The sequence below is a fragment of the Carex rostrata genome, chromosome 33 (assembly GCF_964058835.1).
Source record: "Carex rostrata chromosome 33, lpCarRost1.2, whole genome shotgun sequence".
Classification (NCBI taxonomy): Eukaryota; Viridiplantae; Streptophyta; class Magnoliopsida; order Poales; family Cyperaceae; genus Carex; species Carex rostrata.
This window is the reverse complement of record NC_135950.1, coordinates 2,669,962-2,726,344: the sequence shown is the minus strand read 5'-3', so window position 1 is coordinate 2,726,344 and position 56,383 is coordinate 2,669,962. Positions and strand designations below refer to the sequence as shown.

The window sequence follows — 56,383 nt, the reverse complement described above, 5'->3', positions numbered from 1 at the left end:
ATAGGATCGCAGCAGATTTATTTCTCCAATTCGATACAGAGAAATTATTTCTGCTCCGATGGGCCGTTATTCGGCCCAAAATAGAATTAACCTAGGCCTAAGTCGGAGTCCGTGTCCCCACTCCTCAGAGTGGGAAAAATGGGTCGGCGGCTCCGTTCCGGAACGGCATGATACGCGAGTCGATTACGTGTCATGATTCGCGTGTTTCGTGTCGTGATTATTTGCACAGCAGTGATCATATTTAGAAAATTTTGCACGGCACAGTACATCATGCGAAAGATCTAATTACAGCACGACACGGCACATAGTCACGCGAGTCATGTACAATTAAGACCATTTAATCTTTACTAAATGGTGATTCTTGAATAAACTAACCTAAATTATGATTAAATGGTCACATGAGTCACGCGAGTCACGTTTGGGCACGACGTAACTCCCGTGGCATGACCATTTGTGTGCTATGACTATTATTTGACATTTTAATCATGACACGATATAGTACGTAAAAAATTAACTTGATCACAGTATATTAGCCACGGCACAGCACATTTTTTTTCCACTCTATCTCCAGTAAGTGAAAAAAGTCAAACACCCAATTAATCCGGTGCTTGCTGAATCTATTGGAGTCAGCTTTGAGATGCGTATCAAGTTAAAAGAACAGCCCGGATTTAGCCTGAGATATGCGGGCTGATAAGGATTTCCTAAGAGCATCTACATCCCTGAAACTATTAGAGTTTCTAATCTGACGTGGCAGTTTCTAATTCAGTTTCAGGGATGTGTGAGAGTTTCTTATTTAGAAACTATGCAGGAAAGTTTCTTATTAAGAAACTGTTTATAAACTCTATGTTGGCCAAATGATTGGCTCAAATTGTTTCTCCTTTTTAATTTGTTGCTAACGTGACTTAATAGAAACTCTAAAATGAGTTTCAGGGATGTGGAGGTTAGAAACTTTAGAGACCATAATTTCTAAAAAGTAGTTAACAGTTATTTAGAAATTCTTTTGAGTTTCAGGGATGTAGATGCTCTAAGTCGAGCAATCCCGGAAACTTCTGATCATTTTATGGGATGCTATTGTTTACTGTTTATTCTCCACAATATTAATTAGAGAAATAAGATAATTTTTAATAGCATGTGAGGCTTTGCCTCGTTTGGTTTATTGTAATTTATCTATAGATATAATTTAAGATGTCCGGTTACCGTAGATAACAGCATCTACAATAACATTTCAATTTTTCATCGATACACTACTATAAAAAAATACTCCTATATCGGTTGAAATCGCGTTCCGCCAACGGGTTTCAAACCGTTGCATATCGTCTCGATAGGAAATGTACACACTTATGCTATCGGCTCAAAACAGATAGCGTTAATCAATATACCATCGGCAGTGCACGTTCGGCTATCGGGTTTGACGAACCCAACGCCATCTCTTTCGTTTCGCCACCGACGACAAATGTGATTAACGCTGATATGCTAAATTTCAATAGCCGATTGCAACAGTGTCTTGCACCATCTGTTTTGTTTGTGTTAGCGTTGACAAATCCTAGTTTTACAGCGGGTCATTAATTTCTGGGCCGATAGTAATGTATATGTAATTATTATTATTTTTTACTATTAATTCTTGTATTACAGGCTAGCCTAGCCATTTTTAAAACACAACTAGCAAAGCAACAATAAACATGCATGCACTCATTCCATATCCATCTCTGAACCAACAATTAATATATATATATACAAGTACTCCAACATATAATATATATCAATCCATGCCACAAACAATATATAAAAAGAGTTTACGACAATTATTAACCAACAAGCGCTAACAACATCACACATACAACCAATAAACACAACAATAGTTTATTGTACAACCAATAAACACAACAATAGTTTATTGTACCAGAAAACAAACTGTTCTTACCACACAATTATTAAAACCAACAACAAATTAATTAAGTGTTTGAACACAAGAACCTGAAAACAATAACTATTTTAAACCACAGACAACAACTTATCAATTAGGGTGCTGTGTCCATCCGATTGGACACGTGTCGTGATGTGCTGGTACGTCTTAAAAATAAAAGTGTCATGGTGTGTTGTGTCAAATAATATTGAGATCGGACACAACATGAATATCGACATGACACGGATTATCATTTGTTGGGTGTTTTTTTAAGACCGACCAATTCGCTTTAAGATCTGTGCACACAAAAATTAAAGAAGATGCGTGGAAATATTAAAGATGACCACACAGATCTTAATATAGATCGGACAGTTATGAAGCCCATCAAATCTAAGTAGGTCCGATACCCATTATACCTACTCCGCTCTAAATTAATATGGGCTCTTTATTTTCGTGGCACTCAAGCCTACACAAGTCTTTTGACTTCGAGTTCCTTTCTTATTTCATCAAGCGATTATTCAACTGTAATCTGACAATGAAGGAAAGAAATAAACAACGAAACACAAAAACTTGAAATATGATAGTTGCCATATTCAAATATTTCAGTTCTTAAATTAGAAGGGTAATTTTATCTTTGAAACATAATGACTTTTATATTTCGTGTGATTATATTGTTTAGTAAATGTAAATAAGTTGTTTTGTGATCTTAATACATTGGGTAAATTTCGCTGGAGGTCACTAAACTTTGTTATTTGTCACGAATTGGTCACTCAACTTTGATTTGTCCATTTTGAGTCACTCAACTTTGTTATTTGTCCCAATCAAGTCACTCAACGTTTTCCATCCAAATTTTTAACGGAATATTCCTATTCCGTCCAAAAAATTAACGGAATATACCCATTCCATCCAAAATTTTAACGGAATTAGCATATTTCATCCAAAAAACTAACGGAATTAGCATATTCCGTTAAAAATTTGGATGGAAAACGTTAAGTGACTTGATTGGAACAAATAACAAAGTTGAGTGACTCAAAAGGGACAAATCAAAGTTGAGTGACCAATTCGTGACAAATAACAAAGTTTAGTGACCTCCAGCGAAATTTACCCTAATACATTGCATCCCTTGGGTAAAGAAACCACAATGTGTCCTTTTCACCACATTTTACGAGCTCGACACAATTGACTTAATAAAGCAACAATTGCCATGCCCTGTTTACCCTATCGGACCTTGTATTCCATATTTATAATTAAATGCTAAAACAAACCCAGACCAAGACTACTACCTAACATGGCTTGATGAGCAACTGAAGAAGTCGGTCTTATACATTTCGCTCGGTAGCTTTCTCTCTGTATCACAAACTCAGTTAGAAGAACTTGCCTCTGGTTTGGTTACAAGTCAGGTTAAATTTTTATGGGTTGCACGTGATAATTCTACTTGGATTCAAGAAATAGTAGGAGAAGATGGTTTGGTGGTGCCATGGTGTGAGCAACTAAAGGTGTTATGCTTGTAGGAATTTAATTTTATGCAGAACCGTATTGCACATATAAATTCTAAATTGCCATGATCCTCTAGTGAACCCTAATTTGAAATTTAAAGTTACCTTGATCGGTAGCCATGGTCTTCTAGGGATGCACAATCGCCGTTGATCACCAGAAGCCTTTAGATTTCCTAGCAATCCCTCTCAAGTCCGATGGAGAGAGCGAGAGAGGCGGCAACAACAACACTCCGTTCTTCATAAGGAGAGATACCCGAATCACAAGTTCTTTACCGAAAATCCCCTTCTTAATGGCCATATATCAATCTCTGTTCTCTTTTATTTTCGGTAGAGAGAGAATCAGAGAAACTTGAGATATCAAGAACCGTATCTTATCAAAATTGGTACAGATCATATAAGCACCTTTTAATTAATCATCAAAGATGATATATATTCCGTATCTATCAGGGAGTAAATAGGCCCTTTGAATAGGTGCCTTCTCCTTTTAATTAATTAATTAATCTTGTTTTTTTATTGGATCCTTAACGGGTCTGAATTCAGAACTTGCCTTATTGGGTATTTCCTTATTTACAGAACATTGTCATATTTGATCGTGTTCCCCAGAGACCAATAGCATAATTGTATTATTACCAAACTTTATATAATTTAGACCATCACTAAATCATAAAGTTATTAATACGCATTCTACACATCAAAGGCCCCACTTCTCATGACACATATTGAACCCGATAAATAATACTTAATTTGATCACTTCATAACGGGTCTAATTTTGACAGTCTATTATTCAATATATATTTATATTACATATAAGCCCACATATGTTGTAATTAATTGAAATTAATTCCAACAATGTTGCCATCCTTCTATTGGAGGGTTTCTGACACACTGTGGCTGGAACTCTACACTTGAAGCAGTATATGCTGGTATACCAATGCTGACATTACCAATTTGTTCGGACCAAGATGTCGATAGTCGGCTTATAGTGGAGAAATGGAAGGTGGGTGTGAGATTAAAGGGCAAAAGGGGAAAGGATGAAATTGTTCCAAAACAGGAGATTGCAAAGGTTGTCAAGGAATTCATGGATTTGAATGGAGATAAGAGTAAAGAATTGAGAAAAGAGGCAATGAATTTGAAAGCAGCAGCGCATAATGCCAAAGAAGTAGGAGGGTCTTCTTATAATAGCCTGAGCAATTTCATTGAAGGCCTCTCCATTAATTTTTGTTCTTGACAGTAAGGTTTAAGTAAATGTCTAAATTTCTCTTTATAATGAAGGTCAATTTTATCATAACATGACAATTTATGCGAAGTTAATTATATATAAATTCTGAGATATCTCATATTTTGCTTTTTTATTTTGAAAAATCTCACCCGTTCAAATATGTTCTACACGAATCTAAAAGCACACATAATACTGGTTCCTTGCGCTATCCCCGAATAGGCACCGGATACGTCGGCCACACAAAATATGAGATATCTCAGAGGATACTCACTCTATATTTAGGGTCCGCATCCCTTAAGTAATCCAACTTTTGGATTTAGATCTGGACCGTCCGATTTGAATCTGGACCAATCCGATCTAAGATGGAGCACACGGGGCCCTTTAATCTGAGGGTCCGATTCGAATTTGATGATCCGGATCTAAACTAAAAAATGTGTACTTTACGAGATCCGAACTCCTATATTTATGCCCCCAACCTGTCAAAGGCCCATATATATTCCGGTTTTTGGTACTTGACCGCATTTAATTCCTTCCAATATTTGTTCTCCCAAACCGTGCAAAGTGCAAACCCAATTCTGCATGATCCAGAGGATTCTGGACTGCTCTGAACTGAACGGCCATTAATTTAAATCTTGGGTTCATTGTAATTTGTATGCATAATTTTATAGTTCTAATTTTTTTTTCTTCATATTATTCTACTTTAATAAACTTTCTTCTTACGGTTTAAAATAAAACTTATTTTTTTTCCTGACTGAACCTGCTATTGTTTTTTTCTTTTTGAAGGTTAGTGGTCGATAGCCTTACTAACCTGTTATTGTTACTTTTGTGATAAAGAAAAGTGTCGCTATATTTTTGAATAATAAAGACAAAAAGTACGCTATCTAGCTAGAAGCTGTAAGAAAAAGATTGGTGCTACATGCATGACTTGGAAATGTTGGTGCAAGACTTGGAAAGTTTCCAGTGTCACCAAGCGAGTCGCCAAAGTTGAATATAGCAATGTGGAATGTGACGTTGTGCTTGTTGCTTGGTACAACAATGAGGTAATGGGTTTCAATAAATTCAAATTTCATTTTTGTGAATAAAAAAAAAATAGATTTTAGGCTATTGAATCGATCAATCTTCTAAAAAAATAATTTGATAAAATTCTTGTTAGGATTTCTAAAGTAGAAAATGCTAGAAACAAGAGACAAAAATTTATGAGAAAGTTTAATAGTATTCTTTGACTTCATTCTTATATAGAGTACAAATGATATAATTTATAGCAATATAAATCTTTAAAAAAAATAACTCTATAAATGACACGTCCTAAAATACTCTATACTAAAATACTAAATTCTTTCTCTTTAATATAGTCTGTCAAACATAACCTACTATTATGACATCATGCTAAATCAAGCCTGATAAAAATATATGATAAGATGAGAGGCATACGTAACAATTCTTAAATGAATTCTCAAAATTTTAGACTTGCTATTCTAGCATCTCACTAACAGTGTTTTTAGACTGATCTGATCGACTTTCCAATTTCAAAGATAGAATATAATTTTCATGAAGAGAAAGTGATACCGATCCATACTTTTTCACTTAAACAGCACCTCTAATTGTGGGGGTCCACCCTCATCTCAGATCTTCTTTTGCACTCCGAAAATCTAGAATACTGTCTTTCGCTCTCTTATTTTATAACAATATCCATGAATAAAAAAACTCTCCCTTTAGCTGCCAAAATAGAAAGGCGGCCTAACCTTGGAAGACAAGTTAGCTGGTCTATGATAATACATACGTCTCTGTTTTTTAATCTTATCTCCATCCAATTTGATCATGCCTCCAGTTTTACTTATGTCTTACAGGAAGAATAAAACAAAGTAAATCATGTTTGGTTATGTTAGATTGTAGACTAAACAGTAGAATAAAGATTTTAAGTCTTACTTATTGCATCAAATTTGATTTAATCAAGTTGGATTTTAAGACTGAATAAGCTGATTTTTAGACCGGTTTAAATTAGCCTAAACTAACCATCTCTGGATGGTTTATTTTTAATTTAGTATATGACTTAACCTTTCATTGTTTTTATTATTTTTATCACTTTTGTAAGAAATGTAAAATAAGTAATTAATTTTGTTTTTATTCAAGTATAAAGGAACTTATAACTTTATCAATTATAAATCAATAATTTTTTAAAATAGCATAATTGTATAAATCAACAAAATATGCAATCTAGAAAATAATTAAATAAAATATTTTTTGAAATTGTAATACAAAAAATATTTTTTTATAATCAAATAAATTTGTACACATAAGTTTAATTTTTGTCTTAAAATTTATGATCAAATAAATTTTTTGTATAAATCAATAAAATATTTTTCTTGACAAATAAATTTGTACATGTACATAAGTTTAAATAGTTTAATTTAAGAAGATTCGCTAATTAAATGCAATGTGAATGCATCTTTAAGATATAGAATTAATTTATGCATAACTTATTTTTTTATACAATTTCTTTCAATCATAATGAAATAAAATATGAAGAATAGTTTTACTATTGATATTGCAAATTTTGTAAAACAAAACAATTTGTAATATCAAATCATGCCTTAAGCCACCGGATTCTTACTAAACAAGAAATAATTTAAATCAAGATATAACTTTTGACATCAACCAAACATAAATAGTTTAGGTCGACTTAAGTTGGAATAACCAAGTTAGATAATTTTGTTAGCTTTAGTTCACAATCAAAACACCACCTTTATGTCTTTATCAGTGTTTTACCAAATTAATAAGAAGTTCGTGCAATTTACTATTTTATGGACGTGGCTACGGTGCTACGGGTAGCTAAGAGGCCTCCGTGCTACGGCTCGGATTTCGAGTTTTCAAAATCCTAACGGTTGATCCGAACCGTTCATCTTGTTCTCCATATTAATATGTGCTTGGAGACCAAATTTTACATTTTTCTGAATTTTTTTACTATTTATTAAGCCACTTTGAAAACCCCTGATCCAACGGTGGCTTAACCCAACAGTAAAACCAGAAACTACCGTTGGATCAGCGGTTTTCAAAGTGGCTTAATAAATAGTAAAAAAATTCAGAAAAATGTAAAATTTGGTCTCCAAACACATATTAATATGAAAAACAAGATGAACGGTTCGGATCGACCGTTAGGATTTTGAAAACTCGAAATCCGAGCCGTAGCACGGAGGCCTCTTAGCTACCCGTAGCATATTAGCCAAAACCCATATATATAATCATACATTGAACTTTTCTAAATTCATACTTGGGTATTAATGCATTAATGATCATATGACGCGCGGTATATGAAGTGCAAATGGCCTTACTTTCAAAAGTAAAAACCAATTAACCATACATCTGGCACATGATTGATTAACCGGAAGTTTCCATTTCAGTTGGCAATGGAGAAAGATGTGGATAACATGGATCAATTCTCCAATCTAAATTTCTCCGCAAACCAAGAGCTTGGAGCTAGCAATACCGATATCGAAAAGAGCTTAGAGCTAGACCAATTAAAACACAAGCAAATATGACTTGCTTCAGAGAAGAGTCAAATAAACCTCATTTTGTGTTAGTTCCACTAGCTGCTCAAGGCCATCTTATCCCCATGATAGACATTGGGTGCATCCTAGCCGAGCGTGGGGTGCATGTAAGCCTCATAATCACACCGGCAAATGCCGACCGCATCAAACCCATAATCGATCGGGCAAAAGATGCAAATCTCTCAATAGAGTTCGTCGAGCTCAGTTTTCCAAATGTGAAGTTCGGTTTGCCACAAGGGTGTGAAAGTATCGATGCCATCACTGATCATGGCCTCTTCAGGGCTTTATTTGAGGCCATTTATTCACTCGACGAGCCCTTGGAAGCTTTCCTCGCAAGCCTTGAACAACCGCCAAATTGCATGATCACTGATATGTGCAATGGATGGACAGGTCCTGTTGCACGAAAGTTCCGCATACCTAGGGTAATCTTTCATGGACCATGTTGCTTTTATATATCTACTGATTATAATCTAGTGCATCACAAGGTGTATGATAGTACAACCGATGAGAACGAATATGTCGTTGTGCCAGACTTTCCTATTAAATTAGAAGTCACGAAAGCCCAAACACCGGGCTTCCTTAATAGCCCCTTGTTTGAAGATATGAGAAAGAAGTGTCTCGAAGAAGAGTCTACAGCTGATGGGGTGGTAATAAATACCTTCCTCGAGTTGGAGCAACTGTTTGTTGATAATTATGAGAAGCTGATAGCAAAAAAGGTCTGGACAATCGGGCCAATTTGCCTTTACAACAATGATATTGAAATGAAAGTAGGTCGTGGAAATAAAGAGGCAATTGATCAAAAGCATCGAGTGCTAACCTGGCTCAACAGCAGGGATGCCGCATCAGTTTTGTACATCAGTTTCGGTAGCCTTGCATACACAAACCCTCAGCAACTTATGGAGATCGGGAACGCCTTAGAGGCGTCAAACAAACCGTTCATATGGGTAATCAAGAAGATAGAAATGAAACCCGAGATTGAAAATTGGATATCTGCAGGGTTTGAAGAGAGAACAAAGGATACAGGTCTTATTATTGTTGGATGGGCTCCCCAGATGGTGATTTTGTCACACCCGGCGGTTGGCGGCTTTATAACGCATTGTGGATGGAACTCGTTGCTTGAGGCGATTTCTATGGGAGTACCGATGATCACATGGCCACGGTTTGCAGATCAATTTGTCAATGAGAAATTAATTGTGGATGTTCTCAGGATCGGAGTTAGTCTCAGTGTAAAAGTGCCGAACTTTGCTAACGAAGACGTCATCACGGTGAGGAGCGATGACGTCAGAAAGGCAGTTTATGCTCTGATGGATGGAGGAATTGAAGCAGATGAAAGAAGAGAGAGGAGTAAAGATTTTTCTGACAAAGCAAAGAAGGCAATGAAGGAAGGAGGTTCATCATATACGAATTTTACTGATTTTATTCCCTATTTTACAAATGTAAATGAGCATTAGTGCATAATTGTAAAATTAAGGGCATCAGTCAATTTTTTTTTTTTTTTTTTTTGTTTTATGATGCAATTAGTCAATTTGGATTAGACATAATGAATTAAATAATCATACAATTATGTTGTTACAATAATGATAGTAAAGTAATCCTGACAAAAAGTTGGTAACCTAAAATGACAAAAATACATTTTTTTTTTTATTATTTCTGTTTGATTCTATATACTGGCAACCGAATCTCAGTAATTGATTCATGTCTCCATGGTTTAGTGTCTACACTATAATTTGTTTTCATTTGAAATTCATGTTAAATGTTTTTCAAAATTTTTACGAATAGTTTACGTTATAAGAACTATGGAAAAATGTCCAAAAAAGTGTGCAAAGTTTCTATTTTGGTCGTTTTCATTTTTTTTCATGTACTAGATATGTTTTTTTTGGTCAAACTTTACGCGTTGATTTGAATTTTGGATTGTTGAGAAAATTCATTATATTTACGTATCCCAAACAAAATCTCCGAGTATGTCCCCAAGTAGTTTAACAGAAAAAACTTATAATGTTATATAACTTTTATTTCTAGTGCTAATATCCAAACATTTAAAGTTTTGTTTATAACATTTTACAATGCTACTCACAAGCATTTAAACCTCTGTCTGCAAGCATTAAAATTCTAAATATGTATAGTTTTAACTCCTAACTACTTTTGTTTTCAAGCCAAAAACATAAAGATTGCTTTCACCCACTTTTTTTTAAATTTTTTCTCTGATCATTCTCATCTATTTTCTCGATGATCTATGATGAATTTTGCGAATATAAAAATTTGAACATTTTTTATCCGATTTTCTCTTTCAAATGAAATCCATGAAGAATAACTTTCGAGTTATATTTGTGTCGTAATTTTTTTACCACTTTAAATCTTTATGACTTTCATTTTTTTTTTTAAATTTTGCTTCAAAATAATTTAAACATTTGTTTACCAGCATATAAACCTCATTAATAACACTTTAAATCTCTAGAATAAAACATATAAACCTCATGTACAAAGAATTAAAACATCAACAATAACATTTTAAAACATATAAACCTCAATAATAACATTGCATTTACAAAGCTCATTTACAAAGCATATAAAACTCATGTACAAAGAATTAAAACCTCAACAATAACATTTCAAAGCATATAAACCTTAACAATAACACTGCATTTAAAAAGCCCATTTACAAATCATATAAACCTCATGTACAAAGAATTAAAACCTCAACAATAACATTTCAAAGTATATAAATCTCAACGATAATACTGCATTTACAAAACATATAAACCTCATATACAAAGTCTTGAAAATTTTAATTGTTGTAGACTGATATTTAAAAACTTGAAAATTTAAAGTACTCATGAGTTTTACTTTAAAAAAACAAATGATTTTAAAATTACTCAAAAATATTTCTTCATGGATATTATTTGAAAGATAAAATCGAATAGAAAACGTTCGTATTTTTAGATTCGTAAAATTCATCACTGATCGTTGGAAAAATAAATTATAATGATCAGAGAAAAAATAAAAAAGAGTGGGTGAAATACATTTTTTCCTTGAAGACAAAAGTAGTCAGGAGTTAAAACTATGCAGATTTAGAATTTTAATGCTTTCAGACAGAGGTTTACATGCTTGCGAGTAGCATTGTAAAATGTTATAAACATAGCTTTAAATGTTTTGATATTGAAGCTGGAAATGAAAGTTAGACAACGTTGGAAATTTTTTCTGTTAAACTAATTGGGGGATGCGCTCGGGATACCAGAACATTCAACTAAATAGAAAAATATGTAAAATTGAAAATTTAGCTAAAATAAAATGTTGCTAGTTCTTAATTTTTAATTTTTAACTTTAGTAGTGTTAAAATGGCTAGTTTTATATTTTTAAAAAAAATTCAGCAATTGAATGCGTTAAACCATGTCAATTTTTATTTATCATCGAAACAACACTCCTAAGAAAATGAAACTGATAGACACGTAGACACATACGTCTAGCACCGAATTTTTTTTTAAATATCATAATTAGAAAAAAAAAAAAAATCAAAACACTCTAGATTTGAGGGATTTCCATATTTACTCAGGCCGTACAGTCAATCTGCAACATATTAAAGGAGGCCGCAAATTAACTTAGAGGTCTCCAAAACTTAAATATATTCAATATTACAGTACATTTTTTTTTGTTTGTTTTTGTAACCTTTAAGTCAATCTGCGGTCCCCCATAAATAAGCTGCAGATTGACTATGCAGCTTGGGGGGTGTTTTAGTTTATTTTTTTTATTATGATACAAATAAAAATTTGGGCGTACTAGCATTGCGTGTTGTGTTCTCTAGAGTTGTTGTTTTCCCGTGTTACTTTCTGCATACCACTAACTTGCAGCATTTGGATATATTTTTTTTTTTATTTATAGGAAAGCCCCTAGGTTTTTATGGATATTTATTGTATTGCTCAAAAAATAACATAAAAATATTGTTTAATTATCAAAGTACAAGGTACGTGTCTTTGTTATAGAAACAAGTAAAAAGAAAAACTCTGTATTAATTCCATTAATATTCATTCCAATCAATTTTGAAAAGATATGAATAAAATTCACAAAGCAAATATCTACTATAATTAATTAAAATCACATTTACTGCATGCCCTAAACTATTTTAATTAAGTTGCATAGCAGATTTTCTGAATCTTAACTTAAATTGTTTGTATTGCCCTTTTAAAAATAAAAACATATACTAATTAATAAGAGATAGTGGGAAAGAGTCTCGCTTAATAAAAACAAATCAATAATAAAACCTAATCTCAATTTTTCTTTTTCAAATAAAATTAGCTTTAGTTTAAGTTTAGATCTAGCCTGGTCTGGTTTGTTTCTAAGTCCAACTATACCAGACCTATTACGGTGTTGGGCTGACCAAATAAAAAATCGGTAAGGATGAGTATGAACGAGCCGATGGGAAGATGGGCTTCTCTATCATCCCTAATTTCAATAATATTTTTCTTATTTCAATAATCCTCCAATATCTCATAATTAAGTAATGTTTTAATATTTTTGGCACAATAAATTTTGTTGTTGATTTTAAGAGCTTAATAATAACTTACTTTCACTACCATATATCTAGCATAAATGTTTATAAGTTTGCTATAAAGTTTTTCATTCTATAGTCATGAGATCTTAAATAATACTTTTTGCGTGGATGTGACATATTATTTGCATGAATCTCTCATCTATATTTTGTTGCATGAATCACTAAAACATAACTGTACAACCTAGCATGGAGAAGAAAATGATATGGGCCTGGTTAATTTGTGGGTCGATCGAGAATAAAATAATATTTCAAAAGAGAAGGAAAAAGTAATTGAATCTGAGATATGCTTTTGGGGCTCGGCCCATAGGAAAGAAAATTAAAGAAATTATTTTCAAAACTTACCCTCTCGAAATAATGAAACGGTGGTGTCCGGAATTTAGCTACGGTGCTGTCAAGAAATTCGGTTTTGTCAAAAACATTAATCTCACAAAGACAAATTAAAAAATATTCAACAAGTTATATAACCTTTTTGTGATTTTGTAATCGCCAAGCTCAGTTGTGTGAGCTTGTAACCGAAGCGGAGGCAGAGTCGCAGAGATGAAATCTTAATCGTCTGTGTCACCTTTCACTGCTTATTATTATTATGTCGACTTTGCGAAGATAAATTTTGATAGATTTTTCAAAAATTAACATCAAGAAATGAGCAAGAATTAATCTTTAAATCGGCAACACCATGCATGGAGCTCTAATGTTGGACTGTTACCAGTAAATTACAAATTTTAATTAGCAGCAAAACTATCATTTTTTCGGATACTGAGAGAATATATAGTTGCCTATTTGATATCTGAAAGCATAAAATCATGAGGTTTGGTCATTTGTATTCGTTCAATTATATAGTCTTCTTGAAATACTTTTATTACATAGTGTTTTGGGCATGTCTTTATCATTCATGCATGGCTAATAAATGCTTATGCTGTGGAAACAAGGGTGAATGAAAATGAATTATTTATAATATTTTTCTTCTGGTAAATTGTAAGATAATTGCATCTATAAACCCAAATTGGTATCATCATCCAATTTATTCCTAACAAATCTTCTTGTTCTTGATTTTTTTTTTCCCCATACAAGAGAGGAAACCAATTTCTATCTTATTTGAAAACTATATTTCTTTAATTTTTTTTATTTTTTATTTTTTTTAAAAGTAAAGGTGTTAATTTACACTGCCCCTTTCCTCCCCTGAGAAATGTTACAGTATCAAGAAAGGAAGAGCAAACTACTGAAAAGAAACCGTTGTTTGATTTATGATACAAAAAAACAATCTGACAACTATAACAACAGAGCAAAACATGAAAATTTAAATTTAAAATGCTCGAAAGAAATGTAGGTCTATGAAACTATAGACAGTTTACCAGTCACTTGTTACCTCATGGCCTGGACTGGCACATCCTACTACTTTAATTTATTCTTCCTTCTTCATAAAACTATTCTATCCTATGAAATATAAATCATTTGGATGGATTATATGTACACATAAGAGCTCTCTGTTGCATGTGCCGCAGGCTCTGTTCCATGCTAACCTGCACCATCTCAGCAAGCATCTTCTTTGCCTTCCCTGCACGGTCCCCACCATCAACCCGCAACACGATATCACTCACAATGTTTTCTAAGGCAACGGGCTCCACTTCAGGCCGAGGACACGGTGATTTTCTAAGCAAATGAAGTAAAGCTCGTGCCTTTGACCTGGATTTGGCTGTGGTACCTTTAATTGACAACTCCAATAAACCCGGTATCACGCCTTCTTTCAAAATGACCTCTCTATATCTCTCTCTGTCACTCTCACACATTGTTAAAAGTGCACAAACTGCAAATTCCTTAATTGCCGGTGATCCTTCTTCTAGAAGCTCAACCACTGATAAAACCCCACCTGGATCAGCTGTCAGAGCATTTTGGCCTTGCTCAAAACCAAGCAATGGTTCTAACAAAGCCATGCATTTTTCAGCGGGTTTCAAAGATTTTCACACGGTTTTCAAGAGAGAAACTAAAGTAGGGATTGGATTTGATGAGATGATGGTTGGGAGCGAATCGGGTAAGGTAGAGAGGTTGTGGAGTTCCATGAGGGAGTCTTTCTTGGCCTGGTGATTTGTCGCGTGGGAGAGAATGGAGACGAGTAGTGAAATTATGCCAGAAGAGCAGATTGTCAGTTTGTTCGCACTTCACAGAGTATGCTGTTAGGGTTAGGACTTAGGATGGCAGCTGTGGCATTTTCTTGGAGGTTTTGGTTTTCGGATTGTAAGAGATCGATTATTGGTACAAGCGCGCCCGCGTTTACTATGTTGATCTTGTTCCTGAAATTCAAAAAGGTAGATTTCAGAGCTTAGATTCTGGTTAAAATGAAAACATAAAAATAATCCCATGAATTATTACTTGATAGTACAAAAACTAAGGAATTATAAGGACGCAACGAAAGGTTCAAGTAAATGGAAGGTGGGTGTGAGCTTAAAGGGCAAAAGGGGAAAGGATGAAATGGTTTCAAAACAGGAGATTACAAAGGTTGTCAAGGAATTCATGGATTTGGATAATGCCATTCAAGTAGGAGGGTCTTCTTATAAGCCTGAGCAATTTCATTGAAGGCCTCTCCATTAATTTTTATTCTTGACAGTAAGGTTGTAACTTCGTTTTATCTTTAAAGCAATATGGAACTTTCAATAAAGAACTTTTCGTTATTCATTAATTTTGATTTTTTTTTTTTAAGTCCACACATTAATTCTTTGTCCAATTAATTAACCACATTTTTCTGAATTACGTTCATTAATCAGTATTTAATGAATTTCCTAATTTTAATTAAATGGCATGTTCTTTAAGTAATTTAATTACCATATTCCAAGTCCAGTTCACAATAAAAAAGTTCAAGGTCCAACTTTAGCCCAACAACCAGGGCTAATTCCATTTCTTTTATTTCGGCCCATTGTAATTCAAACTTATTTTATTTATAAAATTCCATTCTAAATCTCGGCCCAGCAATTTAAGATTCTATTCAATTTCTCTTCTTTTCTTTTCCCTTTGTATCAATTTAACATTTTATGCAACTTCAGTACTTCTAATGGAATTTTGAAAAGTTTCACGGAACCCTTTGTATTATTTTCTCTTATTAATTTAAAAGCTTATGCATTTCAGACCATTTAGACCATTTGAAGTTCTGAACAAGCAAATTTTGCAAATTTACACAAAACCCTTCAGATTTCATCAACTTTCGCAAAGAAAGTTCCTCTAATTGCACAGGAAAAGCATCGGTACTAATCATGAATCGTGAAGTAGATCTAATTTGACAATTTAAATTTGTCATTTAAAGTCAATACAATATATAAGTTCTAAAATTAAACTCACTTGAAAACTTAGTGAACTTAAAAATATCACATAAATCAGCAGGCTACTAAAAATAAATCAGCAAGCTATTTATTGAGTTTGATTATAACCATAGTCATAAGATTTGTAAATAATTATTTATTTTTTTAATAACGAACTGAACAACAAATTATTAGGTTGACCGAATTTTGATTTTTTTTATTCGCAAATAATTCATGAATTTTCCATTTTTTTGATATTACTAATTATTCGTGAACTTCTTTTTGCTCCCTTGTGAGAATGAGATCTCCGGTCTGAATAATTATGAATTACTCCCGAATTATAACTAAATAATTCCCGAATTTTTAACTCCATCGAACTTAACCGGAATAATTCATTTATTTATCACTATAATTATAACTAGCTATATAAGACATATATAGACAAGTCTCGGAAGGTCTGATGTTGCCACTCTTCTGTCGTTTCCAGTTAGTCATCTTGTCCAATATTCAGTGCATCAGATCTGAGATAGGGACCTTTTTCCCTAAGTTTGGATTTCTCCAATGAAAACTTAATGTTGAGATTGCAACCCATCCAACTCGGCTCCAAATGACACGTTGGCAGCATATATCAGATCATGTCAAAATGAGTTCCAACTATAAGAATATTATGAACATTGCCTTTATACAATAATGAAAGAATATCCGCTATCGATACTGTCGGTATACTCTCGCAGATACTATCGTTGCTAATAGAAAAAGCACCTTTCTATCAATATATTATCGCAGAAAGTCAATTTTATCCTCGCGGTTTCAATATATATCTTGCCGACGAAAATTTTATCCTCGTGGTTTAAGTATACTGTCAATATATATATCTTGCCAACAAAAATTGATATTTACGAGAATAGAAAGGTTTCAATATCTATTTTTCATATCTCATCATACCTTATATATTGTATCTTTATTTTTAAAGTCTAATATGTCGATTCAAACCGCTCAATATGATAACCATACTAAAATATGTTTGGGAATGAAATTTTATAAATTTTGGAAATCTTTTACTATTTTTTTAGATAGGCAGAATCACTGTTTTTAAATAGTCCAAATACAATAATTTTGTACCAATCTTAAAAAATAGTAAAAAAGTTGCAAAATTATAAAATTTCATCCCCAATCATATTTTAGTATGGATATCATATTTAGCAGTTCAGATCGATAGTTTTGACTTTAAAAATAAAGATATACAATATGAAGTATGATAAGGTATGAAAGACATAACGTATTTGAACCCTCCTCTTATGAGAATATTGCTAATACTAACATGGATATCTGCAAAAATACCAACGTAATTAAGCAGTTTTATCTTCATAGATAGTCCTAAATTCTGTAATTCGCTATAGTCTGTAGATCGTTTATATTTTTAAATTCTTCTTATGAAATTTTTGTAGTTCTCTCCAAAAACAATGAACGGTGAAGAGAAGAGTAATATAAAAGCTCTCTCATGTTATGGAAGAGAGAGAGAGAGACGGAATTCAGCGAAATGAAAGCGCTTTTGCAAGCTTTCATATTATGATATATGAAAGCTTACAAATTATTAAAGGTCTCCGCAACACTGAAAGCAAAAATGAAATTGCTAGCGAGGATTCGATGATTGCCACATCGGATTTTGCAATTCCATTTGAAAGCCGATGGAGATGCTCTGATAACACTCTTTATAATGTGTTGGAATGAAGCTACTTTCTAAATTAATATTTTGTGTGTTTTGTATGTACTCTGGTGTGTTTTACTTGAATGTTTGACTGTTAGGTTAATAGTAGGTGTGATTGCTGGTCCTTTGTGGTAGGTATCCTGTTGTTGGAGAGTAAGACATAGCTTTGCAAGTTAATTTTGTTAACTGATGTGATGACCATGTCTTTTTCAAATATGAAGTCAGTAAACTGTGCTCGCATTCTTTAGTTAACTTAGACTCTCCGCTCTTATTGTGTGGTTTGCTTGCTTTGTTGTCCTGTAAAATTCTTTGGTAGGATTCCTTGATTGACTCTACTTTATAGCAACATTTTTTTTGTATATGTACAATGCTACTAGAAATGCTGCCAATAGGAGGAACCAAACATATTTTCTTTTGCACTTGTACAGGAGGTATTCAGACGACTCGATTATTTAAAAGGAGACTCAAATGCGTGCTCTTGGAGATCTAATAAAGCAACATTTTTTAGAGCAATGAACACTCATTAGTAACATAAGAGGTATCACTCCTTTAAAATCAATCAACAACATAAAAGAATTCCTCTCTTTTTATTCAAACCTTAACATAAATGAATTCCTCTCATTTACAAATAAACAATCACAAATTTTTCTCAACTGTACACACAATCAATCAACAACATAACAAGAACCCAAAACAGTTCATACACACGTATATTTTTTGTACACATTCTTCTTTGCTTCAAGATATATTCCTCTTTGCCTTGGAGGCAGGAAATTTTGGTGCAAACAGATTTGGAACAACCCTGAGAATCAAATTCAGAGTCAGATTGAGAGATAAAATAACTAAAATTGAGTAGAATTATGGTAATTTTCTGCACTTTGAGATGTTGTATCTTACCTTTGTATGCGTGATTGTGTCCTTCTGCATGTAGAAAATTTATCATCATCAGTCATTTGCTTTGCTTTGGTATTTTCTTCGGAAATTTTTTTAATAGGGGGCACACTTGCCTTTCTTTTGGCTGCTTCGGTAATGCGACTGCTGTTTTTCCATTTACAGTAATAGCAGTGGCTGTGCTGGTTCCTGCAGCCGTTTGCTGAGCTGGATCCATTGGCATCGGCACTGCTTTTGCCTATGAAAAGAATTTGTAATAAATCAGTAAAGGAAATTACTTTTTTGAGGAAATATATATATATCTCCATTCTATTATTAAGCACATTGGGTGTCCGATCCGCCAACGGTCACGATTGAAAGATGAAATTTCATATTTAATCTCTGTCCTTCAATCAAATAATTTGTCTTCTTTTGATTAAATACATATTTTTTACGTGTAGAAGTCTAAATTTAGTTTAAAATATACTCACCACACATACGACCACACAATATGTTACAATTAAAATTAAATACACTGCATTTTAGTGACTTTTTATTAGTTTCCATGTTTTCTTATTTCACCTTCTTTGTATAGAATCAAACTTTTATTTGTTTCCACTATTATTTGTCTTTATTTGTTTCTATACAGATCTCTACGGCATAATGGAAAAAAATTAAGTCCTCCAAAAAGCAAATCAACTCTCTTTCCATATCACTTGGTAAGCAAATTAAGTTATATTAAAGGGGTCTTGATTGAAAATCTCGTAATGCAATAAAATAATATGAAGAAAATGATAGAATTTACTATAGTTTCACTCATCTTATTTTGACAATAATTTATGTTCATCTTTATTAAGTTGGTTTTAATAACCAATACTTGTTTGATATAAATAAATAAAAATATGTTTTTCACCATCAGTGTTGAATGAAGAAATAAAATAATTATTTGTTCCTTCTTTGAATTTAGTATACATGGATTATTAGTGTTGCAAATAATCCTGAAAAAAAAAATTGTGTATGTTATCTTCTACTACTATTTATTATTTATCTATATGTTCAATCTTATAATATAACTCCGTTGCAACGCACGGGTACTATACTAGTATATATATATATTTTGAGGAAAGTAAAGGAAATTATTTTGCTTCCATGAAAAACAAAAAATCAAGTTCTATTGACTTCCTCAACGTACCAATCTGCGGAACTGGAGATTGTAGAAGAGTTGGAGATACCGCTGTTTAGCTAGCCTCTCCTCTTTATTCAACAGCCTCCAAAAACCGTATATCGATCCCATGTTTAGCACTCTAGTTGCGTATATCTTCCATGTATAGCTACAAATGAAGTAGACAGAATTTATCAGGTTTTTATTTGAACAGAGACAAGATTTTTGTAAAGAAGAATTATAGTATGAGTTATGTTGAGTGTGTACCATTCCATTATGCGTTTAAGACCATCAGTGGAAACCTTATTCCAATAGCTGGGATCATCCCTGCATTTCTCAAAAAAGTCTGCAATTTTATTGCTTGACTCATCGCCATTCAACGGGTTGATATGGAAACCCGAGACACCATCAACTATGATCTCTGAGGGGCCGCCTTGGTTTGTTGCAAAGGTTGGTAGGCCGCAGCTCATTGCCTCCAAAACTGTCAACCCAAATGCTTCATACAAAGCCGGCTGACAAGAAAATAAACATGGAGGGGGGGGGGGGGGGGGGGGGTATTCCCAATATTATGCAGTTTTATCATTATTGATTTTGTAATATTAATCTATATTCATACCTGAACAAATGCACCCTTTGAATCTGCAATGATTCGGTACAGCTCGCTGTTGCGGTTGCGGTTAGTCTGTCCCTGGATCCATCGGAACTGACCCGTTAGCTGATACTTTGTGATCAGAGACCTCATCTTGTTGATTTCCTTGATCTCTTCTCTAACTTTTGATTTGGAAGGATCCAATAACCCAGTAACAACTACCAGGTTGACAAGGTCCCTCAGCCGCTTGTTTTTGCCGTACCACTCAACCAAACCTGTTATATTCTTCACAGTGATGAGACGTGCCATTGAGAAAATTATGGGTTTCTTTCTGTCAGCCAGGTAACCTCTGTTTATCAAACAACATGATAATTAACACCAGGAAAAAAAATACAATTAAATGTTCTACTACTAAAGCCACTAATCTTCAAAAACAAAAAATGTTCTACTACTATTTATTTTTCCTTTAAATAAATTGTTGCCAATAGAAGTAAATTCTAATTCAAAAAAAAATAAGGGGCTCAATTTTTTTTTTTTTGTGATTAAACTTTCTTACACATGCTCGTCGTTTTCAACTTTGCTATAGAGAAGCTCCTCTATTTTTGGGTGGAAGTTTGTAAATCGCTTTCGTTTCTGTGTGTACGGGAAGTACATGGTCTGGTCGACACCTGGTGCAGCAATGTTGAATTTCGGGTCAAATACATTGATACCGGATGCATACCGGCAAAGACCCGGCATGGTGAACGCGTAGTGGCTCTCGTATTGACCTGGCTTGTCCTTGCTGCATTATTAGTTAACATTATAATGAAGTTAGGGGTAGCAAACTATATGAAGTGAATAACACAATAAAACCATCATTTTGTTTCCCAGTCCTAATTGGAATTTCAAGTCAAATAACTAAACCTTCCAGCTATTTCCTGATAACTGCTGGTGATAATGAAATCACTGGTGTTCATAGCGATCATGTCGGCCGTGAATTGGCATGAGAAATGGTACTTCTGGTCAAGTTCCTTCCAAGTTACATCAGAATCTTCATACCTTGTTTTATCCAGAGCATGTGCAATTGTTCCCTTTTTGTTTCCATACAAAATTAAATCATTAGCCATTGGCATGTTGTCCCTTTGCGGTAAGAAATCCTTATATATATTATGGAAGAAGTCCACAACCTTTTAAAATCATAAATAACCAAATGAAGAGGAAAACAACAACAACAAATAAAATTAATCCTTCTATATGGAAATTTCTTTTATGGAACTATTTATTTGTTGGACATAAATTTGTCGAATTATACCTATATGGTATTTTTCATAAATTGTGGTGTGTAAGCTCATACCTGAATAACTCCAAGTTTGGTTGACACAAGAGAGGCCACCAAATTACCGTTGGAGGAATTACCAATAATTAAATCTGGCTTCCCCTCCATGTGGGGTCAACGATCGTAGCGGCTGCATCCTATAATTCCATCACATATCAGTTAGCTGTGGAATGCTCTTTTAATTAGCATTGAAGGCACATCCCCGACAATTTAACCTGTACAGTGTACATCATTAACAGATGTTTTAACAAACCTGAGCATATCTCTCCAGGTAAGGGTATAGGTCGACATAGGACACCCATTGACGAAGCACGCTGGTCTCGGTTCGGAACGGTACGCGAAGGATGTGGGAATGGCTTGTGCTGAAGATAGGTTCAAGTTCTTGGTTGCATTTAGTTCCTTTGGCATCTGGTATCAGCCTTGTTACCTATAAAAATAAAAAAGTTCGCATGTTAAATAAATATTAGTGCTAAATCACATATATGATATATGTATTGATTTTGGAAGATAGATGTTTACCACAAGGATTTGAGGTTTTATAGAAAGACCCATAAGCTTGATTCTTTGAAGAATTTCTTCTTCGAATGCTCTTACTTGATCGAGAATGTACACCACCTAGTTCGACAAAAGATTTCAGTTGGATTTTATCTGTAATTTTAAATGAACTAAAGTTGAGCTTTTTTTTTAGTAAAGTTCAAAATCGTCATGATTTTGTACCTGACCACCGGTGTCAGGCAAGCCGAAAACATCCTCTTGACCAAAGTAACCCTGTGGAGCAAATATGACAATATTGAAAATAGTAGGTACTCTACTGAAAAACTTGTTCATGTTGGCTGGATCTGGTGCTTGTAGAACTTCAGAGAGAGAATTCACAGTCTCCTTGACATGCTCGGCAGTGTCACCCCATCCCTTCTCTAATCCCCATTCCTGAAATCTGTAATTTTCAGGTGTTAGCAAGAAAAACTTATACAGTGCCATTTTATGAATTAATGGTTTAATTTGTTAAGTTGTTTCTTCAAAAGAAAGAAAAGAGAAGTTATCATGTTGTTAAGTGCTTTTATGTGGCTTGACAATTCTAATAAAATCATATCAACTTTACTTATGTTCTATAAGATAAAAGCTGATATGATATCATTTTGCAGTTCTTATCCAAAATAGAAAAGTACCTCAGCTCAAATTTCCGGAAAGGCGTATTTCTTGGAAGACCGCTTACAAAAACTTCAGCGAGAAGCAAAGCAGTTTGAAGTTTGTTCACGGTATCGAGTGTATCATTTATCATTAATTTCTATAAATATCAAACAGTAGCTTACTGATTAGGAGTTTGGGACAGTACCAACTACCAAGTGTACTATACAAATGGTAGTGAAATTTCACAACAACAAAAAAATATAAAATTAAAAAAAACTGATGACATTTGTACAGGTTAAGAAAACTGGTAATTAAATAACTAGTTATTACTAACTTCGCCACGGTAGTTAAGTGCAAGCAAGTAGTCTAATAGGGGTTTCATGCTGTCAGGCCCCTTTGCTAGCTTAGATGATATGAATCTAGATATGAATTGCAGTCCGTTTCCTATTGAAGACGACAAAGTGAGATGAGGTGTTGACAGATCGAGTGCCCCGAAATCAACTTCAAGGGCATTATCGTCCTTTGCCCTGTAATGTTGCATGCAAAATTAACACAGCTGAAGTCAATTAGACAAAAAAAATATATCTATGTAGCCAGGATGACCATGGTTTTTATTTCTCTTTGTTATTTTCGGGTTGTTTTTATATACTTTCGGTGTGTTAAATTTTTTTCTTACCAATTTTCATCATATAATGTCTCCTTAAATTTAAGGTACTCAGATGGTGTTATTCCTTCAACCGAGAGATCATCTACATGAACCTTGACATACTCCCATATTCCCTGGTTTGTCCGCACCGCAAATGCCATGAGCGGTGGAAGTACCACGGCTTCCTAAAAATCATAATATATAACATTTTATTATTTATTTTCTCAAGTTCAATGCTGTTTACGTATTTTTGGAACCAAAAAGGAAAAAAAAAAAAAAGATGACTAAAAGATTGTATCTTTTTTTGATATATCTCCCATATAGGTAAATAGATATTCTTTGATCCAATTTTCTTTTTATTCGTTACACTTATTTTAATTTTTCTCTACATTTTCCTTGGCATAGCCATTAGCAGCCTTTATATGAAACTAAAAGCAGAGATACCGAGCTGAAGAGCTTGTATTTACCTGTGTAGAACAAATAATGTAGCCAAGAAAGCCTTCCATCAATTTGTCTTTCTCGACTTTGTCATCCATCGATTTATCAAGCTCTTCCATCAATTGCAGGTTCTTCATCAGTCTCTTTCCCTTTGAGATGTACCTGAATTGCATACTTGAACTATTACACACAGCAATTTATATTTTATATCCTAGCCTCATTCCATTTTTACATGAATATTGCTTTGGGATATTGTCATGTAAAATTAAACAAATCATCCCTCATAGGCCAATGAAAACATAGCATATAGATAGTTAATTTGATGTAAGAGCTACAGTAATATACCGTGCAAAGCATCGTTTCATCTGATAACGACTTTGTCTCAACGCCTCCGGCATGCTATCAACAATGCTATCTGACCATTTGAAACTAAGCGAAGCTGCCATTTATTTTTTTGTGTGTTTTTGTGGAGGGGGATTTGACTTAATTTGAATGGTCCTTTGTTTTCAAAGGGATTGTTTTTTGGTGTAGCTTGATGGCTAGCTTGAGGCAATTTATAGTACATGGTATTGAGTGGGAATTAGGAAATTGCTTGCTGGAATAGTGGAATAGGAAAAGGGAGGCACGGAGAGAAAGCACTTTCTCTGGGACTGAGAGAAGTTAATTCCAAAGAAATGTAAGAGGGCAAGAAAGGGATTTTCCATTGTCTCATTTTTTTAATTTCTATATCAGCTTTTGAGGTTTATCAATCCCTTAGGAATAGTATCTTATTATTTCTTTCATTTCTTTTTTACAGTACAGCAAGGTACCAAAGGTTTCTGTTGTTAAATTAAACTAGCGCACGTGAATTCGAATGTCAGCAGTACCCTAACATGCTAACAAAATATAGAACATTTGTTAGCACTCAATAAAGTTTTGTGTTTATTCAGATGATGGGATTCTCCACAACGAATTATAATCGTAAAAATAATTTGTATTTTAATTTAGAATTTGATCTACAATTTCTAAAAAAAAAAAAATTATTTACATCAAACTTTGAAAAATTCACTGAATAATTTGAAATTTACAACGATGTATATTTATTGACTTTGTTGAAATGTCAAATAAAACTTTAATCGTATAACATGAACACACATTAAATCTATAAAATTGACAAGAACCACATTATTTTAGTTTTTAGTTTTGCTTTATTTTAATAACAATGATTAACATTATCAAATTAATTTGTTGTCAACGAATCAGTAGATGTTTGGAATTTGTGTCAAGTCATTTTAAATAAATCCGTGTAACATTTCAACTCTGCGCAATTGATCAATTGCAAGTGTGAACAATAGAATGAAGAAAATATACAGTTATATATAGAATAAGAACAATAAAGAAGTCAAAATTTAATTTTAACATAGATTATGTTCCAATTTGTTGGAATTTATAGATTATGTTCCAATTTGTTGTAGAAATTCAAGCTCCTCTTTTTTAAACCCATACACAGATTGCAACACCAAAAGCACCACATGAATTTCCAGTTCCTGCTCTGATAAGTAATGTAAATCCATCTCAAAATGAAAATGTTTTCCTATAAAAGAAAGGAACATTAAATTAAGTACTACTTTATAAAGACATGATGAGGCAGTCGAGCTGCTTCAAGATGTGCATGTTTTTGCTACGAAGCAATCTGATTGATTTGGCTAAGCCACCTCTATCAATTGAGTTTTTTTTTTTTGTTCTCTAAAATTTTAAAATATTATAAAAATTATTACTATTAGTCTCTCTCATAAAATAAAATTACATGATATCTATTCATTCATCTAGCTCTCCTTATGTCAATTTTCTAGTTCTGTCCTTGTTATTTTTTAAAGAAAATGAACAAATTTGAATCCCAAAACCAAGTAAATATTTTAACAAAGCAGTTTGAGCTTCATACAACACATACTATATAAATACAAAACAAAGCTACATATAATTCGTGCACTGCACGAAGGAAACTGCTCTGTTAAAATCCTTAAGTTTGGCGACTAGTTGCAACTATACTGCAACAAAATGATTTCAAGGGCCCAATACCCAAAATAACATAAAAATGTTTAAAGCCGAAAGACGTATTGTCACGACTACGCTGCCAGATCAGGGATCGCAACAAGAGAGGCACCCTCACATCCATCCTTCAGCTTGTCAACCTATTTTGTAATCAAAAACAAACAAAAAAAACAATATAGAATCAGCTACAAAGATCAATAACTGATTATTTAACGACACACTTCTCTATAATTAGCTTATTTAAACGAAACTGACCGGATTAATCCATACAAATTTAAATCAAATTATGCTTGCATATTTAAACGGCGATAGCGCCTAGGTCTAGGTTATGAATAAAATAAGTCACACAATATCCATATCATTGCATTGCACACAATCATATAATTTCACAAATTATCATAATACACAATCTTATCATTTCACAAATCAAATTTGAACCTCAGACCCCCTATCCCATTAAATATGTCATCATAATCAAATATCCAATTTAACTACACAAATCGAAAACACAAATTATAGAGAAGTATGATTACCTAATAGTGATAAATCCATAAATTCAAATCGAATGCAGCGACTGTTCAGAACCAATGCGACGTAGTCGGAATTCCAATCGGACATATATAATTAAATGATTATTAGTATCGAAATATTAGATGTAAGTAGAATATATAAAAGCAAGTGACCGAAAGAAGCATTTTAATTTTCTATAACCTTATCAGTAACATGCTCTAGATTAGGAAGGTTCTTGAGTTTTAGGCATTGAACAACACGCACTGTGGTAAGCTGTGCCATAGCATTCGGTTTTACCTCCCAAAAATCCAAGTTCTCCAATTTGAAAAGTTCTAAAAACTGCAATTGTGGAAATCCATTTGTGGAGCAAACCATCTTCTTCCCTGTGTATGCTCCATCTTGTAAGCTCAGATATTTCAGTGTTTGTAGTCTTTCTAATGTGGACATAGGGTCTTCCTTCAAACCAGACTTGATTAGGATGAGCTTCACAAGATTTGGTGAAAATTTAATATTATCTATGAACAGTTTCCTACAATTCCATTCTCCCTCTAATTTAATCAACTTCACTGTCTCAAGAGTGGGAAAGGCCCTAGTGTCAGCCAACTCTGATGGTAAAATGTCACCAATAATTGTCATTGAGAGGAGATTAACCATGTGACTCAGCAGGTTAGAAATAGATTTCCAGTATGGATTTGATTTGGAGTTTGGATTGTCCCTGTTTGAAATTGCTAACTTTCTAAGGTTGATCAGGAATTGTGGAAAGTTCTCTAGCCACGACTCGGGAACCACAACTGTTTTAAGGATTTGCAGGTCATCTATATTTGCTGTGGAGGGTGGGCCTTTAATTTGGGAGCTAGGGTTGACATATACATGACGAAGGCTTTTGATTGTCCATAGAGATTCAGGTATAGTTTCTATACTTGTATCTCTAACATCTAATGTTTTGAGCCATACCATGTCCCAATATTTTCAGGAAGCTTAGATATGTTACTACCCCTCAAGCCCAGATATTTTAGATGTTCTAGATATTCTAGGAGAGTAATGCCAGGTAAAAATGTTTTTGGGATTGTGGATTTCCTTAATTCCAACACATCCAGAAGTCTGATATTTTCAAGAATGTTACTTGTTCTCAAAACATTCATATCAAAATCTATACAGACTAAAGAAAAAACATCAAGATACCAGCTTACTTCCTCAAATACCGACCCCGTGAATTGTTTCTTGCCATCATTATAAAATGCTAAACGGCGCAGGTCTAGCCCGGTTGGATTGGCATCCAAAATCTTTTCCTCGTAGGATTTTTTGATGCAAAATTCACGAATAGATTGACGTACTCGGCAACATTTGATTGCACCTGAGATTGATCTCTTTGAAATCCGAACTAACGACCTGCAAGCAACAAGGAAAATAAATAAACAACAAGTACATATATATAAAAGAAGAAAATTTCTAGATGGACATGATGTTTTTATCTATAAGAAAATAAAGAGTCAATTTGCATAAATGAATATAAAGTTTCTTTGTTCTTTGGGAGTGCTGTATATTTTTAGATTGTATATTTCTAGGTTGTATTGTGCCTTTAAAATTGAAAACCAGCAGTGCTCCATTATTTCTCCTCTCTTGAAGTAGTAGAGTGACCTTAAAAAAAAAGATGGTGCTTTTATTGACCATCAAGTATACCAGAAAAAAAAATCAGCTTTATTGATGAACTCTTTTTTAGGGAAGCTATGAGCTAATTTTTTAAATAGCAAACATCCTATTATTATTGGGATGTTATTTTAGCCACAAAGGAAAAAACAATGCACACCTAACAATAGATCACCTATAAATTATAATATCGATTGTAAATTTTCGGAAATATTGAGAATACCTTTGAACAAGTTGATCCAGGTACTTATTTGCAGTCTCTTCTATAGTCTCTCCTTCTTGTTGTTCAACAAATTCTTCAGCAATCCAAATCTCTGTTAGGGACCTTGCAGGAATCTCATAATTCATCGGGTAACATGCTAAATAAAGAAAGCATGGTGCGAGAAAGTAAGATAAATCATCATAGCAGTAGGTATAAATATGCCACATATGATTATCAGAAGCACCATTGTTGGACTCTTTGATCTTGACCAGATCATCTTTCACCCTGTGCCATGTGTCGTAGGCCGTTGGTTTGACCGAAAGGAGACTCCCTATAAGGAGAAGAGCCTGAGGCTGTCCTTCACATGCCTGGCAAATCAGTTCAGGGAGATTGTCCAGTTCTGTGGATAACTCTAATAAGAACCGGAGCATTTCATTAGGGTCGTTGAGCTCACGAAGAGCTGGAAACGCTGTTATGAGGAGGAGTGCTCGGCTCTTCTCATCATTTGTAAAGCAGTTTGAACTATTTGCGTTGTCAAGAAGCAAGTCCTCCATGCTTTTTATGTCGTGGAGAGAGTTCATAACTGCATCTATGTCGACTTTGTGCTCTAACTCAACTTCTACTTCTATTTGCTCCAAATAACTGATGGAAACCAACTCATCAATAAATGAATTTAGGGTTCTCTTAGTCCCAATCAATTCACGATGACTAATCAATTGTGACTCCTTTCCAGAAGTACGTCCAGCAATCATCCTCCTTGAAATTCCAAATTTTCTGAAACACACATGCAGAGACTTAATTGTTTTCACCTTTTTGTCAGTACTGTGCGCCCAGAGTCCAGGCTTTAATGAACTCAAAATATCAGTTACATCAGCACCGGAACCCAAAAAAGCTCTGAGGGCGGATTTAGATAGTATTTGTTTTATGAAAGGTATAGCTGCTATAGCATCCATCTCTGTTTCAACTTTCTTAAAATCACTCCCAAAATCCTTCCCTCCCTGCCTGCCTATATCTCACTTGCTATCCTTGTTAAATCAAAACAGTTTAATCCTTCCTTCCCTCCCTTTCTCACATCCAATTCAACTGCAAGCTCCACCAAATAACTGCAATGCAAAAGAAACATTTAAAAAGTACAATCAATTAGTTTATAATAGATGAAAAGGATTATCCGTGATTTTTAAATATAATTGATTTTCATATACGATCTACCTAAATTAGTTATCAATATGACTTATTTTTTTGTTAACATTTGTTATATTTTGTTGAATAATTTGACTCTAGAACTTATAAAATAGTAGTCAAAATTTAATCACATATGGAATGAACAAAATAATGTCTGCATGTAGTGTAATTTAAATTCGCTGATATTTTATAATTAATATATGAAAACGTACTACCGAATTCGTTTTTATGGGATGAAATTTTGTACCACAAATGCAAAATATTAATCGATTTCATATCATGAAAGAAAACTAGAAGAGCCGCACCTCATCGGTTACTGGTAATGGCACATCATCCATGCACATTAATTATGAGCTCTCTAATTAAATATAGAGAAATGATTTTGTCCCCCTTGAATCTATCCCCTAAACGCCCCCCCCCCCCCCCCCGCATCTTAATACCACTTCCAACTTTTCAACTCAGTTGACTTATAACGAACCTTATCCAAATCCAAAAAAAATATCATTACTATTTACGAAACTATTTTGGAAAATGATAATGATCGTCGCAACCATCAGATAATATGTCAAGTAAATTATTTTGAGAAAATACAAAAATTGGATCGATCCAAAAGATAATATGTCAGATAATACGAAACTATTTTGAGAAACGAGAAAATTGAATCGATCCAAAAGAAATCGCACGATCAGATAATAGTAATTAAAACTGGGATCGTCGTAGCCGTCGAAGAGAAGGCCGTCGAGAGATGTCGTCAGAGAGAAGGTCGGATCGTTCTCTTCCTGCACCGTCAAGATCTGACGAGGAGAGCGTGATGCACCGTCGAGATTTGACAAGATTCGGCGAGGAGAGTCCGGTGCACCATCGAGATCCGGCGGGGAGAGTGTGGTGCACCATTGGAGGGGTCCATGCTAGCCCAGCGAAGGTTGTCAAAGTAGAACATATGAATACTTTATTAGTTAGATATGAATACTTCATTTGTTAGATATATATACTTCATGTTATATATGAATACTTCTTGGAAGAGGTGGGGTGAGAGAGATGAATCTGACAATGAATTTTGAATTGTATAAATTATTTCAAACATGTATGAATACTTCGTAATCGTCAGTATGAATACTTCTTGGAAGAGATGTGGTGAGAGAGATGAATCTGACTTTGAATTTTGAATTGTATAAAATATTTTAAACATGTATGAATACTTCGTAATCGTCAGTATGAATACTTCTTGGAAGAGGTGGGGTGAGAGAGATGAATCTGACTTTGAATTTTGAATTGTATAAATTATTTCAAACATGTATGAATACTTCGTAATCGTTAGCATGAATACTTCTTGGAAGAGGTGGGGTGAGAGAGATATGCATGAAGAAGGGTCTCACTTTGAATTGTATAAATTATTTCAAACATGTATGAATACTTCATTAGTTTGATATGAATACTTCATTTGTTAGATATGCATGAAGAAGGGTCTAACTTTGAATTTTGAATTGTATATTATTTCAAACATGTATGAATACTTCGTAATCGCCAGTATGAATACTTCATTTGTTTAGATATGAATACTTCTTTATTTAGATATGAATAATATATAGATTCGCTGTAGTGGTCTCCAATCTTGACAAATGTCACTTTCAGGCGGTTGCGGTCCCCAATCCAGACTGTCACAAGACGTCAGCGGTCCCCCTGGTCGTTACTGGTCCCCTCCAACTTGTGTTTACATATGACGAATGGTTCTGATAATAAGTATGAATACTATAAATCCGTAGGTATGAATACTATACGTTTTGACTATTAATAAAATAACATTAATCTTGCTCTTTGGTGGTAGTTAGCACGTTTTAACTATTTTTTTTTGTCTTTTAGTGCAGGGGACAGATAGGGGACTGAACTAGGGAGACTGTTAGTCGATCCCTTAAATATATATGTGTTTGTATTTTAAATAATTTAATTTATCATATTATTAAGTATGTATGTATAAAGTATAAAATGAAGAATATTAGAAAAGAGATAATGATACGAAAAGAATAGCTCGCTAATCGATTTGATTTTTTATCCATAGAATAAAAAGAGGTAATGGCAAATATATTTTCTTCGTTCACGTAAGGTATGTTTTGGTACTGATATTATTTATTTCAGTTTTAGAAGTTTCTGTTTAAGACCAAACTTTTGTTTGCGTAATTGGCATATATATACAGTAAGCTATGCTACTTCATGAATTAATGGGGTTGTTTTAATTCGCGCTTATATCTCTAGTTTCGAAGTCCCAATAGCCGATCCAAACTATTAGATGTTTAATCTATATTAAAATGTGCTTGGAGACCAAATTTTACATTTTTTTTTGAATTTTTTTACTATTTATTAAGCTGATTTGAAAATTGCTATTTTTATTAAAATTTTGCACCATTAAAAACAATTGATTTTCAAACCATCTTAATAAATAGTAAAAAAAATTCCAAAAAATGTAAAATTTGGTCTCCAAGCACATTTTAATATAGATTAAACATATAATGGTTTGGATCGGCTATTTGGACTTCGAAACTAGAAATATGAGCGCGAATTAAAACAGCCACATTAATTCACGAAGTAGCGTAGCCTTACTCATATATAGTAAGGCTACGCTACTTCGTGAATTAATGGTATATATAAGCTTGTTTAAATATCAAAGTTAGATGAAATGTAAATGTAATTTTACTAATATTTTACTCCCATTCATTTATTTATTTTGTTTTTCTACATTACACTGTTACAACAACAAAAAATAAGTACAAAATGCTTGAAATATGTTTGTATTGAATAGAAGTTTCAGAAAATCATGTAGATAATAATAATTTTAGTATTTATATTTATCTTACATGTAATGGGTACAAAATAGTTTTTACTCGTATGCTTATCCATTAAGCTAACATAAAAGAAAAAAAATCTTTACAAATACCTATACCCAACAAGCTAGTGGACAAAAGTATTACTCCTACATGTATTATTGAATACGATACAGGTCAGATGAACAGATAAAAGGGTGTCATTAACAGTCATGTTGCAAAAATGAATTATAAAATTGCTTTATTTTAGAACCACGGGCTTAGTGTAGTGGCATGAGTTCTTGTCTCTCTTTGGAGAGACGCATGTTTAATTCTTGAGAATAACATAAAAAAGATGTTGGGGTGTATCAGGTTTCAGGGCCCTTTAAAAATAATAATAAAAAATTGCTTTGTTCTTGGGGGAGTATTGTATGCTGCTCAAGTACTTGGTGTTTTGCTACTGGAATTGAAAACCAGCGGTGCACCAAGGCCCTTTAATGTGCTTTTATCGATCGTCAAGTAGATCAGAGAAAATCCAGTTTTATTGATGACCTCATATTACAAAACTATGACCTAATTGTTTCAAACAGTAATCATACTACTAATATTGGGATGTTATGCCACAAAGGAAAAAACTATATACCAAACAGTCACCTACAAATGATAAGATCAAATTAATGTCAATTTCAAGAAATACTAAGAATACCTTAATTTGGACAAGTTGCTCCAGGTATTTATTTGTAGTCTCCTCTATAGTCTCTGATTTCTCTGGCGTAACACAATCTAACTCCCAATTCAACTGGGAGCTCCACCAAGTAACTGCAATACAAAGAAATATTTATAGAAGTTCTATAAATAGTGTATAACTGAAATCTGACTTTAATTACAGAGTAGAGAAAGTTTATCAAATGCTACTAACAGATAAGGGCCCACCAGGATGGCCGGAATAGGACAATATGGGAAGGAAATCAGCAAGAGAGATAGAAGTCAAACCCAGATAGAGAGAAGAGAGGAGACACTCACCCAGCACCGTTGCAGTTTCAGGTTCAGGACAGAAGAGAGAACGTGAAAAAAGTAGAGGTAGATTGATCAGGTGGGGTACCGGTGCTAGAGAGGAACTGGTGTTGTAGAGGGAGGTTTAATATATAATGAATTGATGATCGATACAGATAAAAGCTAAGCAAATATTGCTTTTCAAGTAAATTGCAGTCTAAGTTTAAACCTTTATTCCAATCCTCCAATTTGAATTCTAATAGATGCCACCGCACGTGGGGTTTTTTTTTCACAAAATTTTTGCAACAAAAGGCCGTTTCAAAAAAATAAAGCCACTCAAGCTTGTATCTCAATATGAGCTGGCTCGTTCAAGCTCAGTCCATGTCAGACCATCTTCGAGCCTGGCCCTGCTCGGTTATGTACAGTAACAAGCTATGTGTACCATTGATAATTTATCCATTTAATAATCTCACCAGCCTGTAGGAACCGACTTTTTGGTCTTGTGGCAAAAGGCAATGCTCTCTGTGTAAAAGGTCGCAGGTTTGAAACTCAGATGAGAGTCCCTTATGAATATTTTAAATGTGTTGAGTGGCTTGACCCTCAATCCTCTCTAATTAAAAAAAAAAAAAAATTTCACTAGCCCACCGAGTAGTATCATGCATTCACATGGAAATCAACTTTTGACTAGATCTAAGTTGCAGTAAAGTAACTTACATGCCTCAACTTTTTAGCATCCCATAGCTACCTAAGGAGTTCAAATAGAGTAAAATACACGGGATGAATCAAGGTTCTAAATAGCGATTATAGCGGCATAGCGGAGTGAATGAAACAAACTAATTAAAGTCAACTTTACTGTAGTATTAACTATTAAGCACACACTAAAAAGGATAATTTCATAAATAATTCATGGTTTATTTGGAACAAGACAATCTCATCAAATATACAAATGACTCCCGAAAACTGAGCTGATTTGTAATTTTGGCCCACTACAGCTTAATTAATTAATTACAAGTGGTTTATTATTAAATGACTAAATGTATGACAACTTTATGGAGAATGAAACAAACATTTTATTACTCAAGTTCCAAATGTAACACCACACTTGTAGAATGTTGTAACTTGTTAACATAAGTTAGTATAGAATGGTATTTATATTTCTTGTCCTTATTGCTTTTAGGTAACCTAGGGAACGAGAAAGGAATATATATACTTCTTGTTCTGGTTGCTTGTATTGTATATACATTCTTTTGCTTGTTGTGTGGGTCAAAAAAGTAATATATATATATATATATATATATTCTACCAAATGGTAAGTTACAATTTAGATTATTGGAATCCTAAAAGGAATATACATTCTACCAAAAATAATATATATTCTTTTCCTTGTTGTGTGGGCCAAAAAAGTAATATACATTCTACCAACTGGTAAGTTACAATTTAGATTATTGGAATCCTTCTTAAAATATAATATCACATGTTGAATCAGTTGTAAAGCTCAATATATAAATATTTCTACCTAGTTGTGGGCGAGCAACGGTCATGTTTTATTTGTTGAACAAGGCTGGGATGCATTTCCAAGCAAGAGACCAAAAAAGGGAGGAGACAAGAGGAGAGAGAGAGAGAGCATATACTTTACTTGGTAGCCACTATCAAAAAAAATTCAAAAAAAAAGAGAGAGCATATACTTGGCAGCTGCTGCCAAGGTTTCCCAAAAGAGAGAGAGAAAATATTTAAATTATATACTTAATCAACACCAAAATTTTAACTAAATCATATTTTTTTTACAAGTTATAATACATTATGGTATAAATAAAAATTTCAGTCTATCTAAACGATTATTCAACTGTCATGCGATCACAAAGAAGGAAAGAAATAAACAATGAAAAAAAAAAAACTCGACACATGATATATAGTTATCATATATATGTAAAAATTTCAGTTCTTAATGTTGATTTTAAGGGTAATTTTCTTTAAAACATAATGATTACTTCATATTTGGTGTGATTGTTTAGTACATGTAAATAAGTTGTTTTTTATTATATTGTAGAGTTTAACGATGAGCCATTGGAGCAATATATTCATGGCCTACATTGCATACATTGAAGCAATGGAAGAACATCCTTCAATATTTCCCTCGGGTAAAGAAACCACGATGTGTCTTTTTCACCACATTTTACGAGCTCGAATCAGACATAATTGACTTAATAAAGCAACAATTGCCATGCCATGTTTACCCTATGGGACCTTGTATTCCGTATTTACAATTAAGGGAAAATTTCTACTGTGCCCATACAAACTTTTAAAATAGCCAATACACCCATGAGAACATCATAATATTCAATATTCCCATAAAATTTTAACATTCTTTCTTCTATCCCCTATTATTTATTTCATTTTTATTTAATTATTAAAAAAACTGAATTGACAAATATGCCCTTTCATTTTGGATGGAGGTGTCCCTTAGATCTAATCATCTTCATCCTCTTTTGTACTTTATTTTCATCTGCTTTATTTGGAGGAGATCGCACAGGAAATTCAAACTAATATTTGTACCACACGGATAAATTTTCCTTGCAAAATAATATTTTCTCATCACAGGAAACAACAAAATTAAATGTGCATGCTTTCGCACAGGAACCAACGCCGCCTATGACCTCGTTGATATTCCAGAAATTTACACACAAAAATAAGAATTATGTTCTACTTCATGACCACTAATCCCAATTTAAAGAATTTTGTTATGATATATAACCCCATTCTAACAAACAAACAACAAAAATTCTCCACATAATCAACATATCGCTAAATTAACAGCCAACACCATCTGTTCACAGATTTCATCAAATTCATACTTGCCTCATAAAATTGAATGCCTTTGTAAATTGCAAAATGACAAACAAAGATGATAATCATGTCAGAGGCTTGGCCTGATGATGCTCTAGAATTTAGCAATTGAACCAATTTCTGGTTTCTTGGATGGGTTGAGCAATTTCAGGAGAATTAGAAAAAAATAGTTAAGAACACAAAACGAGAAGTGAAAACCAACAAATTCTTATTATTTTCAATAACCCGGTCCATTACAATAGTTGCCTTCATATAGGCCAGTGTACCAAATCAACAATTGAATGTAACTGTTAAGCGGATATGTCTATTGCCTAACAGTACGCCATGTGGCAGGACATGTCAGCTCCATGTCATCAGAAGAGCTGAGTTGTTTGCTGATTAGTACGAAACGCTCATCACTGGACGGCTCCTGTTACTTCTAGCGCTCTTTCATTAACCCTGAATGAGTGGACCCCTTGATTCAGCATCTTACCCTTCCAATGGTCCTGGGCCTCCTTTGAATTGCATGCCCCATCGTCAGGTGCTTCCTTCTCTTTTATTGTCTCATTTACCAAGTCAAAATTGGATTCCGAAATCCCAATCGTGACCAATTGTCATATCACCAATTTAGAATTTCAGAAGTGATTGTATTTATCATCATTTTCGAAAAGAATGATGAAAGATAACACATCATTTGCAAATGTTACCAATTTGAAGAATTATACGACATCAAGAGCCGCTCCATAAAGTTCAGAAGCCCGCTGCTTCTCTGGTTGGTCTAGAAGTACTTGAAAGGGCACACTTTTATAGAGAGGAGAAGATTAGATTTAAGGGACACCTCCATTCAAAATGAAAGGGCATATTTGTCAATTCAGTTTTTTAAATAACGAAAGAAAAAATGAAATAAATAATAGTGGATAGAAGAAAGAATGTTAAAATTTATGAGAATATTGGATATTATAGTGTTTCATGGGGATATTGACTATTTTAAAAGTTTGTATGGGCACACCAGAAATTGTCCCTACAATTAAATGCTAAAACAAACCCAGGTCAAGAGTACTACCTGACATTGCTTGATGAGCAACCGAAGAAATTGGTCTTATACATCTCACTCGGTAGCTTCCTCTCTGTATCACAAATTCAGTTGAACTTGCCTATAGTTTGGTTACAAGCCAGGTTAAATTATTGTGGGTGGCCCGGGATAATTCTAATAAGGTTCAAGAAATAGCTGGAAAATGTGGTAATTTTGGTGGTGCTGTGGTGTGAGCAACTAATTAAAGGTGTTATGCCATCCTTCTATTGGAGGGTTTCTGACACACACTGGCTGGAATTCTACCCTTCACTAGTACTGAATAACAAATTAAATGGCATGTTCTTCAAGTAATTTAATTACCATATTCCAAGTCCAGTTCACAGTCAAAAAGTTCAAGGTCCAACTTTAGCCCAACAACCAGGGCTAATTCCATTTCTTTTATTTCGGCCCATTGTAATTCAAACTTATTTTATTTCTAAAATTCCATTCTAAGTCTCGGCCCAGCAATTTAAGATTCTATTCAATTTCTCTTCTTTTCTTTTTCCTTTGTATTAATTTAACATTTTATGCAAATTCAGTCCTTCTAATGGAATTTTGAAAAGTTTCACGGAACCCTTTGTATTATTTTCTCTTATTAATTTAAAAGCTTATGCATTTCAGACCATTTAGACCATTTGAAGTTCTGAACAAGCAAATTTTGCAAATTTACACAAAACCCTTCAGATTTCATCAACTTTCGCAAAGAAAGTTCCTCTGATTGCACAGGAAAAGCATCGGTACTAATCATGAATCGTGAAGTAGATGAATTTTGATAATTTATATTTGTCATTTAAAGTCAATACAGTATATAGGTTTTAAAATTAAACTCACTTGAAAATTTAGTGAACTAAAAAATATCACATAAATCAGCAAGCTACTAAAATAAATATGAACACATAAATCATGCAGCAAGCTATTTATTGAGTTTGATTATAACTATAGTCACAAGATCCGTAAATAATTCTTCTTCTTTTTTATAATGGCGAACCGAACAACGAATTATTCGGTTGACCGAATTTTAACTGAATTATTAACAAATTTTCCAAATTTTTTTTTCCAATATTGCTAATTATTCGTGAACTTTTTTTTGCTCCCTTGTGAGAATGAGATCACCGATCTGAATAATTCTGAATCACTTTCAAATTATAACCAAATAATTCCCGAATTATGAATTTTTGACTCCATCAAACTGAACCGGAATAATTCATTTATTATCACTATAATTATAACTAGCTAAGACATATATAGACAAGTCTAATTGGAAGGTCTGATGTTGCCACTCTTCTGTCGTTTCCAGTTAGTCATCTTGTCCAATATTCAGTGCATCAGATCTGAGATAGGGACCTTTTTCCCTAAGTTTGGATTTCTCCAATGAAAACTTAATGTTGAGATTGCAACCCATCCAACTCGGCTCCAAATGACACGTTGGCAGCATATATCAGATCATGTCAAAATGAGTTCAAACTACAAGAATATTATCAACATTGCTTATATACAAGAATGGAAGAATATTTCCGAGATCGATACTGTCGGTATATCCTCGCAGATACTATCGTCGCTAAAAGAAAATGCACATTTCTGCCAGTATACTCTCACAGAAAGCCAATTTTATCCTCGCGGATACTCTTCCACAAAAATTGATATTTACGAGAATAGAAAGGTTTCAATATCTGTTTTTCATCATACCTCATCATACCTCATAAATTGTATCTTCATTTTTAAAGTCTAATATGTCGATTCAAATCGCTCAATATGATAACCATACTAAATGAAATTTTATAAATTTTGGAAATCTTTTACTATTTTTTTAGATAGGCAAAATCACTGTTTTTAAAACCGTCCAAATACAATGATTTTGTACCAATCTTAAAAAATAGCAAAAAAGTTGCAAAATTATAAAATTTTATCCCAAGCATATTTTAGTATGGATATCATGTTTAGCAGTTCGGATCAATAATTTCGACTTTAAAAACAAAGATATATAATATGAAGTATGATGAGGTATGAAAGACATGACGTATTGGAACCCTCCTCTTATGAGAATATCGCTAATACTAACATGAATATCTGTAAAAAATACCAACGTAATTAAGCATTTTTATCTTCATAGATAGTCCTAAATTCTTGCTAGTTATCAAATAGTAAGAAAAGAATCAGAATAAAAAACTAAAAAAAAATAATGAACCAATTATAACATCTCGGTGATAAACTTAATTAGTAATTGTATTACATGTAAATTTCAATTAATGTACATAATACATGATAGATTTGAAAAATTAATGAACCAAGGAAAATAATTAATTGCTTACTTGATCAAATATCCGTTGAAAAATAATAGAAGTTTTAAAAAAAAAAATCTACGCAATAAAATTGCCCATTTGGATAGCAAAATGATTTTGTTGTGACGGTTTCATGTCAAATAAAAAGATTGATATAAAGCAATCCAAGATTATACAAATTAAGAGTATGCAAAGTTTATTCTTCAATTCATCCTAATTAATAAACCATGAATGTTTATCGGACTTTGTTCAAAAAATAAATAAAAAATTATCCAAAATATTTGAATTCATCTTCATTGTTTATATAAATTTTTTAAATTTTTTTTTGTGTTTTATAAATTCAATCTAAAAGAAATGTCAAATTATTATTTAAATATTTGTTTAACTGATACGACTTTAAAGTTGAAACATAATTAATATGTAAAATTATTGTATAAATTATATCAATCAAAAGATTATACTGCATACTTCGTATGCTAAAATAATTTGTAATTGTTTCGTTAATTAGAAATTGATGATTTTAATTGCTAAATTTAGAGAATTTAGATCCAATGTTAAAAGTTAATGTACATAGTCGCCACGTGGATAGGAAATCTCAAGTCAATATTTTACGATATTTTACTATGTTATATAACTTTTTTTTACTATTTATAATTAGTCTGATGGATGAAATTTTTTATAGTTTATCATATTTAGAACTAAAATGTAAGGTAAATTCTAAATGCATGATTGATATAATTTACTGATCTGAAATGTAATTAAACTGTAAAGAATAATATAAAAACAAAGAATGTTGAGACTCCATTATTTTTACGGAGAATAAATTATACGATATTACACTGCAAAAGGATTAAAAAAAAAGGAGCACCCTTTTATTTTCTTTTTCTCTCTCAATAGGAAGGTGTTCTTTTTTTTTCAAAAGAAAAAATAAGGGAATTTGAAAATAAAAGAGAGAAAAGGAGAAGGAGAGAGAAAAAGAGAATATGAGAGTGTTATCTTTCTCAAATAAATTATTGTTCGCACTTATCTTAACGGTTGAATTTATTATACGCAAATTAATAATTTACTGTAATATTGTTGAAACTTATTACTTTCTTTCATTGTTGTGGAGGCACATAAAAAAGGAGTGTGTTTGATACTTGCAAAGATATATAACTAATACAGAGACATATTTAATTCTTTTTTTTTCTTTTGAGAAAATGACACCGTTCTCTTTTTTCAAAATAAAATAATAGGAAAAAAAATTTAAAGAAAAAAAATAGGAGGATGATTTTCTCTCTCCTCTCTTTTTCTCTATCTCTTTTTTTTAATTTTATTTTTCTCCCTCTTCTCTCTAAAAAAAGAGAGAGAGCGAGAAAAGAAGAATAAGAGAAGCAGATTTGGATTCTCTTCAAAAATTTGTTCCTTTTCCAAATTAGTTCATTTTCTTTTGAAAAAAAAATCTTATTCTTTTCTCTCTATTTCTCTTCTTTGAGAGAGAAAAAGAAAAAAAATGACAATAGAAGAGTGCTTATTTTCTCAATAGCGCAATATAGTGTAATTGAAAGGAGATTTAAGTCATCTTATCAAAAAATAAATAATTAATTTTTATCCTTTAAAATTTTAAAATTTTAAAATAATTAATACTTTTAGCCTCCTCGGTAAAATGAAATTATGTCTATCTATCTAGCTCTTCTATGTCAATCTATGATTTTATAGTTTTGTCTCTCTCTTTTTTTCTTTTTTTTTTACCCAAAACGAGTAAATATTTTAACAAATCCATTTGAGCTTCATACAGCACACATACTATATCAATGCAAAACAAAGCTATATATAATTCATGCACTGCACGAAGCGAAACTGCTCTGTTAAAATCCTTACCCCCGAAATCGATCCACAGATGTGGGGCCAAATCGCAAAAAATGTGAGGCTCGAAGCTCCTTCCGCATCACAATTCATTTTTGGAAATAAATCTGCTGTTATTCCCAGGAAATAACAGGAACCTGTTATTCCAATTCCAACCGTTGAAATTGGTTGAGATTTGTCCTTGGAAAAATTGTTTCCTTGGGATTCACACATGGAAAAAGTGAACGGATTGGATCAGAATAACATGTTCCTGTTATTCCCTAAAAATAACAGCAGATTTATCTTCATTTTTTCACTTCCTGATCCAGTGAAGTAACCCAATCTTTGGATTTTTAAATCAGGACCGTCCGATTAGAATCCGAATAATCTATTTGAAGTGGAGCGCACGTATCCCGAGACATGAATTCGAATCGCGAAGCAATTTCGATCGACAGATTCGAATCGGACGGTGTCGATCCAAAACCCAAGGATTGGGTTACTTTAGGGGATCAGGACCCTCTCTAAATCCGAACCGACAGTAAAACCTCCATTTCTTTTGGAGGTCAACAAAACCCCTTCTCATTCCCACTTCCCCCCGCTTCAAAACGACCGTTGTTATCTCTTCTTCCTCAATGGCTTCCATCTCCAGATTTCTTCACAAGGCCAGCACGTTTAACGCGCGCCCTGGTCTCTGTCAGATTTCCATGCGCCAGGCCAATCTCGGTTTGTGCTGCTATCTTTTTCATTTCCATTTGGTTGGATTTGTTCTGGAACTTTTGTTTTATCAGAATTCCGTTGTTTTGTTTTTTCTTTTTTATGAGAACAGATGAAAGGAATTATTGGATTTCAGTACCTAATGCGAGGAAAGAAGGAAGTTGTAATCTTGATTTGTCATTTGCTTCATCGATATCTCCAGTTCTCAGGTATGTATCGAACGTGTTCTTCAATAAGAAGAAGAAATTTGCTAGAATGGTGCACTTGTTTCATTGAAATCAAAGCCTGGTAATCTTATTTGTACTAATACTTGGTCATTTATTTTTCAGAAGCCGTCAATTTTTGTGCAAGGCTGAAGCAAACATTTCATCAGCAAATGTACCAGAACATGCTCCAGAAAAACTGAGCCTATATGAGAGAATAGTCGAATTACTAACTACACTTTTCCCTGTTTGGGTATAATATTTTCCCAGCTTAACCAACTAAATTTTCTGTTTGATTTGTTCGGAATATTGGATCCGGGTATATATAACTTTTTGAATTCACCTGCTTGTAGGTTATCCTAGGCACAGTCATCGGAATTTACAAGCCATCAATGGTAAGTTTGTACTGGTAATTGTGTTCTCTTACAAACAATAATGAACTGGTACAATAATGAAATTGACTTACTGGTACTGTAGGATGTTTATCCTCGGTCTTTTCTTCCCACACTGTTCATGAAAATCACATTATCTGTCTATGTAATTAGTACACAGAATTGTTTTATGCAGTTTTGCTATATTTCTTCTTAATTTTGCATGGAAATAGGTTACATGGTTGGAGACAGATCTATTCACAGTCGGATTGGGATTTCTTATGCTGTCTATGGGTTTGACTTTGACTTTTGATGATTTTAGAAAATGCATGCGAAATCCATGGACTGTAAGTCACTTTTTTTCAACAATAGCCTTTTTGACTGGCGAATTTATTGGTTTCAGTTTGCTTTGTTATTACGTAATATTATTTTTAATTTTTCAAGGTTGGCGTGGGCTTTCTTGCGCAATACTTTGTGAAACCCTTGTTGGGCTTCGCTATTGCAATGGTACTATTGTTAATACACTTTTAACTTTTGTTGAATTTTTATTCAAATATCAAAAACATGCCTAGATGAAATTAGCTACAGAAAAACTTAAAAATTACTCCTTGGCCCTTAAAATGGTTCTTTAATATAACTTATGAACTAATAAAAAATAATAATTTTCATGACAGTCACTTAAGTTATCAGCTCCACTTGCCACCGGTCTTATTCTGGTATCATGCTGTCCTGGTGGCCAAGCTTCAAATGTTGCTACCTATATTTCGAAAGGAAATGTGGCACTTTCAGTTCTCATGACAACGTAACTTCATTTCTATTATTTTTCTTTTCCTCGCATGTTGTCTCTATTACCATCTATTTCTTTGTTTCTAGTTTTAATCCATATGCTTATTTCATGCTTAAAATTGCAAGTTGAAGGATTGATTGCACTTTTAGAGGTTAACTGAGACTGTTCTCTTAAACTGATACTTTTAAAAGATTATGATTAGTTAGAGCCATTTTTGTGTTATTTCATGTTTTTATAATTTTGTATAAAAATTAGGTATAATCTGGTTAATTTATTTATTTTTATTTTTAGTTGTTCAACAATAGGTGCCATAGTGATGACACCTCTCCTGACCAAGCTGCTTGCAGGTCAACTCGTACCAGTAGATGCTGCTGTAAGTATACCATCAACTAATTTGTCAACTATTATGTGTTTATCTTGTACTCTATCGGAAAATGTGTGTTTTCATTTGTTTTGTTTGTTGTATGAAAATGCAGGGTTTAGCCATCAGTACTTTTCAAGTGGTTCTCCTCCCAACAATCATTGGAGGTTTTTAATATGCCATCAAGATTCTATATTCTTTTTTATAAAAAAAAAAATTTAGGGTCCTGCATAACTATCTGAAAAAAATATATATATTGTGTATTTGTGCAGTACTGGCACATGAGTATTTCCCAAAGTTCACCGAGCGAATAATAACAATAACCCCTTTAATTGGAGTGCTTCTCACCACCCTTCTTTGCGCCAGCCCCGTAAGTAAAATATCTGAGTTATTTAACATGCTCTAACAGTTTTTTTATCCCAATCAATTAATTTCATCTCTATATTGCTGATTATTATACCATCTGGTATAACAGCTAACAAACTTGTTTGTTACAGTAATGATATCTAGTACCTACTCATTGAAATTATAGGTGCCAAGTGCCAACTGATGACTAATTTTTATAAACGTTGTATATTTTTTAATTGTTGGGTTTTTTTGCTTTTCTGATAACGAAAGATTGGGCAAGTAGCGGATGTGCTTAAGACTCAAGGAGTACAGCTGATCATACCAGTGGCACTGCTACATATCGCTGCATTTGCATTAGGGTATTGGGTTTCACGGTTTTGTTCTTTCGGTGAATCCACTTCACGCACTATCTCTATTGAATGTGGCATGCAGGTAACTTAGATACTTTTATGCACTCATCTCAGATTCAAAATAACATGATCAGACTTGTTATTGAATTCAAAATTCTCTAGAGATGACTCCTATGTGCCAAATTATAAAATGAGAAGTGTGAGCCTATGGTAATATGCATATTACGGGTCGACCCATAATATGGATCTATATCTCTATTTACAAAGTTCAAATAGTCGATCCGAACTGTTAAACACGATCTCCATATGAAAAGGTGACTTACAGTTTTTGAATTTGTTTAATATTTTTTAAGATAGGCAGTAAATCACTACTTTCAGATGGTTCAAAATTTTTAGATCAAGTGTTTTCTACCTATCTAAAAAAATAAAATTTGGTCTTCATATATATGTTTTTCTACAGTTTGAACTTCGAAAATGGATATATGAGTCCATAGCACGGGTTGCTATGTAATATGCATATTACCATAGTCTCACAAAAATGAGAAACTAAAGTACTTGAGAATACATGTTTTGTATTATACAATCTGAAACCTTATTTACTAAAGGCATGATGTTCATAATTTCCTAACAGCTTACATGTCTAATACTTATTTATTTTTGTCAGAGTTCTGCCCTAGGGTTTCTACTTGCACAAAAGCATTTCACAAATCCACTTGTTGCTGTTCCTTCAGCTGTTAGTGTCGTTGCTATGGCGGTAAGTTTTCTAGTTTAGAATCATAATTTTTTATACTCATTTGGTTAATTTATAGAAGCTTTTACCTGTCATAAGATTGAAATTTATCATAACTATAATTGAATATTTGATTTTGTTAGCTTGGTGGGAGTGCGCTTGCTGTCTACTGGAGAAACCAGCGAATTCCAGCTACTGACAAGGACGATTTTAAAGAATAAGTCAAAAATTAAATTGATATTAATTTTTGTATGAAATAAGTCTCCTCTCTAGTTAGGTTGCTTTGTAGTTAGAAAGCATGCAGTTTAGTCATGGATTGTATTTATTTTGTGTCTAGTTTCTTGAATAAATTTCTTAGTTGGATTATAAGAGAACCAGTCAGGTGCTTTATTATGTGAAAATTGTGATTTTGTATGTTTATAAATTCTAAGAGTTTGAATAAACTTCTCAATTGAATTGAATAATAAATCTACATGTTTCCTTCATTATGTAAATACTGTAAAGCATGCTATAAAGCATCATTTTATTTTAAACAGCGAAATAAATCTTAATTTGTTATAGCAAATTAACAATATCTAGCACTCTTAGTTAATAAATTTAGTTTAAAAGATTTAAACTCCCAAGAAAAATGGAATTCAAATTTAATTGACACAAACTATTAAAAGCATTATTTGAAATATTTCAACACAAAAAATGCAATGAGGTTGTTTTTAATCTTATTTTTAGCTAAATAAGTAGCAAAGTTTATTAGTCCTCTGATTTAGTCAGAATTAACACCAAATATTTTAAGCTGACAACCATTTTGGGCTTAATATGTCTTACTATATTTGGGCTTATATGGGCCTAAAAATGAGAACCTATGTTTTAAATGGCGGGAATGATATCAATTAATTGATGTCTCCTTCAAAAATTACACTTATTTATATGATACTTTTTCTTAACGTGATTTCCTTCAAGAATCTAAATTGACCTCCATATATGTATTCTTCATAAAAATTATTCACTGCCACCCCATGCTTTAAAATTATTAAATTTAAATTAGAATTGTTATATAAAATTTATAAAATTAATTAAATGGAATCATATTTGACTTAATTAGTTTGAACTTTGAAACGAGACAACATAAAGTCAAATAGTCACATCAACATATCCAGAGAATAGTTCTCCTTGCAGCAACCAGAGCTTTTTCCTTTCTCTCATGAAAACGACACATATACTTTAAAATAAACAAAATAATACATTTTCACAAAAGAAAGTAAAAAAAGTACCACATATAAATTTGACAAGCAAACGAGTCAATTTCGTGACAGACGATGAGACATATATATTTACGTCCATTGACTTTGTTATGAAATGTTAAATATTAATATATATAATGTTTTAAATAGGGGTGATATAACAACTTATTGTATTTTTGGTGCATCATGCTAAATCACTGTAATATAATTAATATTGTGCCTCATTAGATCATTTTAAATATTTAAATCATATTAGTTTTTTTTTTTTTAATGTTTCAGCATTTGAATCAAGCTATTTTTTTTTATTATTTAGAGTGGGTTTGGGAACGTTGGTAGTTTCCGTTTTTCATTTTTTTTCGGCGAATAAATAAATATAATGTGTTTTGTTGGGCTAAATAGTATTAACTTATGCTAGAGACTAATTTCGAATAAAATGGAGATATATTTGAATGTTAATTAAAAAAATATTCAAATTATTTCATGAAAAATTTGAATGAAATGAGGTATTGTAATTATTTACAAAATTCAAGAAAATATATGCTTAGTTTAAAATATAAGGAGGCATATCAAACTCGACGGAACCAAATCAAGGAGCACCATTTTTTCTTCCATCTGAACCATTCAAAATCCATCACACAACTTAAATTACTTTTTTCTTTGAATATCAATCTAATTTATTAAAACAATTCAGACGTAATTTAAACTGTGTGATGGATTTTAAATGATTCAGATGGAAGAAAAGTTGTGAAAAGAAGCAGATTTGAATCTAAACTCGACTATAAATATAAATATGGGGAGGTGGTTATAAAAAACTGTTCCAAACAGCCACCGTTGGATCAGCGATTTTCAAAGTGGCTTAATAAATAGTAAAAAAAAATTAAAAAATGTAAAATTTGGTCTCCAAGCACATTTTAATATGGAGAACACATCTAACGGTTTAGATTTATCATTTGGACTTTAAAAATCAGAAACTGACTCGGTTGCACGGGAGGGTTGGTGCAAACGTTTTGATATTAGCCCCTCTCTCTCTATATATATATTTTAATTTTTTGGGAGGAAACAAATTGGTGCAATTTATATTAGATAGCTAGCGTCTATGCAGCTAAGTTGAAAGAAGCACGCATAAGGTTAAGGTCAGGTCAGGTATCTCTATTCTCTGAGGTATGGTATGGGCTATCAATTATATCATGACCTCATCAAACCCTTCTGAATTGACGCCTCCCCTGTTCTACCCCAAACTAAATCAATATCTCTATCTTTTATTATTCTTTCAGCTGTATAAACTAGGAACTGGTATCAATATTTTCAATTTTTTGTTGAGTAAATTGGAATTTTTTGTTTATCTTTTTTATAATATAATTTTGTATATGCTTTTTGGACCTGTGTTATATGCGCTCGTCGGACGTAAATTAGAATGTTTTGTTTATTTTTTTTTAGATAATATAATTTTGTATATGTTGTTTGGATACATATTATAAATAATTGTATGCGCTCATTGAACGTAAATTGGAACGTTTTCTTTACTTTTTAGATAATATAATTTTGTATTTGTTATTTGGACCCGTGTTATAAATAACGGTATGCACTCGTCAGATGTAAATTGGAACGTTTTTTCTTTTTTTGAGATATTATGATTTTACATATGTTGTTTGGATCTGTGTTACAAATAACTATATGCGTTTGCGGGCATAAATTGTAATGTTTTGTTTATTTTCTAGATAATATAATTTTGTATATGTTGTTTGGATTCTTGTTATAAATAACGGTATGTATTTGTTGGACGGACATAGTATTTTTAAAACGATTAATTGAAAATAATAGGTCATAATTAAAAATAATTAATAAATTAGTTGAGAAAATCCGTGACAATTTGATCGCCATCATAAACTAAACGTCCATTTTTTACAACACTGGTTTGAACTAATAAAAGCTCCTTGCTCGGTAAAGAGGTTCGCATTAAATGATATGAACCAGGTCTATTCAAATAACATATAAACAGTTCCATCACCATGGAAACATCAGCAGAGAAGCAGGGCTATCGTCACGTGACATCAGGCGAGCCAGATTCACAGTTCCCACGCAGCTGCCCGTTCTGTCACGTGACATGATGGATCCCGTTAAATCCAACGGAGGAAAAAAACCAGTTTCCCGTTTCGGACAAGTCATTTGATTTTTATTTCTTTTATATATATATTTTTTCTTTCCCAAGACAAAAGTGCGTATTTACTAAAGCACACACTTTGTGAGTAATTTAAGGAAGAGAAATTAGGTAGCTACGAATGCTAGATGCTTTTTAGTCCAGATTTCATGCAATTAGACTATCAATTCCATGTCACGACTCATGACTCATGAGCGTGCTGCGTCCTGCGTGCACCTCTAAATTGCTCTTAATGGATACTCGGGTACTAGATTTCTAAGGTAGGACTCAGATTTTCTGTGGCGAACCACATACAGGGCGGGTCATAGTTGAAATAGTAACAAGGTACGCGTTTTATTTGCGCATAAAACGTTTTTTTTTTTTACTTTTTCGAATCGAACACCGAATTAAAAGTGAATCACAAATTACTAGTATCATATCCGTGCGTTGCAACGGAGACATATTATAAGAAACAAATATATCAATGAAAATAATAATTATCTAAAAATTAAAACACATGTTAATAGAAAATTTATATAATTCTGTATTTTTAATTAACTTTAATCGTGATCTCTGATAACAATTTGATGATTTGATGATTTTTCATTTTTAAGTACTAATGATATAAAATAATAGCTCGATTCGAATCTAATATCAAATATCATACAACAATTCAATATCAACATATAATATGATATCAAAAAACATAAATAAAAAGTGTTTATCGTGTGTATGTGTAGGATACACACACACACACATATTGTAAGACAAATATATATTCACACACACATTCCAATTTATATAATCTTTGTTTCCAATTTAGAACACATACATTGATATATTCTATATCGGAAATATATTCTAAATTGCCCACACCAATATGTATAGAAACAAAGAAAGAGAAATAAGGAAATAAAAAAAATGATTTTCATTGTGATCCGTATAGAAACGAAGAAGTAAGGAAACAATAAATAAGAAAATAGAAGGTGGAGTCTTCTCAATTGAAGAGGAGAAATATGGAAACAAACAAAATAAGAAAACAGATAAATATATCGCTAAATTTCAGAATTTATTCAATTTTAATTGTAATGTATCTGTGACAGCATATGTGATGGGTATGTTTTTAACTAAATTTAGACTTCCATACATAAAACAGATGCATTTAATCAAAAGAAGACAAAATATGTAATTGGAGAGCTGAGATCAAATCCGAAGTTTCATCTCTCAATCGTAGCCGTTGGCGGATCGGACACCCAACGTGCTTAATAATATAATATAGATTTGCAAATAAAACACGAAAAATATGAAAGTTTATTAATTTTAATAAACCGCAATAATCAACAAAAACAATATTAAAATAAAAAGTATAGTTTTATAAATATTCTGCATGGTACATTTTTTTTAATATGGACGCTTCGATTTCTGTGTTTGCGCAAAGAAAAAAAGGAAAATGAATCCTTTCAATTAGAGAAGGTCATACCCATAAAGAAAAAATAATGTCCGATCCAATCTAGTGTTATATTGTGTTATGCATTTTTTTAATTAAAAAAATTAAATATATTGTTTAACTCCCTTATATTCAAATCTTGATTCTGTTTCAAACTTCACATACAGTACAAATGTACAACATTGCAACAATACATTGCTAATGGGGGCTCATAAGAGTAAAGATGTTGACAAAGCGTGGTTGGCTTCGTACAACACATTGATTATATATATTTTTTTCATTTTAACTCTATTGTTAGTGTGCTGTATGAAGTCAAATTAACTCTGTTAATATCATTATCCTTCTCGTATGACTTAATTATGAAAAGCACCCAAGTAATTAAACAGGAATTATTTACTCTTTCTTTTATTATTATTGTAATTTCTTTGCATTTCCGAAGTTGAAATTGTAAAATATAAGGGGATGCATAGAAAATTACAAAGTCTGGTTCTCATAAGACCAAAATTTATAGTTTGGGTACCCGATGCGTTGTCAATTCAGTATTGAGTGCAGAATACTGGAATAGTTTCCTCTAATTTGGCGCCGCTTTATTTCTTTCTCTCCAGTAAACTGTAAAAAGTCTCTTTGTTGTCTGTTTTTTTACCCATGATTTTTTTTTTGACATATCCTTAACTATCTTGGATTTGACAAATGAATTATTCGGGTTCGGTTCGGCGAGATAAAAAATTCGTGATTTGAAAATAATTCGGATATAATTCGCGAATGATTTGGAATTATCCGGATCAGAAATCTCAGTCTTGCAAGAGAGCAAACAAAAAAACAAAATGTTATGGGAAAAATTCATAAAAAATTTGTAAAATTCGTGAATTATTCGATTTTAATTCGGTCAAAGTTCAGTCAACCGAATAATTCCGCGTTTGGTTTGGCATCACAAAAAAAAATGAATTATTCGGATTTAATTCGCAAATAATTTACGAATCTTGTGACTATGCTACCTAGTATAGTATTATTCACAAGCAATTAATTACAAAGGAAAATAAAATAGAGAGAAATTATTTAGAGATTAAGCACAAAATTAATGGTGATATAGTAAGTATAGTGAAAAATTGCATTGACAAGGTAAACAAAATTAAGGTGATTAGAGATATTTTAAAAAGTAAGACCAATAAATTAATGGTTTCCCCCTTGATACTAATTAGATACAACTTGGTTTTTTTTTATGATGGTGCTAATTAAGAGCATTTTAAGAATATTATTGAATAAAGTTGAAAATTCTTATAATTCTAATGCTAAAATAAATGTAATGAACATGAGAACTATATTCTAGAATAAATTCATAACATGTATGACATGTTATAAAAAATTATATATCAACCGCACCAAGAGAAATGTTTAATTATATGATATAAATAAAAATTTAGTGGATTAATTAAGCAAACGTGAGAAAGAGAAAAGTAACCATAGAAGGAAAGAGTGGGAAGCAAGGCAATTAAATGATTATTTTACAATTTTTCAAATTAATTTATGCACAAAATTAAAGGGTAAAAATAGATATTTCAGAATCTAAAAACACCCTAAATATCTCCTATATAAAGGGGTTAAATTGTGAAAGAAAATTGGTTGAAAAATTGCCTCCAAAATTCGGCTGAAAACAATCATTTTCTCTTATTCTATTTTGCTTCAAAATTCCACTAAAATTTTCATATATTGAGAGGAATAATACACAAAAATTAAATTGTTTAATTCATCAAAGTGGAAGCTAGATTAAGGAGTAAATTGATAAAGTATTTCTAGCAAAAGAAATATCGATTTTCTTAATTAATTTGGTGGATACTAGTAGAGAGCATCTAGCTTGGTGTTTGGAGTTTTGACCGGCCAGCGCCACCACCACTTCAACGCCGGCAAGGAGGAGGAGGAGAAGGTAAGGTTCTAGCATCTTCTCTCAAGGTGTGAGGCATACCTCATGATTAGATCAAGAGAGGTATATTTTATTGCTTCAATTTGATTTAAGTATGCTTAGTTTTAATTTATCCTTTGCACAGATCATTTGGTTTGGAGTTTTTTTTTTCATTTTAAATGGTTAGACTTCCACATTACTGTCGTGAAAATTTGAATTTGAGCTTTAATCATCACATATTATATATTTTACATTTTAACTCTCAATTTCAAATTTTAGCTCCGCCCCTCTGCAGTATTATATAAGTCGCTACACTAATTGCTTCGTATTAAGATGGAGCAATAGCAATAGCATAGTTTATTAGAATAAAAAGTTCTCGAATTGTAGTTACCTAAAGATTGAGAATCTGAACTTCTCTCACGACTTCGCAATTTTTGTGAAGCTTAAAAAAAAAATGCTTCATATTAGATATTGTGCTTGACCGAAATTTATGTTTTGTTTTGTTAAAAGTATATTTCTACTTGGGGAATAACTTTGTACCCCTAACTATATAGTCCATATTAGCCGAAATTTTTATTTATACCGTTTCAAAAAAAAAAGACACCACTAAAATTGGAGAATTCAAAAAATATCAGGGCCTCCAATTCAGTCTGCGGCTCTATTTTTGGGACCGCAGATTGAATTGGAGGCCCTAAAAAATCTAAATATCAGTATATTACAATGCATGTTAGAGTTTTTTGAGAGCCGCACATTGAATTGAAGACCTTGATATTTTTCGAATTCCTCATAAAATTGTGGGATTTTATTTTTTAAGTGTAGTATTAATAAAAATTTCCGCCATATTAGACTTTGGATAAAAGTAATTGTTAAAAAAATCATCCCCTCATTATGATTAATACTTGTAACAACTGTAGTATAAGAAAATTAGACAGTAGTAAAACTTTGCTGCCTATATCTACCAACTACCACCAGTGTTGCTGTCAGAAACATAATTATAACATACTGATGGTCATTGTAGCTAGGTTACCTAGCTACAGAATTTAATTCATCTATTTTTTTTTTATCATTTTGTTAATTAAAATTAGCTAGTAGCCTAGGCGACTTAGCTAATTGAATATGCAAATTTTATTCTTTTATTCTCCTTGTGGAAACATGCATGGGCAGAACTAGAATTCAGATTGGGATGTAATTTTGTTTTATAAGAGGGGCTAATATGTATAAGTTTTTATATAAATTATAAAAATAAAAGGACTAAGGTGTTAATTTTTAATTCAAGAAGGTGGCTTAGCCACTCCTTAATAATACTGTGTTCACAAAATTCCTCAAGAAAGCATTCCGAATTTTATTAGTTATTATTTCACAGAAAAACATAAAAAGAGAATTGACATGGATTTGACAAAAAAAATCAATATTACTAGATACGCGGGTATTATCTGCGCACTCTACCTCAAAGGGTGATACACAAGTATTATCAACGCAGAGTTCAAATCGACTGAAATTCCAACTCAGATTTCAAGACCTTGAAATCTCATCTTTCTCTCTATGTATCTTTCTCCTCCCTCGTCTTTCTCTCTCCTTAAAGATATGAGAAGAGAGAAAGGGGAGAGCAAAGAGATAGAGAGATGAAATTTCAGAATCTTGAAATTCAGGACTAGAATTTCAGCGCATCTCTAAACTCAATTAAATTCTATCAAAAATAATTGTACACTGCGTAGATATTACCTACATACCTGATAAAAATGATATTTTTTTTTTCTCAAATCTATGTCAATCCGTCTTTTTTTTTTTTTTTGTGAAATGGTAATTAAAAAAGTTCGGAAAAACATCACTTTAATTTATGGACCAACTCAATTAATGGTAATATATATCTAACCTAATATATAACCAATGGATAAATAACACATGTCACAACCAGGCTGATTAATCGTTGACAATAACTAAACCGTCACGGATTTTTTCAAATAATTGACTAATTATTTCCAAATAATTGCTTGACAGTACCATATAGGTCCAACAAGCACATATCGTCGCAACGGATTATTATTATTATTATTATTTTAAATGGTAACTAAAAAAATTCTGAAAAGCACATCCTTAATTTACGGACCAACTCAATTTATGATAATGTATATCTAACCTAATATATATATAATCCATGGATAAAGAACATGTACATGCATCTTCACCAAATAGGTGCTAGAGAAAACAAAATTGTTTTGGCGATGAACCTAGCTACTTGTTCTTTATTTTTTAGGAGTGCAACGACTTGCTATGATACATAGGTTTTATATATATGCCAATTAATTAGGAATTACATGCATCATGGTTTGGGACCATTTCAATGAATTTTGTCTTTCATTGTCCATAAAGATCTGATGGTTTAGAGCCTATTATATTATTTTATTTTATTTTTGTAATAATTGGTATTTCACATGGATTTTGATGGACTAATTTTGTCATATCATTCAAATATATATCATAATTGAGATTTTACATAACTCAAGTGAATAATATTATATACTTAGTCCAAACTCCAATTTGATGAGCACTTCTTAACATATATAAGCTTGTTTATAAGTCTTATATTTTCTATAGAATTTTTTTGTTGATTAACTTATATTTTTTTCAGGAGATGATAGTCAAAATTCTTAAATGATCGTATTCACTGAATTTTTAACATAGACCTTCTAAATTTTTGTGAATTGTGTTTATATATATATATATATATATATATATATATATATATGGAACCTGCTACAGTTCTACGTGAGCATAGAAGTCATCGGTGCAACGGCTCAAAATTCGACTTTTCAAAATTCTAACGGTCAATCCGAACCGTTCATCTTGTTTTCCATATTAATGTGTTTGGGGACCAAATTTTACATTTTTTGGAATTTTTTTACTATTTTTTTAGATTTATTGAAAATTTGCTGAAAACAGCGATTTTCAATAAATCTAAAAAAATAGTAAAAAAATTCCAAAAAATGTAAAATTTGGTCTCCAAACACATATTAATATGGAGAATAAGATGAACGGTTTGGATTGACCGTTAGGATTTTGAAAAGTCGAATATTGAGCTATTGCACGGAGGGCCTCTATGCTATGCGTAGCATGCTAGCATATTCCATATATATATATATTTGTAATAACAAAAAAAACACTAGATCAGAGGTAAAACCGTAAAATGAATGAAATTTTAGGATTTTCAGAAGCTTGTCAGCAATAAATTCTCCTCAATATTTTGTTCATTCTAACAAAAAAAAATCAACTCATAATCAACTCTTTTGATCACTTTGCTATTGGATTGAATTATTGAATTGAATTTTTATTCTCCTTGGTTTTAATTTTAATCAGAGCCTTAATATTCAATAGATATGTTAAAGAATAAATAAATGCTTTTACAAGTGGACTAGCATATATCAATTATTATTGATATAATTATTTAATATTTGGTAAAATATTATTTGACTTAAAAGTTAAAATTACTATATATGGATATGTTTTATATTTATTAGGAAGTATAATAAATTTGACTTAATGTTGCCTTAAAATTATCTGTTTGCATAAAATTGCAACAAACGCAATGCTTTCTTTTTTCTCAATCCAATTTCAGAATTTTTTTTTTCGCAGATGGGTTGGTCTTTATTTTATTTTTTTTAAATTTGGTTCTTCGTTTAAATATCTGAAGGTGATCAGATTCACTACATTGGCTTTATCAGCAATAACATCCAAATTTTTTTTTATTAATAACACTATAAAAAAAAACCCCACAAATTATGGAGAATTTGAAAAATACCATGACTTTCAATTCAATTTGCGGCTTCATTCCCGGAGGAGGGGGGGGGGGGGGGGGGTGTACAGATTGAATTGGAGCCCCCATAAACTAAAAAAATGCACTGTAATATATGTTTAGAATTTTCGAGGGTCTCCAATTCAATCTGCGCTCCCCCCTAAGAATGGAATCACATATTGAATTGAAGGCCTGGTATATTTTGAATTCCTTAATTTCATTATTTTTTTTTTGAAATGGTATTAATAAAACTTTCGGCAATAACACTGTTATCATACTGCACAAAAATGTAAATGGATTGTGCCTAAAAATATATTTAAAATATTTAATTTCCACATTTTACTCATCTCAAAAGTTAAATTATTGAGTTTTCTAAATCTAATTTCGACTATTAATGTACGCTAAAGTAAGATTTACCTTGCGATTTTTAAATTTACACTAAAATTACGTTTTTTATATCACGGCGGTAAATAGACATTTTTTTATTTTTAGAAACTTAAAAATCAATTTGTTGAAATCAATAATTTAGTCCTATTGGTCAATGAGACCGAACCATGGTTCGACTCCACTTATTTTCACAATTTACTACACTAACAACCAAACAATATCCTTCTTAAGAAGAAAAGAGAAAAGGAAGTAGAGGATAGAGTTTGCGGATTTTACAATCTCTATTAGAACCGAATCAATGATTCGGTCTCAGTTATTTTTGAATTTTGTGTGACGAAGTCATATGCCAACTTAGGAAAATTATCAGAACTGAACAATTAATTTGTTCCCATAAAATATTCAGATGACACCAAAT

General features: G+C 32.4%; 3 protein-coding genes and 3 pseudogenes across 5 annotated transcripts; 3 read left to right on the top strand and 3 right to left on the bottom strand.

Annotated features, from left to right (window-relative positions):
• The first annotated feature begins 2,339 nt into the window (after window positions 1-2,339).
• Window positions 2,340-4,662, top strand: LOC144548349 (UDP-glycosyltransferase 87A2 pseudogene; annotated as a pseudogene).
• Window positions 4,663-8,094: 3,432 nt separating this feature from the next.
• Window positions 8,095-9,635, top strand: LOC144548489 (UDP-glycosyltransferase 73E1 pseudogene; annotated as a pseudogene).
• Window positions 9,636-13,927: 4,292 nt separating this feature from the next.
• Window positions 13,928-14,768, bottom strand: LOC144548572 (U-box domain-containing protein 45-like). Its single transcript, XM_078297277.1, has one exon. The coding sequence runs from the start codon at window positions 14,636-14,638 to the stop codon at window positions 14,156-14,158; it is 483 nt and encodes a 160-aa protein (XP_078153403.1). The 5' UTR covers window positions 14,639-14,768; the 3' UTR covers window positions 13,928-14,155.
• A 3,502-nt stretch (window positions 14,769-18,270) lies between these two features.
• LOC144548348 (sucrose synthase 7-like) lies at window positions 18,271-24,007 on the bottom strand (annotated as a pseudogene). The gene is made up of 15 exons (XR_013509342.1): window positions 23,880-24,007; window positions 23,443-23,597; window positions 23,101-23,293; window positions 22,805-22,923; window positions 22,356-22,572; window positions 22,158-22,253; window positions 21,892-22,065; window positions 21,657-21,775; window positions 21,227-21,393; window positions 20,880-21,104; window positions 20,351-20,672; window positions 20,002-20,246; window positions 19,765-19,903; window positions 18,600-18,831; window positions 18,271-18,504 (listed from the first exon to the last, which is right to left on the bottom strand). The product of XR_013509342.1 is annotated as a sucrose synthase 7-like (transcript).
• A 3,374-nt stretch (window positions 24,008-27,381) lies between these two features.
• LOC144548347 (uncharacterized) lies at window positions 27,382-29,193 on the bottom strand. The gene is made up of 4 exons (XM_078297017.1): window positions 28,485-29,193; window positions 28,262-28,397; window positions 27,582-27,780; window positions 27,382-27,492 (listed from the first exon to the last, which is right to left on the bottom strand). The coding sequence occupies exons 1-4, from the start codon at window positions 29,191-29,193 to the stop codon at window positions 27,382-27,384; spliced, it is 1,155 nt and encodes a 384-aa protein (XP_078153143.1).
• Window positions 29,194-41,731: 12,538 nt separating this feature from the next.
• Window positions 41,732-45,566, top strand: BASS2 (Sodium Bile acid symporter family). Of its 2 annotated transcripts, none has more exons than XM_078297137.1 (13): window positions 41,732-41,931; window positions 42,035-42,131; window positions 42,252-42,378; window positions 42,479-42,520; window positions 42,730-42,843; window positions 42,941-43,003; window positions 43,171-43,298; window positions 43,575-43,656; window positions 43,760-43,811; window positions 43,917-44,014; window positions 44,263-44,424; window positions 45,007-45,096; window positions 45,216-45,566. In XM_078297137.1, exons 1-13 carry the CDS (start codon window positions 41,841-41,843, stop codon window positions 45,291-45,293), a joined length of 1,224 nt encoding a protein of 407 aa, XP_078153263.1. In that variant the 5' UTR covers window positions 41,732-41,840; the 3' UTR covers window positions 45,294-45,566. The 2 variants fall into 2 exon arrangements, with proteins under 2 accessions (XP_078153263.1, XP_078153264.1); XM_078297138.1 differs by having other exon boundaries at window positions 41,755-41,935; window positions 42,042-42,131.
• The last annotated feature ends 10,817 nt before the right edge of the window (window positions 45,567-56,383 follow it).

Excerpts from the sequence above, each read along its gene's own strand:
- LOC144548572 (XM_078297277.1), bottom strand. The coding sequence starts at position 14,638 with ATGGCTTTGTTAGAACCATTGCTTGGTTTTGAGCAAGGCCAAAATGCT.
- LOC144548347 (XM_078297017.1), bottom strand. The coding sequence starts at position 29,193 with ATGGATGCTATAGCAGCTATACCTTTCATAAAACAAATACTATCTAAA. Across the intron at positions 28,398-28,484 it reads GATCAAAGAGTCCAACAATG|CATGTTACCCGATGAATTAT; the intron begins GTGCTTCTGATA and ends TTCTTTATTTAG. Across the intron at positions 27,493-27,581 it reads CGGGGTCGGTATTTGAGGAA|ACTTCTGGATGTGTTGGAAT; the intron begins GTAAGCTGGTAT and ends TGAAAATATCAG.
- BASS2 (XM_078297137.1), top strand. The coding sequence starts at position 41,841 with ATGGCTTCCATCTCCAGATTTCTTCACAAGGCCAGCACGTTTAACGCG. Across the intron at positions 43,004-43,170 it reads TGGGCTTCGCTATTGCAATG|TCACTTAAGTTATCAGCTCC; the intron begins GTACTATTGTTA and ends TTTTCATGACAG. Across the intron at positions 44,425-45,006 it reads CTATTGAATGTGGCATGCAG|AGTTCTGCCCTAGGGTTTCT; the intron begins GTAACTTAGATA and ends TATTTTTGTCAG.